Source organism: Oncorhynchus mykiss, chromosome 1 (genome assembly GCF_057628025.1).
Source record: "Oncorhynchus mykiss isolate SJ-2025 chromosome 1, ASM5762802v1, whole genome shotgun sequence".
NCBI lineage: Eukaryota > Metazoa > Chordata > Actinopteri > Salmoniformes > Salmonidae > Oncorhynchus > Oncorhynchus mykiss.
This window is the reverse complement of record NC_143022.1, coordinates 6,988,584-7,059,348: the sequence shown is the minus strand read 5'-3', so window position 1 is coordinate 7,059,348 and position 70,765 is coordinate 6,988,584. Positions and strand designations below refer to the sequence as shown.

Genomic DNA, 70,765 nt, shown 5'->3' with positions numbered 1-70,765 from the left:
TTCAGGTGCCACCTACTGAGTTTTGCCCTTCAGCAAGGCACTTAACCCATAACCTGCTCCCAGGGCATCGCTCTGCGGCTGAGACTGTGCTTCCAGCCTCGTCTGTGTGCATGTATGATGTCCAGGGGGTTAGGGATAATGCACGAGAGAAAGAAGACATTGGACATTTAGGTTGTATTGGGTTGAATTGGGTTATATTGGGTTGTATTGGGTTGTATGGGGTTGTATTGGGTTGTAATTGGGTTGTTTGGGGTTGTATTGGGTTGTATTGGGTTGTATTGGGTTGTTTGGGGTTGTATTGGGTTGTATGGGGTTGTATTGGGTTGTAATTGGGTTGTTTGGGGTTGTATTGGGTTGTATTGGGTTGTATTGGGTTGTTTGGGTTTATATTGTGGTTGTATTGGGTTGTGTTGGGGATGTATGGGTGTTGTATTGGGTTGTGTTGGGGTAGTATTTGGTTGTATTGGGTTGTATTGCGTTGTTTGGGGTTGTGTTGGGGTAGTATTTGGTTGTATTGGGTTGTATTGCGTTGTTTGGGGTTGTGTTGGGGTTGTATTGGGTTGAATTTTATTGTAAAAAGTAAACATACACTGGAGAGGTGCAGTGAAATGTGTTGTTTTACAGGGTCAGCCATGGTTGTACAGTGACACTGGAGCAATTTAGGGTTTAGTGTCTTGCTTCCCCAGTGAGTTTACCCATGCACTGACTAGGGCTCTACCACTCTCAGGACTAGGACCCTACCACTCTCCAGGACTAAGACCCTACCACTCTCAGGACTAGGACCCTATCACTATCAGGACTAAGACCCTACCACTCTCAGGACTAGGACCCTACCACTCTCAGGACTAGGACCCTATCACTCTCAGGACTAAGACCCTACCACTCTCAGGACTAGGACCCTACCACTCTCAGGACTAGGACCCTACCACTCTCAGGACTAGGACCCTATCACTCTCAGGACTAAGACCCTACCACTCTCAGGACTAGGACCCTACCACTCTCAGGACTAAGACCCTACCACTCTCAGGACTAGGACCCTACCACTCTCAGGACTAGGACCCTACCACTCTCAGGACTAGGACCCTATCACTCTCAGGACTAGGACCCTACCACTCTCAGGACTAGGAGCCTACCACTCTCCAGGACTAAGACCCTACCACTCTCCAGGACTAGGACCCTACCACTCTCAGGACTAGGACCCTACCACTCTCCAGGACTAAGACCCTACCACTCTCCAGGACTAAGACCCTACCACTCTCAGGACTAGGACCCTACCACTCTCAGGACTAGGACCCTACCACTCTCCAGGACTAAGACCCTACCACTCTCCAGGACTAAGACCCTACCACTCTCAGGACTAGGACCCTACCACTCTCAGGACTAGGACCCTACCACTCTCCAGGACTAGGACCCTACCACTCTCCAGGACTAAGACCCTACCACTCTCCAGGACTAAGACCCTACCACTCTCAGGACTAGGACCCTACCACTCTCAGGACTAGGACCCTACCACTCTCCAGGACTAGGACCCTACCACTCTCCAGGACTAAGACCCTACCACTCTCCAGGACTAAGACCCTACCACTCTCCAGGACTAAGACCCTACCACTCTCAGGACTAGGACCCTACCACTCTCCAGGACTAGGACCCTACCACTCTCAGGACTAGGATCCTATGACTCTCAGGACTAAGACCCTACCACTCTCAGGACTAGGACCCTACCACTCTCCAGGACTAAGACCCTACCACTCTCAGGACTAGGACCCTACCACTCTCCAGGACTAGGACCCTACCACTCTCAGGACTAGGATCCTATGACTCTCAGGACTAAGACCCTACCACTCTCAGGACTAAGACCCTACCACTCTCAGGACTAGGGCTCTACCACTCTCAGGACTAGGACCCTACCACTCTCCAGGACTAGGACCCTGCCACTCTCAGGACTAGGATCCTATGACTCTCAGGACTAGGACCCTACCACTCTCAGGACTAAGACCCTACCACTCTCAGGACTAGGGCTCTACCACTCTCAGGACTAGGACCCTACCACTCTCCAGGACTAAGACCCTACCACTCTCAGGACTAGGACCCTATCACTCTCAGGACTAAGACCCTACCACTCTCAGGACTAAGACCCTACCACTCTCAGGACTAGGGCTCTACCACTCTCAGGACTAGGACCCTACCACTCTCCAGGACTAGGACCCTACCACTCTCAGGACTAGGATCCTATGACTCTCAGGACTAGGACCCTACCACTCTCAGGACTAAGACCCTACCACTCTCAGGACTAGGGCTCTACCACTCTCAGGACTAGGACCCTACCACTCTCCAGGACTAAGACCCTACCACTCTCAGGACTAGGACCCTATCACTCTCAGGACTAAGACCCTACCACTCTCAGGACTAGGACCCTACCACTCTCAGGACTAGGACCCCATCACTCTCAGGACTAAGACCCTACCACTCTCAGGACTAGGACCTTACCACTCTCAGGACTAGGACCCTATCACTCTCAGGACTAGGACCCTACCACTCTCAGGACTAGGACCCTACCACTCTCCAGGACTAAGACCCTACCACTCTCAGGACTAGGACCCTACCACTCTCCAGGACTAAGACCCTACCACTCTCCAGGACTAAGACCCTACCACTCTCAGGACTAAGACCCTACCACTCTCCAGGACTAAGACCTTACCACTCTCAGGACTAAGAGCAATAATAAATACAGTAAGCAATAGTAAATACAGTAAGGAAAGGACTTATTTTGGGGAATGAATGCTTAGTCCTTTGGTATTTCGAGAGAGCAAATAGTGCCACTCTGTGGTCTAAAACAGAAAGTGCTTCAACAGAATGCGCCGTAGCGCGAGGCCACCTCTCCAAAGTTTATCATATTGCTCGTCGATGGAACTTTTGCCTTGTCCACCCTTGGAATGTAGGTCGGGCAAAGTTGTATACGTGTTTCACATCTACACAGCATCATTTCTTCGCTGCATTTGCAATCGACAACCATGCATTACTGAAGTCAAGCGCGCGGCAACTTGCTCTTAAGAGAAACGCGCACAGCAGATGTCGAAAGACAACGTGTTTCCTTCATGACAAAGTGTTAGAGAATCATTTCAAATGTCTGTTTCTGAATTACATCCTTGACATGGGTATCAGATTTGACCATGGTTCATTTAATTTGCCTGAGCCTAACCGGAAGGGCGCATAGGCAAACGGAGCATCTTCACCTGGGCTCCGCTATGTTATCTCTGTCGCATCAGTGATGTTTGTGGGGTCTGACACGCTCGACAAATCGAATGAACCATAGGCTTTTGATCGTGACTGACGGGTTAGAGTACACTTTATAGGGACAGCAGGCACACACACTTAATGCTTGTAGTTGCATGGGAATCGCACGGCAGACTAAACCCATACATGTCCCCCAGGTCGATGCCCAAATGGATGCATTGATATAAAGTAAATGAGCATCAGTATCGTCTAATATCTACCAATTACTGACAATAACCAAGGAAACAGCCTATCATAGAGCGCATTATAGGCTACAATTCTACAGCAGGTCCACACGACGCACAACCCCCCCAAAATTCAGTTTCAATCTCTTTTACAAGGAGGTTGGAGACGTTGTAATTGCCTAGATCTTTTGAATTCAAGTTTTAGACACTCGTGTTTTAAAGTTACGCATTATTCATTATTTTTTTCACATGTTGGTGCACAGGCTGAATAGGCCTATTTGTTATTATGTATATCAATAGAAAATACAGCTGACTAACGAATACATAATTCCAAACAAAAATACACATTTATTTACCAAGACAGTACATCTTTTGGAATGGTGTTTGATAACCCCCCCCCCCCATTCTGCGTTAATGAATGGGTTTATCATTCCCCACAAAATCTGTTGCATTTAACAAGTCAGGTCTTGATTTCTTTGGAACTCATTGTCCAACCTCATTTCCTCGCGGTGGGTGGTTGGCATTTTAATAGAGTATCATGTGTCTGCCAATGCCACACTGCTACCTACACTTGTGAATTACATATCATTTCTCCTTTTCAAGCAAAGCAATTAAGTATTATTTTGGTGGCAAACCAGTAGTAGTGGTGCATGGTGAAACAGTAATGTAATTGTTTTTTTGTTTTATTTCATTAATTTAAGCCATAATGACCGGTGTAGGTACCATTTTAATTCATAATTTAGCATGACACGCTCCTCAATAGATTACGCAGGTAGGCCTATGCAGAAGAAAAAAAACGAAATTGGCAAGGTACAAGAGGGAGGGGGAAGGAAGACCATTACGCAGGTTGTCATGACATCACCAGCGGCTGGCTATAAAGCCGTGAGTAGTAATTCGTAGAGTTAGAGTAGCACTTAGGAAGCTTGGAGTAAAGACCGACGCAGAGACAGAGAACCAATATACTTTATCGTATACTGAACTTCGCCAAAGAGGAATCATTTACAACAAAAAACTTGTCAGAATGAACATCTCACATTTGGTGGCATGTGGACTTATGATCACCCTGCTTTCACTGCGGACAGGGGCGAAGCCTCTGACACCGGCGCAACAGAAGGTGAGGTCACTTCATTGATGTGCGCGCTGTAATTTGTGAGCGGAATGCGATTATTTGGAGAACTATATTTGCATGGTGCGCAGCTGTAGGCTAACTAATATTATTCACATTACGGTTCCCCAAATAGCATCAACAACTGATGCAAGTGTATAGACTACTGTGAATGTATATATTGGTATGCATACTATCAACGGCCATGTATCATAGATATAACCTAGGCTATATTATACTAAGACCATTGCATTTACATTACACCGCTCATTTTGAAGATGGGGGTTTGTATATTTCTTAATTAACGTACGCATAGGCTATTACTGGAAGGAAAGGCTTGCTTTTTTATTTATTTTTAAAACGATCAGGGCGATATATGGATAGATACTGTGTTCAACGGCGAAACTACAGCCACTTAGGCTACTTAATTGCATACGGTTGACTATATTCATGCTGGTACCCAAGCGCGCGTCTTGAGAAGCGCTCGAGTGGACATAGGATACGAGGACACAGTGACCTTTACATGTAGACTACCCAAATTAGCTTTTGCGCGTCCTACATGTAACATACATATTGGTTGCCTTCAATAGGCTACTAAGTCAATCTTACATATCTTTGAAATCGTGTTTTTTAAACCAGATAACATCCCTTTCCCATCCGTTGAAAAGGCGCATCTGCCATCAAGAGACTCATAGCGCAAATAATTCAACAACAAAAAGCATTATGTCCTTTAATCAACGTTGAAAACGGATTAGATTTGCAAAAAGTCATCAATGTAAGGGAATTTAGTCATTGTTTTACCCAACTTTAAACCTAAATACAACGACATGGTTAAATAAAAAATCACGTCGAATTGAAGTTAGTTGACAACTCAACCAAATGTAAATCAAAACAAGACGTTGAACTGACGTCTGTGCGAGTGGGCATTCTACTGCATGCGCACCTGTCTCTCCAGCTGCATCCGATAATCCCCGGGACTGGGAGACTCATTTCTGACCAGTGTTTATCGCTTTATTCAACGAATGTGCAATTAGAAAGGCTATACACACCGTTTCCCATGTGTTAAAGCGCAACTGTAGCCCATGACCACACACAAATTCAGGATTTGGTTTCAAAGGACGGGCCAATTAATTGCAGCATTGTATGTGATTTCTATTCAGTAGCTAACTTAGGTCAGAACTCGTCGTGTAGCTACTGTCTTTTGGTTCTTCCCGACGCGAGTCAAGTGTAGACAGCACTGACATTACTAGATGTAGCCTATAATTGAGCAAAGGTTTCATGTGGAACATAAATACATTTACAAGGCCAGTTGAAAACAAAAAGTGTTGGGAAAAGTGCAGGATAGTGAGTTTACTGCTTGCCGAAGTAGGCAATTGATGTCCCGAATACGCATATTTGTCGTTAATCAGAATCATTCCCAGATGCGCAATCTGCTGACAGGTGCTTACACAAGTCGTTTCCATAGAGAATGTATTATCTAAAGCGGGTGTCTCTTGTTTCTGTATCCCAGTCTCTCAGAAGTTTGCTGGGGGAGGAACTGTCGGAGTTCATGGCGTCGGACGAGAGAGAGCAGAGGCTGGAAAAAGTGCGCTCCCGGGTACGCTTGCTGCGAGACCTGCGCATGGACACTCGCGCCAAGGCCATGTGGGCGCGACTGCTGAACGACCAGCCCAGCGCACGGAGACACAAATCAAACACCAAGAAAGGGTCCGCGGCCCGGAGCGGCTGCTTCGGACACAAAATGGACAGGATAGGCACCATTAGCGGCATGGGCTGTTAGAGAAAGCATATCAAGACTTGTTGGTAAGTAACCTAACCTCTCACGCGATCTCCCTTTCTCCATGCGCAATTACACATCATGTGATTAAATCAGGAGGAACGTACATCACCACCACTTTAGGATGGGAGACAAAAAGGCGAATGATATATATATTTTATAGACCATTGGAAAACAACCTAATTTGAGGACCGTTCTATGGGCCTACTACAAAATCCCCAATATAAATCCTGTGAGAATTTCAGATGAGTCACCCATAGACTGTAAAAGCGTTGAACAGTTTGCAGTAAATAGCCATGTTTTTATTTATTTTTTTATTTAACATTTATTTAAGAATAAATGTATGCTCGTGGAGATGATGATGTGGCCCCCTGTGAGCACGTCAGACTGGCAACATGTTGCAATTTCTCAACCTGGAAGGTGCAAAGACCTTTCAGGGGGCAGGTCCTCAAAATAAAATAAAAATACGTTCATCATTCATATCTCGATATTCATAAAACTCAAGCTAGCTCACTAGCAGAGTTACATTCGTCAACATCAATGACCGCTGATAGCCCACCCTCTTGCCGATGTAAAAAATCATGCGTTTAGGAGGCACTGTAACTACCGTGCATTTGTGAGGAGTGTGTTGCGGAAATAAATAGGCCTATGCTCAAAAATGTTAGAATGTTGTGACTTATCTTCAATGCTCTCAAATGGTTAAATAACGACTTCATAATATAGCCTAGTATTCATGCTATTTTAACTCATAGTGAGTGGCTTGTTAGCTAGAGTCCAGACTACCTGTGCTGCCGCTGCTGCACTGACACATGTGCAACTCCTGACAGAAGGGATGGAGTTGGATGGGAAGGTCGTAGATGCAGCGGCTCCTCTTTGTCTTTCTGCCTCTCTCTGTGTCGCGTAGCAGCCAACCAGATCCAATATTGATGATTATGTAAATCAAGTGTTGTTCATTGTCAATCAAATGTTATGCTGCTGTGGCAGTATTGTTGATATTTAAACTAAGTAGCTAACTACACACGATCGACCGGTCACCGCATCTCAAGCCATGCATGTTTGGATTCTGAGCATGCGAGCTCCGTACTGGGCAGGCCACCAACGGACGGGTATGGGTGGCAAACTTGACGACGTCACAACTAATTGCGGGCAGAGCAACAGACAAAACTGAATACAAAAAATATATATTATTCCACCACCAATAAGGTCACTTGGCGTGTGGGAGGGCAAAGCGACAGGTGCTCGGCACAGGTAGACTCTTATCTGTGCAAGACACATGCCTGACCTCAAAATTCAGAGTAGGGATAAATCCTACAGACTAATCCTTTTGGTTTAGGCCTACTGACTAATACAAACACATCTGATTAAAACTGCATTAGGAAGAAGGATAGGGAGAGACCTACAAATGCAACTGCTTCTTGATTGAAATCATGAACAATCCACTCCAAATTGGCTTTTACAAGCAGTCCATCTATGTGCTATCTGCATTTCCTGTGTGTGACAGTGGGAGAGGGCATAACGATGTGTCCCACTGATGCTGTAACAGAACATTGTGTTGACTTGTGTTGAGGACAAAAGCCCCGTAGAATGAGATCACAAATCCCATCTTGAAATGTTCCAAGTCTGTGGGAAGCGATCAAATTGGCCTTAGGAAGTCCATACACATTGTAGGACATCGTCATAAGTAATCATAGCTGTTGGCTGAAGGCCTAATGGGACATATGTGAACACGATGAGGACATAATCAATGACTTCATAATTGTCCCACACTCCAGTCTGCTTTATCAATGGCCTTTGGCCTGACAATAAGATCTACAGTAGATCTCAGTGTCAGGCCAAAGGCCGTTTGGTAATGCAGAATTGATTATGGGACAATTATGAGGTCATCGACCAGTCTCTAGTAGGTAGGAAGAGGAACACCTACAGAGAGAGAGCAGGTTCCTCTCTTTGTAGATGGACAACACTCACAGAAAACATGTAACACACACACACAGCACCCTAGGAGGAATGTTCCAGGAAACACTTCCTTTTTGCTCAGAAAAAAAAGCAGAACATTAAAGGGGCGGTATGCAGGATGAGGTAATGGGGAAACCAGGTGAAACGCGCTAAGGGGTGCTTGGCCTTCATGTGGTAGTGTGTGGCTAACAGTGAAATCCTGCCGGGGGGGGGGGGGGGGGGCTGGTGTGGTGCCTTGCGTACGCTGTGGCTCACAGACTGTCTATACAGTATGTGACTAAGTGTGTATGTTTCTTGGGCAAACACCTCTCTTCCTCCTTTTACCAACTTTAATGTGAGAAGTGAGAGATGAGCGGAGTATTGGGCAGTCAATTAAGGATTGTGTGAGAGACAAGGTCTGGACAGTGGTTGGTCGGAGCAGAGGTGTGCATTGAGACTGTTTAGTTAGATAGTTTGTTTTAGTGAGACTGACAGGTGATCGGCTATAATTTGTGTCCATATCTATTTAGAGGTTTCTGTGAACAGGTCCATCTATTTAGAGGTTTCTGTGAACAGGTCCATCTATTTAGAGGTTTCTGTGAACAGGTCCATCTATTTAGAGGTGTCTGTGAACAGGTCCATCTATTTAGAGGTTTCTGTGAACAGATCCATCTATTTAGAGGTTTCTGTGAACAGGTCCATCTATTTAGAGGTTTCTGTGAACAGGTCCATCTATTTAGAGGTTTCTGTGAACAGGTCCATCTATTTAGAGGTTTATGTGAACAGGTCCATCTATTTAGAGGTTTCTGTGAACAAATCCATCTAACCAGGTCTTTTCTTATTCTTTCTTCCCAGAGCATTCAGACGATGGGTTCGGACAACTTGGGTTAAGTTGGTCCTCGCCTGAGGAAAATGACCTAAAAAGTGACCGATTTTTGGTACGAAAAGCCACCAAGACCAACATATTCAAGGACTGAGACAACAATGATAAACACCAATCCATATGTATAACATAAAGACCAACACACATTACAAAATGGCGGATAAGGGTGGAAAAACTACAAACCGCAAAGCTGTATATTGTCGCTGCTGCTGTACATTCGTGTACTTTCATTCCTGCATAAATGTATTTATGTTTTAAAAACTATTTATATGTTTATAAAAAGAGATATTTATAAATATGAGTTTTATTTATGCAACATTTTGAAATGGATGCAAACTGCAGGTCAATTCTGTTTGTAACCTTTTTTTTTTGTCCTAAACAGTTGTAAATGTTTTCAAAATGATTAAAAAAAAACATTCCATGCACTTATGAGTCTCCTTTCAGTGTCTGTATGTGAAGAAACTGTCTCTAGGGCTCTATTCAGTGGGAGTCCGAGGCTGAGGCTTTGTTCCGTGATAGTGAACCGCTTACACAGGCCGACAAATCTCTTCATTGAGTGCTGTTGTAAATTCTCTTTTTATTATTAATGAGGGGGGCAAGTGAATGGACAGAGAGATGCAAGAACACAAACTGTTAGGCAAGACCAAATGGCAAATATAGATACTGTATACATAACTTGCTTCCTCTCGACAGTTTCATCATCGGCGTCAACTGTTTCTTAAGCTGCAACAGCTTTTAACATGTCAGGCTGGAGTGCTTGGATATCCTCATTAATGCTCATGAGGGTCACGTATGTATGCAGGTTGAGCTCCTTTTTACAATCATGTGAATGTGTGTATTCATTGGAACAACTACAGCAGAGGTATCCTTAATCACCTGGATGTTGAGCATTAGGGCACACGACACCTAACGTTTTGAAATGTTTTTACAGTGGAAAATAAGCATTTCTTATTGGAGAAGGCCAGGAAGTCCCTACTTCAATCCGTTCTCTTCCATTTGGTACTTATTGAACACAACCCTGCAACCAGCTCTTGATAAACACAACAATTTTTGAACTAAGGCAAGTGTTCAGCAGTGTGATATATAAACACAAGAGGGCAGCAGTGAGCAAATACATCTGGAATTCTCCCAACTGTGCAGGTGCATGAGCTGTGTGCCAGTGAGCCTGACCTAAGGCAATCAGAGACCACTGAAAATGGATAACTAACTCCCTGCAACGTCGTTAGCACTGACGTGATTTCAGAATATGAAGCCCATGCGGTAGCCGGAAGACAGGGTAGTCATTTGACAGAAACATTTGAAGGGTATGATATAGAACATGTAAAAATGGACAGCCCTTCAAAGAATATATAGCAATACATGTGATCAATTTACTGTATTTACCATAATGCTTGATGTAATCAACACCATCCGCCCATCTCATCATGGTCTCTCATCTCATGGTCCATTTATTTTAGTTACAGACTACATAGGAATCCATGTGTTGCAGAGAAGTCACTATGAAAAGACAGGAGCGTGGAGGTTCTGCGTAAGAGTGACGCTCTCCCCTGATTTGATTTGTTCCTATCTAAGAGGAAAGGGGATACATGGGGAAAAGGACATCATATTCTTGTTTAATGAGCTGCTCCTCAGTCTTTGCCATGGTCTTGTTTCTAGGGCGGTATTGGAAATTGTAAGACCTAATTCATTTAATTTCTCCACTCAGAACAATATGTTGGTGGATGGTCATGGGGGTTGTGTAATATAAACCTAGGACACCAGTTTACTGTATTCTAATCAGCCATCTTTTCTTTGAGTAGTTTCTAGGGCAAGAACAACTTAATTGTGACTCAGTCTAATTGTGACTCAGTCTAATTGTGACTCAGCCTAATTGTGACTCAGCCTAATTGTGACTCAGCCTAATTGTGACTCAGTCTAATTGTGACTCAGTCTAATTGTGACTCAGTCTAATTGTGACTCAGCCTAATTGTGACTCAGTCTAATTGTGACTCAGTCTAATTGTGACTCAGTCTAATTGTGACTCAGCCTAATTGTGACTCAGTCTAATTGTGACTCAGTCTAATTGTGACTCAGCCTAATTGTGACTCAGTCTAATTGTGACTCAGTCTAATTGTGACTCAGTCTAGTTGTGACTCAGTCTAATTGTGACTCAGCCTAATTGTGACTCAGTCTAATTGTGACTCAGCCTAATTGTGACTCAGTCTAATTGTGACTCAGTCTAATTGTGACTCAGTCTAATTGTGACTCAGTCTAATTGTGACTCAGCCTAATTGTGACTCAGCCTAATTGTGACTCAGCCTAATTGTGACTCAGCCTAATTGTGACTCAGTCTAATTGTGACTCAGTCTAATTGTGACTCAGCCTAATTGTGACTCAGCCTAATTGTGACTCAGCCTAATTGTGACTCAGTCTAATTGTGACTCAACCGGACTCATAAGACTTTCCTATAATGACACCTTATTCAAGTTTCCAGTTTTATTGTCAAGTGCACAAGTACATTGAAATGCCTCTTTTGCAAGCTCTAAACCCAACAATGCAGTAATCAATACCAGTAATACAAATATTACACTACAAAGTAGAACAAAAACACACAACAAATTGAAATAAGAAGAACACGAGAAAGTATGTACAGTGCCTTCGGAAATAATTCAGACCCCTTGACTCTTTCCACATTTTGTTACGTTACAGCCTTATTCTAAATTTGACTAAATAAATAAAAATCCTCAGCAATCTGCACACAAATACCCCATAATGATAAAGCAAAAACATGTTTTATTTTTTTTATTTGAGTAAATCTATTAGATACAGTATAATAAACAAATACTTGTTCTGGCCCCTGTAGTTGGGTTTGAGTTCCTTTAGGCGATCATGTAATTCCAATTTTTGACCACTTGGGGGCCACTGTCCTGTGTCGAGGTGTGTTGTTCGTTTAATGTGCTGAACCTTGTAGAAGAATAATTGTTTACGTTCCGAAATGGTGAGTCACTCTGTGGAGCTGCAGACGTTATTAAACTCCATCCTTCTTGCTATCATTTTGTAGAAGCATTGTCTGTAAGTAAAATTAATCATAACATATTTAACATTCAATTCATGATGATATTTTGTACAGTTTATTGTTTTAATGATATTTATGAATCTTGATAGCCACATGGAAATATTTTCAGTGCATTTGATCTTGTCATGTTTTGGATAATTATTTACTTCCGATTTAATGCATAATGCTGCATATTTCTGTGTTTATGAACATGTATACAAATACAATGAAGCCTAATATATGGTCATACGCATTGTTATTTTCATTCTATATTTCAGTTTTACTAATTTCAGTCACTATTACTGTACCTACAGTGGCAATAAGTTATCCTTCAACACAACAGTAGCTGTACCGGATTTATCAATCTGCTAAGTTTAAGAAGGGGACTCTTTTGCGAGGGTAGAATAAATAGACAGGATTGTGTCGAGGCACAGATCTGGGAAAGGGTACTAAAACATTTCTGCAGCATTGAAGGTCCCCAAGAACACAGTGGCCTCCATCGTTCTTAAATGGAAAAAGTTTGGAACCACCAAGGCTCTTCCTAGAGCTGGCCGCCCGGCCAAACTGAGCAATTGGGGGAGAAGGGCCTTGGTCAGGGAGGTGACCAAGAAAACGATGGTCACTCTGACAGAGCTGTAGAGTTTCTCTGTGGAGATGGGAGAAACTTCCAGAAGGACAACCATCCCTGCAGCACCAATCAGGCCTTTATGGTAGAGTGGCCAGACGGAAGCCACTCCTCAGTAAAACGCACATGTTTTGAGTTTGCCGAAAGGCACCTAAAGGACTCTCAGACCTTGAGAAACAAGATTCTCTGGTCTGATGAAACCAAGATTGAACTCTTTGGCCTGAATGCCAAGCATCACGTCTGGAGGAAACCTGGCACCATCCCTTCGGTGAAGCATGGTGGTGGTAGCATCATGCTGTGGGGATGTTTTTTAGTGGCAGGCACTGGGAGACTAATCAGGATCAGAGCAAAGTACAGAGAGATCCTTGATGAAAACCTGCTCCAGAGCGCTCAGGACTTCAGACTAGGGCGAAGGTTCACCTTCCAACAGGACAACGACCCTAAGCACACAGCCAAGACAATGCAGGAGTGGCTTCGGGACAAGTCTCTGAATGCCCTTGAGTGACCCAGCCAAAGCCCGGACTTGAACCCAATCAAACATCTCTGGAGAGACCTGAAAATAGCTGTACACCAACGCTCCCCATCCAATCTGACAGAGCTTGAGGGGATCTGCAGAGAAGAATGGAAGAAACTCCCCAAATACAGGTGTGCCAAGCTTATAGCGTCTTACCCAAGAAGACTCGAGGCTGTAAACGCTGCCAAAGGTGCTTCAACAAAGTACTGAGTAAAGGGTTTGAATACTAATGTAAATGCAATATTTTTTTTTTTTTTTTTTGCTAAAATGTTTAATATATATTTTTGCATTGGTAGTATGTGTTGATTTATGAGGATTTTTTTAATGATTATTATTTTTATTTTTTTTATTAACCCCTTTTCTCACCAATTTTGTGGTATCCAATTGGTAGTTACAGTCCTGTCCCATCGCTGCAACTCTTGTACGGACTCAGGAGAGGCGAAGTTCAAGAGCAACTTGGCAGCTTGCCAGTTACAGCATCAGCGAGCGCTCTGGAAAGGCAGCTTGCCAGTTACAGCATCAGCGAGCGTTCTGGAAAGGCAGCTTGCCAGTTACAGCATCAGCGAGAGCTCTGGAAAGGCAGCTTGCCAGTTACAGCATCAGCGAGAGCTCTGGAAAGGCAGCTTACCAGTTACAGCATCAGCGAGAGCTCTGGAAAGGCAGCTTGCCAGGTACAGCATCAGCGAGTGCTCTGGAAAGGCAGCTTGCCAGTTACAGCATCAGCGAGAGCTCTGGAAAGGCAGCTTGCCAGTTACAGCATCAGCGAGAGCTCTGGAAAGCAGCGCGTCCCCTGAACGATAACGAAGAGGTAACGTGAGGTGAGAAGCCTGACCACGGAAACGGGGGTGAGAAGGTGATGAAGCGTACTTCATGAGCTGTAACCAAAAAACAGCTGGCATTTAGAAAGTTTTAGGTGAGGGCGAAAGTGGTGGAACAAGTATTAGCATTGTTATGTATCTTGCTAGCTGGATTGAAATCTCTGTTAGCTAGCCAGAGAAATGTTGAGCAACATTAGCCAACTCATCTGATCAAATAATTGAGTTTATGGTGTGAAAATTAGCTTGCTAATGAAGTCAGACAGCTGATGTTACAACATCAGATGAGCTGACATTAGTAACCTAACCAATTCGCTACAGTATCAACTGGTATATGACTCCTTGCCGTTCCTCAAGTTATAACGTGTTAGTTGCTTACTGGACCCTGGCAATCTGTGGGAAATGTTAACTAGCTAACGAACTAACCACTATCTGTTAAGTAATGTTTTCACTCTACAGTATGTGGTTAATTTTCAGAATGCGAGAATCAGGTGAAAATGATACTTATTATAATACTTATTTTCCACCATAATTTGCAAATAAATTCATTAAAAATCCTACAATGTGATTTTCTGGATTTTATTTCTCATTTTGTCTGTCATAGTTGAAGTGTACCTATGATGAAAATTACAGGCCTCTCTCATCTTTTTAAGTGGGAGAACTTGCACAATTGGTGGCTGACTAAATACTTTTTTGCCCCACTGTACTTGTATGCTTGTATGCTCAGTCAGATTATATGCAATGCAGGACACGCTAGATAATATCTAGTAATATCATCAACCATGTGTAGTTAACTAGTGATTATGATTGATTGTTTTTTATAAGATAAGTTTAATGCTAGCTAGCAACTTACCTTGGCTTACTGCATTCGCGTAACAGACAGTCTCCTTGTGGAGTGCAACGAGAGAGAGGCAGGTCGTTAATGCGTTGGACTAGTTAACTGTATGGTTGCAAGATTGAATCCCCCGAGCTAACAATGTGAAAATCTGTCGTTCTGCCCCTGAACGAGGCAGTTAACCCACCGTTCCTAGGCCGTCAATGAAAATAAGAATGTGTTCTTAACTGACTTGCCTCGTTAAATAAAGGTATAAAAAATATATAGAAAAAAACAAATCAGCGCCCAAAAATACAGATTTCCGATTGTTATGAAAACTTGAAATCGGCCCTAATTAATCGGCCATTCCGATTAATCGGTCGACCTCTAGGGGATTATATTTTTTTTTACTCATTGAATGCTATTTTTGCACACATGTAGTCTTGTGCACTTGATAGATGTCTATAGTGGCCACTATAATAGAGCAACAGTAGAATGCCTGTTTGTTTAATTCTACTTTAAGATGTTTTTTTCCCCCAAAATGCAATATTTATGTTTGTGGTCACAAGCGTTCTATTACAAAGGCTGTCATGGCTAACTGCAATATTAGTGTATTGTTTTTTTCTCAAGACTTGAGTGTCATTTGCAGGAAAGTCTAGGCAACAAATTACATTAGATTGCTTTCTTTACATTTTTTTTAGCTGTGAGTTAGGTTCACATTTTATTTTACACACGGAGACTGATCATGTCGATCATTTTCTTTTGTTGTTTAATTAGTTAAAACATTTAGCAGGGATTGTTTTGTATGTTTCGGTGCAACAACAAAAAAACAGTGTCACCTTTTTGGGCCCTCAGCAGTTTGCATCCCTGACACAGTGCCAGCCAGAGGAAACACCGTACACCTGGCAACCATGTCAGCGTGCATTGCGCCCAGCCCGCCACAGGAGTTGCTAGTGCACAATGGGACAGTAACATCCCGGCTGGCCGGCCAAACCCTGCCCTAACCCGGACAACTGTGCACCTCCCCATGGGTCTCCCGGTCGCGGCCGGCCTGGACTCGAACCAGGTTCTCTAGTGGCACACCTAGCACTACACTGCGCCACTCGGGGAGGCCCTGAAAGAAAAAACATTTAATCAATTTTAGAATAAGGCTGTAACGTAACAAAATGTGGAAAAAGTCAAGGGGTCTGAATACTTTTCAAAGGCACTGTAAGCTGCTGTATATACAGGGCCATTCAACAGTGTGGGAGCCAAAACTATCAGTTTAGAATTTCCTGTCTGAGGAAATGTAACAGTTTAGGGGGAGGAGTGTGGGAAATGTAAGGGAAGAGGGAGTAGTAGAGGAGGAGTGAGTGGGTGGGTGAGGAGTGAAGGTCAATCTGGTTGTTTTGCAATAGGATCACCGCCTGGTATGGCAAATGCTCGGCATCTGACCGCAAGGTGCTACAGAGGGTTGTGCCTACAGCCCAGTACGTCACTTGGGCCAAGCTTCCTGCCATCCAGGACCTACAGTGGCTTGCGAAAATATTCACCCCCCTTGGCATTTTTCCTATTTTGTTGCCTTACAACCTGGAATTAAAATGGATTTTGGGGGGTTTGTATCTTTTGATTTACACAACATGTCTACCACTTTGAAGATGCAAAATCATTTTTATTGTGAAACAAACAAGAAATAAGACAAAAAAACTGAACTTGAGCATGCATAACTATTCAACCCCCCAAAGCCAATACTTTGTAGAGCCACCTTTTGCAGCAATTACAGCCGCAAGTCACTTGGGGTATGTCTCTAAACTTGGCATATGTAGCCACGGGGATTTTTGCCCATTCTTCAAGCAAAACTGCTCCAGCGCCTTCAAGTTGGATGGGTTCTGCTGGTGTACAGCAAACTTTAAGTCATACAACAGATTCTCAATTGGATTGAGGTCTGGGCTTTGACTTGGCCATTCTAAGACATTTAGGGTCATTGTCCTGCTAGAAGGTGAACCTCCATCCCAGTCTCACATCTCTGGAAGACTGAAACAGGTTTCCCTCAAGAATTTCCCTGTATTTAGCGCTATCCATCATTCCTTCAATTCTGACCAGTTTCCCAGTCCCTGCCGATGGAAAAACCCACTGTTCCTAGGCCGTCATTGAAAATAATAATTTGTTCTTAACTGACTTGCCTAGTTAAATAAAGGTAAAATAAATAAAAAATGATCACCTTGTGGGATACAACTCCCATCACATGGCCATGGCCCATAGACCTGACAGGGACATCCGAAGCGACTGACTTAGGCTGTGAGATGCCCTGAAGTGCCTGCCATCTGTAGGGGTGGGATGCCACCTTGTGGATTGGTTATTTTTCCATTTTCACCACTCTTGACATATGTGTGTCTGAACGTGGAGAAGGGACACTTTTCATCCAACTCACATGCGGGAGAAACAACACTTTTGACACTCGTGAACACTGTGGATTCCCACTTGGGGTAGAAAAAAAAATGTGTTTTGTGTTACAAGGTTTGCCTAAAAGCCCGTCCCACTTTGGGTACAAGGGCTCTGGCGATCAGTGATGGCAGTGCCACCTGGGGGTCCTGTTGTCGAAATGAGCCTCACTTGGTTTAAGAGGTTTATTTTTATTTCACCTTTATTTAACCAGGTAGGCTAGTTGAGAACAAGTCCTCATTTTGAACTGCGACCTGGCCAAGAATAAAGCAAAGCAGTTTGACACAAACAACAACACAGAGTTACACATGGAGTAAAACAAACAAGAGGTAAGAGGTAAGATGAGTTCCGGTAACCCCCTGGCACCCAGCACTGGACTACACTTGTTTTTTTCTAATAACTTTGCAACAATATATAAAAACCTGTTTTTGCTTTGTCATTATGGGGTATTGTGATGTCATTATGGGGTATTGTGATGTCATTATGGGGTATTGTGATGTCATTATGGGGAATTGTTTGTATTTAATCCATTTTAGAATGAGGCTGTAACGTAACAAAATGTGGAAAAAGTCAAGGGGTCTGAATACTTTCCCAATGCACTGTATCTTTATACTCCAGACTCCGGCATTGCTCGTCCTAATATTCCTATATTTCTTCATTCCCATTCTTTTACTTTTAGATTAGTGTGTATTGTTAGATATTACTGCCCCGTTGGAGCTAGGAACACAAGCATTTTGCTACACCTGCAATTACATCTGTTAAATATGTGTTTCTGCGACCAATACAATTGGATTGGATGTTCAGCTGTAAAATGAAAAAGTGTACAGCAGACTGGTATGTGTTTTGTTCAGTGACTCAGAGTCATTGATGGGGCCTTGAGATGAGCTGTTGGCGAAGGTGTGAAAAGGTTGAGCGGGGGCCTTGACCTGTAGACAGTCTAGTTTATTGTTGTCTTAAGACAAGACAAGTACTGCCAACAATAGTGTACTAACAGCACCTCTCCATCATGCCAAAGAACTGACTGCAAGGGTGTGATAAGTTTGAGGAGCACTGAGCTTTGTAGACAGTTAAGTGTATTGGTGATTTCGTTTTTTTTTTTTCTCTCTTAAGAGGGTATTGCACTTTTTACAAATACCTTTGGCTGTCCTAACTTGTTTCCGAGTCAGATGATGTTGAGCATCAGCTTATTCCAGGCTGAAAGCTTTCATCCAATGGGTGTACAGGCTCTGTATTACTAAAGCGGGGTTCAAGATCATCGTCAAATCATACTTTATTTGTCACGTGCCGAATACAACATGTAGACCTTACCGTGAAATGCTTACTTACAAGCCCTTGACCAACGGGGAGGTTCAAAATAAGATTTAAGAAATCATTTCCAAATAAACTAAAGTAAAAAAAATAATAAAAAAGTAACACAATAAAATAACAATAACGAGGATATATACAGGGGGTACCGGTACAGAGTCAATGTGGAGGCTATATACAGGGTATTACGGTACAGAGTCAATGTGGAGGCTATATACAGGGTATTACGGTACAGAGTTAATGTGGAGGCTATATACAGGGTATTACGGTACAGAGTCAATGTGGAGGCTATATACAGGGGGTACCGGTACAGAGTCAATGTGGAGGCTATATACAGGGGGTACCGGTACCGAGTTAATGTGGAGGCTATATACAGGGGGTACCGGTACCAAGCAAATGTGTGGGGTTACAGGTTAGTCGAGGTAATTTGTACATGTAGGAAGGGGTGACGTGACTTATGAATAGATAATAAACAGCGAGTAGCAGCAGTGTAAAAAAACAAATGGAGGGGGGGGGGGGGTGTCAATGTAAATAGTCCGGTGGCCATTTGATTCATTGTTCAGCAGTCTTATGGCTTGGGGGTGAAAGCTGTTAAGGAGCCTTTTGGTCCTAGACTTGGCGCTCCGGTACAGCTTGCCGTGCGGTAGCAGAGAAAACAATCTATGACTTGGGGGTAGAAGCTGTTAAGGAGCCTTTTGGTCCTAGACTTGGCGCTCCGGTACAGCTTGCCGTGCCGTAGCAGAGAAAATAATCTATGACTTGGGTGACTGGAGTCTTTGGCAATTATTTGTGCTTTCCTCTGACACCGCCTGGTATATAGGTCCTGGATGGCAGGAAGCTTGGCCTCAGTGATGGACTGGGCCGCACGCACTACCCTCTGTAGCGCCTTATGTTCAGATGCCGAGCAGTTGCCATACCAGGCGGTGATGCAACTGGTCAAGATGCTCTCAATGGTGCAGCTGTATAACTTTTTGAGGATCTGGGAACACATGCCCAATCTTTTCAGTCTCCTGAGGGGGAAAAGGTGTTGTCGTGCCCGCTTGACGATTGTCTTGGTGTGTTTTTTGGACAATGATAGTTCGTTAGTGATGTGGACACCAAGGAACTTGAAACTCTCGACCCAGCGAGCAGCAGCAGCAGGATTAGTCTGTAGGACATACACTAATCAGTGATTTGCCAACATTTTACTACTTTGTTCCCATCAATACACACTCAAACAAGGTATTTTTGTAATTCAGCTACTCTTCCTGAGGTTCAAACATATTAAAGCATTACATTACATATAAATCAAAAGATAAAACAGTCATATAACATTATTACACTACTACAGTTGAAGTCGGAAGTTTACATACACCTAGGTTGGAGTCATTAAAACTTGTTTTTCAACCACACCACAAATTTTTATTAACAAACTATAGTTTTGGCAAGTATGTTAGGACATCTACTTTGTGCAAGACACAAGTAATTTTTACAATAATTGTTTACAGACAGATTATTTCACTTACAATTCAATGTATCACAATTCCAGTGGGTCAGAAGTTTACATACACTAAGTTGCCTGTGCCTTTAAACAGCTTGGAAAATTCCAGAAAATTATGTCATGACTTTAGAAGCTTCTGATAGGCTAATTGATATAATTTGAGTCAATTGGAGGTGTACCTGTGGATATATTTAAAGGCCTAGCTTCAAACTCAGTGCCTCTTTGCTTGACATCATGGGAAAAATCGAAAGAAATCAGCCAAGACCTCAGAAAAATATTACGCAAGTATATACACCATGGGACCAAGCAGCTGTCATACCTCACAGGAAGGAGACGCCTTCTGTCTCCTATAGATGAACATACTTTTGTGCGACATAACCTGAAAGGCCGCTCAGCAAGGAAGAAGCCACTGCTCCAAAGCAGCCATAAAAAAGCCAGACTACGGTTTGCAACTGCACACGGGGATGAAGATGGTACTTTTTGGAGAAATGTCCTCTGGTCTGATGAAACAAAAATAGAACTGTTTGGCCACAATGACCGTCGTTATGTTTGGAGGAAAAAGGGGGAGGCTTGCAAGCCGAAGAACACCATCCCAACCGTGAAGCATGGGGGTGGCAGCATCATGTAGTGGCGGTGGCAGCATCATGTTGTGGGGGTGCTTTGCTGCAGGAGCACTTCACAAAATAGATGGCATCTTGAGGAAGGAACATTATGTGGATATATTGAAGCAACATCTCAAGACATCAGTCAGGAAGTTAAAGCTTGTTCGCAAATGGGTCTTCCAAGTGGACAATGACCCCAAGCATACTTCCAAAGTTGTGGCAAAATGGCTTCAGGACAACAAAGTCAAGGTATTGGAGTGGCCATCACAAATCCCTGACCGCAATCCCATACAACATTTGTGGGCAGAACTGAAGAAGCGTGTGCGAGCAAGGAGGCCTACAAACCTGACTCAGTTACACCAGCTCTGTCAGGAGGAATGGGCCAAAATTCACCCAATTTATTGTTCAAAGCTACCCCAAACGGTTGACCCAAGTTAAACAATTTAAAGGCAATGCTACCAAGTACTAATTGAGTGTATGTAAACTTCTGACCCACTGGTAATGTGATGAAATAAATAAAAGCTGAAATAAATCATTCTCTCTACTATTATTCACATTCTTAAAATATTCACATTTCACATTCTTAAAATAAAGTGGTGATCCTAACTGACCAAAGACAGGGAATTTTTACTAGAATTAAATGTCAGGAATTGTGAAAAACTGAGTTTAAATGTATTTGGCTAAGGTGTATGTAAACTTCCAACTTCAAATGGATATACAATACAACATGTTTGATACCACTATACAACAATATCACAAGCCGCATATGCATGTGTCTGTACCTTTGTGTGTGTCTCTTCACAGTCCCCGTTGTACCATCAGCTGTCCGGGTGGCTGGTCTCAGACAATGCCGCAGGTGAAGAAACCGGATGTGGAGGTCCTGGTTACACCTAGTCTGCGGTTGTGAGAGAAATTAACATAGAATTATCTGGCAACAGCTCTGGTGGACATTTCTGCAGTCAGCATGCCAATTGCACGCTCCCTCAAATCTTTAGAATGGCCTTTTATTGTCCCCAGCACAAGGTGCACCAGTGTAACGATCATGCTGTTTGAACAGCTTTTTGAGATGCTGTATCTATCTTGGCAAAGGAAGAATGCTCACTAACGGAGACACTATTGTTTTTGTGATATGGAACATTTCTGGGATCTTTTATTTCAGCTCATGAAACATGGGACCAACACTTTACATGTTGAGTTTTATATTTTTGTTCAGTGTAGTTAGTTAGCTAAGTAACACGAACTGCATTACCTCAGCTCAACTTCAACTCATTTGTCACGTCCTGACCTCAGTTCCTTTTTTTATGTCACTATTTTGGTTTGGTGTGAGTTGGGGTGGGCATTCTATGTTTTGTTCTGTGTGTTGTATTTCTATGTGCTTGGCCTGGTATGGTTCCCAATCAGAGGCAGCTGTCAATCGTTGTCTCTGATTGAGAACCGTACTTAGGTAGCTCTTGCCCACATGGGATTTGTGGGTCGTTTCTTTCTGTTTTTGTGTCTGCGCCAGACAGAACTGTTTCGGTTGTGTTCGTCGTTGTTTTGTTCATCAGTGTTCAGTTCCATTATTAAAATGACGAACAAGTACCACGCTGCGCTTTGGTCCTCACCTTCTTCCACCAACGGCCGTTACATTATTGTTTTCAATTTTGGAAAATTGATGGAAAATTGATTTTCAACATACGACAACCTGGCAACCCCATCAGTTGAGACTTCAGATCCGTTTTGAAATCCTCTGGCTGAAAGTGCTGGCTACAAATACAGACATTTTGCTATTTCTCCATCAACTGAATCCATGTCCAACGGGGCGGTACTACGTCCTGAAAAACGCTATGAATTCTGGATATTGTAGTTTGCTGACAAGTATGCGCTACCTTCTGATGGACAGCCAAGCTGACAGACAACATAGAATCCGCAGACAATTATGACATCATTGGAGTGCATGGACATCGTCACAAACGTTTTGTGCAACAACAAAAACAACAACAAAGTTAGAGCAGTGGTTCTCTACCTTGGGGGGGGGGGGGGGGCTTTTATTAGTCCTCTTTAGATTCACCAACGTATTCTCTAGTCAATAAGTAGACAAGCCTCAGCAATGTAGGAACATGGCTGAGCTGGGACATGTTAGTATAAGTTAACACTAACTACTGATAAAGGGTCAAATATTTGTTCACCCGCCTAATGGGTCATCTGATCCTAGACCTGTGTTTAAAACAACCTCCTTTCTTGAGACGATTTGTTACATTTTTGTGTTTTCAACTACGCAAAGTCAACAAATCCATAGCTTAGACATTCATAACAGTGTAGGCCTATCGGCCATTTTTATCCACTGTAAATCATTCACCAACACTCCCCACAAACAACAGAAGCACTATAGCAGTTTGTCAAGGCTGACACCCATTCAATTGCAGAGCTCCTATTTCAGGAGACTTTACGTTTGACCAATATGCATGCAACCCACCTTTCCACAAGCCTGAAAAAAAAATGTCTCCCTTTTCTTATTTTTTTTGTCACAGTATGGCACCATAACATCCACAGACCTTGTCATACAGGCAGGGTAGCCTAGTGGTTAGAGCATTGGACTAGTAACCGAAAGGTTGCAAGTTCAAATCCCCGAGCTGACAAGGTACAAAATCTGTTGTTCTGCCCCTGAACAAGGCAGTTAACCCACTGTTCCTAGGCCGTCATTGAAAATAAGAATTTGTTCTTAACTGACTTGCCTGAAAAAATAAATACAGAGACCCTTTTACATGAAACCTCTGCGTTCACCAAGATCTAAAAACCCAGGCGTCCCTAAACGTTTTTGCCCCAAATACAGTACGCCCAGGCATGTTTGCAAAGCATTTTAAATTTTATTTTTAACCTTTTTTTTTAACTATGCAAGTCAGTTAAGAACAAATTCTTATTTTCGATGACTGCCAAATAACTGTGCATTAACTGCCTTGTTCAGGGGCAGAACTGACAGATTTTTCAATACCTTGTCAGCCTAGGGATTCAATCTTGCAAACTTTCGGTTACAAGTCCAATGCTCTAACATCTAGGCTACATGCACGCCTCCTGCTGTGGTGCATGGAGTCCCTATTCTTTTACCCCAGTAGGATGGGTTCAGGATAAAATACACTTAAGCAATCTAAAATGGCACAATTCCCACAAGAGGAACCAAACCGTGCGTTTGAAAGAAACAGGAACCAAGACGAACTAGCCTTGTTGATTCTTGGTTGTTTTTCCCAATTGCTGTGGAACTGGAAACAGGATTGGGTTTAATTTGCGGGGTGAAAACTGCTATTTTAAGACGGCAACCTTCGACAGCGATATTGTTGTGATCTTCGGTGACTGGCATTAAGTGTGGAGAAGGGAGATGTGCTGGTAAGAGTCAGCCGAGCAAATTTGTGCCATCCTTCTTTCATTGGTGGGCAGCAATGGAGACTGAACAGACTATAGAGGAGGAGAAGAAATACACAGCGTACAATCGTGCGAGAAAAGGGTTGCTTCAGCCCGGTTGAAAGAGACATGGAAAGAGAAGCTCCATCTTGTCTTCATGAATTGTTCAAAACGTATTTTGAAAAGAGGACAGTTGCTTTGCGATAAGGGTCAGTCCTGCAATACGGTATTACTCTGCAGTATGCTGGTGTGATATACATTGTTCTATGTTTAGCAAGCTAACTACATCATGTTTATCTTTTGTTTTAAGTTAGATCCAGTACATACCTAGGCCTAACGTTACATCATACATGACATACTGCATGAGTAATATTGCAGACTGCACCATTTGCATGTGTACTAGCTAGCTATTCTCATTCAACACTTCAAGAGTACTTTAGCTGAGCATTGTTATTGTTCGAAACACTTCCTGACCTAGTCAGATGATAATGAATCAACTATGTTTTATCTCCACCTATTCTATGGTGAGTTGATGTGTGTCCCTTCATTGACTGGAGTGGCCAGTTTACATTCTATTGATTCCCTGGGTCCAGACTGTCTGATCAGGAGAGGCCATCTGGATGGTCACTGTGATTGCTCTCAGGAGCTCTGTGGGTGGGGGTGGGATAAAGTACTAACCGCAGACAAAATACTATTACAATACCATGAAGCTATAGAAACGATCTGTAATATATATGTGTTTCAGATCTATCACGTTGCCGAACCGCAGGCGACCGCCCACTGTCTGGACCCTGTTGCACAATTTTCAGACCCACAGTGGATCGATGACTCCTGCATGTCGGCAGAGACTTTCCAGGTCCTCTGCAAAAGGGCTGAGTAATATTTGTGGGAGAGACATGATGCATTGTTCCACCTTTGTGTCCCTCTCCGAATGCGAATGCAGCATTTCAGCAGCCTGCAGTGCCACTTCCAGAGAGGATGGGAGCTATAATGTAAACACAGTGTGTGATGGACTCCTGCAACACTTCAACAACTAGGTACATCAAGAGTGGATTACACAGGATTGCTATTGCTAAAACGAAGGTTGGTGCTCTCTGGTGTGTAGTTAGGCAACATAAAGAGAAAATGACCACAAAACAATATTTATTAACATATTTCCTCTTGTCACTTTCTCAGTGATTTTTCTCCCTCCTCTCACAGACACCCAGCTCCACCATCGCCCTTTGGACAGCAAAACGCCTGGACCAACAACAGAACGACTAGCACGACAAACCAAGCCTTGTCCTTTAGCTCAGTGGTGAGCCATGGGTATTAATACAGTACTGCTATATAATGCCCCGTGTCACATGACTGTATCCTTGGGGATTAATACAGTACTGCTATATAATGCCCCGTGTCACATGACTGTATCCTTGGGGATTAATACAGTACTGCTATATAATGCCCCTGTCACATGACTGTATCCTTGGGGATTAATACAGTACTGCTATATAATGCCCCGTGTCACATGACTGTATCCTTGGGGATTAATACAGTACTGCTATATAATGCCCGTGTCACATGACTGTATCCTTGAGTATTAATACAGTACTGCTATATAATGCCCCTGTCACATGACTGTATCCTTGAGGATTAATACAGTACTGCTATATAATGCCCCTGTCACATGACTGTATCCTTGGGGATTAATACAGTACTGCTATATAATGCCCCTGTCACATGACTGTATCCTTGGGGATTAATACAGTACTGCTATATAATGCCCCTGTCACATGACTGTATCCTTGGGGATTAATACAGTACTGCTATATAATGCCCCGTGTCACATGACTGTATCCTTGGGGATTAATACAGTACTGCTATATAATGCCCCGTGTCACATGACTGTATCCTTGGGGATTAATACAGTACTGCTATATAATGCCCCTGTCACATGACTGTATCCTTGGGGATTAATACAGTACTGCTATATAATGCCCCGTGTCACATGACTGTATCCTTGGGGATTAATACAGTACTGCTATATAATGCCCCTGTCACATGACTGTATCCTTGGGGATTAATACAGTACTGCTATATAATGCCCCTGTCACATGACTGTATCCTTGAGTATTAATACAGTACTGCTATATAATGCCCCTGTCACATGACTGTATCCTTGGAGATTAATACAGTACTGCTATATAATGCCCCTGTCACATGACTGTATCCTTGGGGATTAATACAGTACTGCTATATAATGCCCCTGTCACATGACTGTATCCTTGGGGATTAATACAGTACTGCTATATAATGCCCCTGTCACATGACTGTATCCTTGGGGATTAATACAGTACTGCTATATAATGCCCCTGTCACATGACTGTATCCTTGGGGATTAATACAGTACTGCTATATAATGCCCCTGTCACATGACTGTATCCTTGGAGATTAATACAGTACTGCTATATAATGCCCCGTGTCACATGACTGTATCCTTGGGGATTAATACAGTACTGCTATATAATGCCCCTGTCACATGACTGTATCCTTGGGGATTAATACAGTACTGCTATATAATGCCCCTGTCACATGACTGTATCCTTGAGGATTAATACAGTACTGCTATATAATGCCCCTGTCACATGACTGTATCCTTGGGGATTAATACAGTACTGCTATATAATGCCCCTGTCACATGACTGTATCCTTGAGTATTAATACAGTACTGCTATATAATGCCCCTGTCACATGACTGTATCCTTGAGGATTAATACAGTACTGCTATATAATGCCCCTGTCACATTTATTTATTTTATTTAACTAGGCAAGTCAGTTAAGAACAGATTCTTATTTCCATTGACGGCCTAACAAAAGGCAAAAGGCCTCCTGCGGGGACGGGGCTGAGATTTAAAAAAAATATATATATATATATATATATATATATATAGGACAAAACGCACACCACGACAAGGGCGACACCAAAACACTACATAAAGAGAGACCTAAGACAACAACATAGCATGATAGCAACACCACACGACAACAACATGGTAGCAATACAAAGGCAAGAAGGTAGAGACAACAAAACATCACGACAAGCAGCCACAACTGTCAGTAAGAGTATGATTGAGTCTTTGAATGAAGAGATGGAGCTAAAACTGTCCAGTTTGAGTTTTTTTGCAGCTCGTTCCAGTCGCTAGCTGCAGCGAACTGAAAAGAGGAGTGACCCAGGGATGTGTGTGCTTTGGGGACCTTTATCAGAATCAAATCAAATGTATTTATACACCAGCTGATATCTCAAAGTGCTGTACAGTGCTGTACAGAAACCCAGCCTAAAACCCCAAACAACAAGCAATGCAGGTGTAGGTTACCATCCTGAGACAAGGCCGAGTATAGCTCACAAAGATCTCCCCCACGGCACAACCCAAGACAGGAAGATCACGTCAGTGACTCAACCCACTCAATGTGACTGGCAGAACGGGTGTTGTATGTGGAGGATGAGGGCTGCAGTAGATATCTCAGATAGGAGGGAGTGAAGACTTAAGGGTTTTATAAATAAGCATCAACCAGTGGGTCTACAGAGATGTACAGGTATACAGAGATGACCAGTTTACAGAGGAGTATAGAGTTTAGTGAAGCATTGGTGGCAAATCTGATGGCCGAATGGTGAAGAACATCTAGCAGCTCGAGAGCACCCTAACCTGCCGATCTAGAAATTGCATCTCCGTAATTTAGCATGGGTAGGATGGTCATCTGAATCAGGGTTCGTTTGGCAGCTGGGGTGAAAGAGGATTACGATAGAGGAAACCAAGTCTAGATTTATCTTTAGCCTGCAGCTTGGATATGTGCTGAGAAAAGGACAGTGTGCTGTCTATCCATACTCCCAAGTACTTGTATGAGGTGACTACCTCAAGCTCTAAACCCTCAGAAGTAGTAATCACACCGGTGGGGAGAGGGGCATTCTTCCTACCAAACCACATCACCTTAGTTTTGGAGGTGTTCAGGATCGAGCCTTGGGGTATTCCCTTGGTGACAGGCAGTGTGACAGACAGCAGATGTTCTGACTTTATACACTGCACTCTTTGAGAGAGGTAGTTAGCAAACCAGGTCAAAGACCCCTCAGAGACACCAATACTCAGACCAGAGAGAATACTATAGTCATCGAGAAAGCCAGTCAGTTGATTATTGGCAAGTTTATCCAACACTTTTGATAAACAGGGCAAAAATAGAAATTGGGCTATAACAGTTAGGATCAACTTGATCTCCCCCTTTAAATAAAAGGACAAATCCTGGCTGCCTTCCAAGCAATGGGAACCTCCCCAGAGAGGGGAGAGAGGTTAAAAAAGGTCAGGGATAGGCTTGGTGATGATACGGGCTGCAGCTTTGAAGAATAAATTATCTAAACCATCTGACTGAGATGGCTTTTTGGGGTCAAGTCAGGAGCTCCTTTAGCACATCTGACTCAGTGACTGCTTGCAGGGAGAACCTTTGTAGCGGGGCATAGGAGAAAGATGGAGGAGCATTGGGGCTAGTCACATTAGAAGGGGTGGGAGATGAGGAAATGTTGAACGGGCAATGAGGCATGGCTGAGTCAAATAGGAATCCTGACTTAATGAAGTGGTGATTACAGAGCTCAGCCATGTGCTCCTTGTCAGTAACAACCACATCATCAACATTAAGGGACATGGGCAGCTGTGAGAAGGAGGGCTTATTCTACAGGTTTTTAAAACCATTTTCCAGAACTTCTTGGGGTTAGACGCAAAGAGAGAGAACTGCTCCTTAAAATAACTAACTTTGGCCTTCCAGACAGCCTGAGTGCACTTATTTCTCATTTGCTTGAACGAGAGCCAGTCAGCCTGAGTATGTGTGTGCCGAGCCTTTCACCAAATGGAATTCTTGAGGTGGAGTAACTCTGCCAGATTACGGTTGAACCAGGGACTGAACCTGTTTTTAATTCTAATTTTCTTCATGGGGGCATGTTTGTTAACAAAACCACTGAAAATATAAAAGTCCAAGAGTCTTTGACAGAGGGGATCAAGCTGATTCTATACCAGAGACCAGGTCATGAAGGAAGGCTTGCTCATTCAAGTTTTCTAGCAAGTGTCTATGACAAATCAGGACAGGTCGTTTCACTGAGCAGCCATTACGAACACAGGCTCTAAAACAGTGATCACTGAGCTCATTACAGAAAACACCAGTAACTTCCAAAACTGCCTATAGAATTAAACTGACAGGCCATCGGGGCCAAGTGATTTCCCATCTAGACAAGAGGAATACCTACTCAGAATGCTGTTCGTTGACTACAGCTCAGCCTTCAACACCATAGTACCCTCCAAGCTCATCATGAAGCTCGGGCCCTGGGTCTCAACCCAACGCTGTGCAACTGGGTCCTGGACTTCCTGACGGACCCACCCAAGGTGGTGAATGTAGAAAACATCACCTCCACTTCGCTGATCCTCAACACAGGGGCACCACAAGGGTGCGTGCTCAGCCCCTTCCTGTATTCCCTATTCACCCATGACTGCGTGGCCACTCACGCCTCCAACTCAATCATCAAGTTTGCAGAAGACACAACAGTAGTAGGCCAGATTACCAACAATGACGAGACAGCCTACAGGGAGGAGGTGAGGATCCTGGCAGAGTGGTGCCAGGAAAATAACCTCTCCCTCAATGTCAACAAAACGAAGGAGCTGATCGTGGACTTCAGGAAACAGCAGAGGGAGCATGCCCCTATCCACATCAACGGGATGTGGTGGAGATTGTGGAAAGTTTCAAGTTTCTATGTGTACACATCACTGACAATCTGAAATGGTCCACCCACACAGACAGTGTGGTGAAGAAGGTGCAACATCGCCTCTTCAACCTCAGGAGGCTGAATAAATTTGGTTTGGCCCCTAAGACCCTCACAAACTTTTACAGATGCACAATTGAGAGCATCCTGCCGGTGCAGTTGCCGTACCTGGTACGGCAACTGCACCGCCCGCAGCCGCGCAGGGCTCTCCAGAGGGTGGTGCGGTCTGCCCAACACATCACCAGGGGCACACTGCCTGCCCTCCAGGACACCTACAGCACCCGATGTCAAGGAAGGACAAAAAGATCATCAAGGACATCAACCACCAGAGTCACGGCCTGTTCACCCTGGCCTGTTCTAGAAGGCAAGGTCAGTACAGGTGCATCAAAGCTGGGACCAAGACACTGAAAAATAGCTTCTATCTCAAGGCCATCAGACTGTTAAATAGCCATTGCTAGCCGGCTACCACCTGGTTACTCAACCCTGCACCTTAGAGGCTGCTGCCCCTATATACATAAACATGGAATCACTGGCCACCTTAATAATGGAACACCGGTCCCTTTAATAATGTTTACATACTGCTTTACTCATCTCATATGTATATACTGTATTCTATTCTACTGTGTTTTAGTCAACACCACTCCGACATTGCTCGTCCTAATATTTATACAGTATTTTCTTAATTCCATTCTTTTACTTTTAGATTTGTGTATTGTTGTGAATTCTTAAATACTACTGCACTGTTGGAGCTAGGACACAATAATTTCGCTACACCCGCAATAAAATATGCTAAATATATGTATGTGACCAGTTCAATTTTATTAGATTTGACTTAAAAACCACAGACCAAGCGTAAGCGCGCCAGCCCAGGACCTCCACATCTGGCTTTTTCACCTGAGACCAGTCACCTGGACAGCTGATGAAACTGTGGGTTTGCACAACCAAAGAATTTCTGCACAAACTGTCAGAAACCGTCTCAGGGAAGCTGATCTGCGTGCTCGTTGTCCTCACCAGGATCATGACCTGATTGCAATTTCAAATAGATTTATAGTTCAAATAAATGAGGTAAATCAGTCAAATAAAATGAATTTGTTAGGCCCTAATCTATCTATCTGTTGATCACAGATACCTTTTTTTTTTAAATGTAGAGGCGTGGATCCAATAACCAGTCAGTATCTGGTGTGACCACAATTTGCCTAATGCAGTCTGACATGTCTCCTTCGCATAAAGCTGATCAGGCTGTTGATTGTGACTTGTGGAATGTTGTCCCACTCCTCTTCAATGGCTGTGCAAAGTTGCTGGATATTGGCAGGAACTGGAACACGTTGTCATGCAAGTTGATCCAGAGCATCCCAAACATGCTCAATGGGTGACATGTCTAGTGAGTATGCCGGCCATGGAAGAACTGGGACATTCCAGGAATTGTTGCATATTGCGTTTATATTTTTGTTCAGTGTACTTTTTACTGTTCTAATTACATTATTGAACAATTTATAATAGCAATAGGACGCGTCAGAGATTTGTGGTTTATGGCCAATATACCACGGCTAAGGGTTCTGTCCTAATAAGCCTACCACAGCTACTCTGTCCTTATTTCTTAATCCTAGCAGTCAAACAAGTTAAATTGACATTCATTGATGGAAAATGATCTGGCGAGTTTAATAAGGGTGAATTATCTTTTCTCTTGGGACATTTTCTTAAACTCGCAAAAATTATTATTTTTGATGGAAAAACAAATTTGGCTTCTTAGCCTACGTCGTTACAAATGACGTCAATATTCACTCGATAACATTATGGAAAAAGGATTTTATTGGATAAATGTGCCAACATTTTTGGGATCCTAGTTTTCAGGCCTTGTGGGTGGGTTTTGAGAGGTCTTTTGACTAGAAATTTTAGCTAGACCTGGCAACACTGCTGTTATATTTACAAATGCGACCTGCAAGACAAGTGTGGTTTCCACTAGATGACCCATAACTCAGCCACAAAGTCAAAATTAGCTATAGAGTAAAAATATATGAAAACATTTGCTTTTTGGTCTTAATTTAAGGTTAGGCATAAGTTTAGCAGTGTGGTTAAGGTTAGGGTTAAAGATAAAATCTGATTTGAAAGCAAACTCTAAGAAGATCAATTGTAGAAGTAGTGACGACCCAAGTGTTTAATCCTTTAGATTTGTGTGTATTAGGTAGTTGTTGGGGAATTGTTAAATTACTTGTTAGATATTACTGCACTGTTGGAACTAGAAGCACAAGCATTTCGCAACACTCGCATTAACACCTGCCAGCCATGTGTATGTGACCAATAAACTTTGGTTTGAGGAAGAGTATATAACCTCTTAATCAAATTATAGACCTGTCACTGTTTAGCTGTATGATATTGAGTTGATATGGATCAGATAATTAGCGCAACGCTGTCCAGATTAGTCAAGAAGAACGTGGTTGATATCAGTGGAGGCTGGTGGGAGGAGCTATGGGAGGACTCATGCCGTGATGGGAGTTGTGCCGTGGGGGAGATCTTCGTGGGCTATACTCAGCCTTGTTTCATTGTAGTAAGTTGGTGGTTGAAAATATCCCTCTTGTGGTGTGTGTGTGTGTGTGGGGGGGGGTGGGGGGGTGGGGTGGGGGGGGGCTTTGGCAAAGTGGGCGGGGTTATATCCTGCCTGGTTGGCCCTGTCCGGGGGTATCATCGGACAGGGCCACAGTATCTCCCGATCACTCCTGTCTCAGTCTACAGTATTTATGCTGCAATAGTTTATGTGTCGGGGGGCTAGGGTCAGTCTGTTATATGTAGAGTATTTCTCCTGTCTTATCCGGTGTCCTGTGTGAATTTAAGTATGCTCCCTCTAATTCTCTCAACACACGGCCAGGTCTCTGACCTCCCTAAAGGCTGCCTCTTCGTTGTCGGTGATCAGGACTACCACTGTTGTGTCATCAGCAAACTTCTACAACTGCATTGCTTGCTGTTTGGTGTTTTAGGCTGGGTTTCTATACAGCATTTTGTGACATCGGCTGATGCAAAAAGGGCTTTATTAATACATTTGATTGATTGACAGGCTCATTGTTATGGGTGTCAAACATGGTTTCCATATGTTTTGTTTAAAACCATTCCATTAATTCCATTTCAGCATTTACATTGAGCCCGTCCTCCTATAGCTCCTCCCACCAGCCTCCACTGGTTGATATGCAGCTGGAGGAGATGTGGTTCAAATCCAAACAGCTATGTATGAATACAAAGGGTAATTTCAATCTAGAATTGTTTAACCACCTTCGAGCAATTTTTTGAGCATTCTGGTATATTATTTAGACATATCAACACATATTGCAATTATAGCTGTCCAGTTGGGTGGAATGTACAAATATGTACATCATTACATTAATATATGTATAGGCATGGTGGACTAAGGACGCCATTGTAGGCCTACATTGGACATGCTCTAGCCCAAGTCCCAAGGGTTTTATATTTGCAGTTATGTAATTATTCAATGTTTTTAAATAGATGGTGAACCTGTATGATGAACAAAGAAATTAAATGTAAATATCAAACGTGTGATTCACTATGTCGATTAATTCGAGTAACTGCTTTTGGGTTGTTTTTCTTGTCAATCGCAAACCTCGTGCATGTGAAGAACATACGCAGACAATATGCAAATGTTTGATCTGTGAGTGGAGGAGATTGTAATGTGGGCGGAGTACAGTGCACGCACAGAGCAGGAAGGTACATTTGTGTGGCCTAAAAAAAAAAGTTTGTTCAGAAGGCTCAAGCAAAGTCAGTAATAAATAGTATGAATATTGGCAGAAGCTGCTTCTACAATAGAAATCCCCCGATCACGCTTGTAAGGCGACGTCGGCTATGTAAACTCATGAGCAGAATACGTCATCTGGTCTAAACGGTCGTCACGCTCCGATATTAAAGTCGTTTTTTGAAGAAACTGAAAACGTGTCAGTTTGTCACTTCCAATAGATTGGAGTAATAACATGTTCAACTGCGTAAGAATTTGGCTCGAATCTGGGTTGTGCCTTTAGATGTCGATAAAATGACCAGCTAAGGAGGAATTGTTCACTTCTAGCATTGACTTCTCAAACCCTAAATCCCGGTCTGCTTCACATGCGGTTCTGAAAGTCGTGATGTTGCGCCTCTGGGTTTATCAACTCTTGTGGCTCAAAGCCTGCGCAGATTCCCTGATCTGAAGCGTATAATGTCTTCATCATTATACCAGTCACAGTTCTGTTGTATAACGTAGAGTTGATGTGGATCAGATAATTAGCGCAGTGCTGAACATCAAGCACACCATAGTCAAAGAAGAAGCACGTGGTTGATAGGCAGCTGGAGGAGACCACGTGGCTCAAATCGAAACAGCTGTGTATCAATACAAAGTGTCATTTCAATCGAAAAATTGTAACAAATTCCAGCAATTTATTGAGCATTATAGTGTATTTTTGGACAAATCGACATGTAATGACATTTTAGCTGTCTAATAGCTAGGTGGCATGTACAAACATACATAATGGCTTCAAAATATGTGTAGGTATGGTGGACCAAGGACGCTTGTAGGCTTACATTGGACATGCATAAGCATAGCCCAAGCCTCAAGGATATCATTTTTTTGCAGTTATATAATTAGTCAGATGTGAACAAAGAAATATAATTTGAAATAACCAAGCGTGTGATTCAACGATAACCGATTCGTTTAAATTCAGTTTTTTTTTGGTGGGGGGGGGCCTTGTTTTAAAATCAAGTGCAAAATCCGCGTGCACGTGAAAGCCCCATACGCAGACACTATGCAAATGTTTGCTCTGTGAGTGGAGGAGATTTGTAATGTGGGCGGGGTACAGTGTACGCGCAGAGCAGGAAAGTAACCCGCGCGTCTCTCTACGTATCTGTCTTTCTTCCTCGGTGTTCGAAAGAGTAGGTTGGGCCACGTGCAGCGAACAGTAATCCTTTTTTTTGTTGAGCTTTAACATTCTACACGTCCAAAATCGTCCAAACCCAACACAACCATGGTGAAATTAGCTAAGGTAAGACAACTTCGTATACTCTTATGTTCCGTTACTTAAATCGTGTGGTTTGTCAATGCGGGTGTTTTATTTTTTTACATCCAAAATGAAGTATCCTCTATTGCAATAGACGACAGCCCGACATTAGAAAATGGCAGAGACACGCATTAATGTTGGCTTGCCCATTTCATTCTACTACTTAGCAACAAAAAAATATATATATTTGGTGTTAAGTCTGATACAATCGTTTTGTGACCTTTACATTTTTTTTTATTGGAGGTTAAGCAGTTAACGTTTATCTCGACCCAGATTTGATCAGCCATGTTTTCTCTGTTCTTACAGTTCTGCCTAAAATGGCCATACATGCGCGTTCGCGAATCAAGCGTGCTCTTTCGTACCCTGGCTCGCTCGGACGTTAACTAGTTAACAACTTATTTCTGTAATTTTAGTAGTTGTTGATTTTTTTTTTATGGCGTTATGACATTTTATTAGTTCAATCTAAGAGAAGTTGGATTTTGACTTCCGTAGGCAATGTGCTGGTTTAGCTAGCTAATGCTAACTAGCTGCCCAGCGCAAATGTTTTGAGATCTGTCGTGGACCATGATCGTTATTTATGAGCTGAATGTTTCTTCAACCGGGCATATTGCTAGTTAAAGGTGGCGACAATACTTTGAGATACGCTAATTTGGTATACAACTAAATAATTAACATTAGCAGCTAGCTAGCGCCGTACTTGTGCTCTCCACGTGGGTTGTGCGCCAGCCCCCAAATGCCACACACGAGGTGCGAGCCCCAAAGTCGGCAAGTTACAAGCAAGTCTGGTTTGTCAAGCATGAATGGTTTGTCACATTCGCTCGAAATTGCCTCAAATTAAATAAGTTAGTTACTGGCTGTCCTAAAATACATTTTTGCCCATATGTTCATAGCAAGTCTCTTTTGCGTTTCGGTAAATGGCTAGCAAGTAAAACCACTAAACAAATTCTAGATTTGATTTGTTGTCCATAACTTTGTATAATGCTGAACCCAATTTTTTTCAATTTTCACAGGCAGCAAAGAAACAGGCTAACCCCAAGAAAAAGGCCCCACCACCTCCTAAAGAGGTGGAAGAGGAATCCAGCGAAGAAGAAAGCGATGAGGAGGAAGAGGTAAAACTAACCACTCATGTGGTAACATTCTCTCCACAGAAAAACAAACGTTGTTTTTAATGTGTTGACTATGTTCACATGTTCCAGGCTCCACCAAAAGCAGTAGCAAAGAAGGCTGTCACACCAGCCAAGCCAGCACCGAAAGCAGCTAAGAATGGGAAAGCGGCAAAAAAAGCAGAAAGTGAAGAGGACGATGACTCTGGTAAGAACCTTGTCATTTTCTGTACTTCGTCAATGGAGATATTTGAATCAGGCGCTCAATCAGGCAGCATTCACTTCAAAGGAGCTATTTACACTTCCCTTTGCGTTTCTGTTTAGTGAAATTACAGACCATCAACAATTGTAGTTTTGGTGACTTGAATTACACTGCCCTGACACTTATTGCCCTTTCAGAGGAAGAGTCTGAGGAGGAGGCCCCCCCACCCAAAAAGACCCCAGCCAAAGCCACACCCGCAAAGAAAGCTCCAGCTAAGACAGAAGAGTCAGATGATGATGATGACGATGATGGTATGAGTATCTCCCCATATGTAGTTTTAACTTTCTATTGGATACACAGTGAAAGTGTCAGGACAATTAATGAGGCTTGGACACTAGCCTCAGTGGTTTATGGTTTGAACGATTTACGTGACTACTAGTAACCCGGATTCCCTCCATTTCTTGGCACACCTGTAGTTGCTCAGTACTCACGTGTGATTGTACGGAGGTAGAACAAAGCCAGTGCTATGTCTTCGGTACCAGTGTGTGTTATCGTCTGCTGGTCCTATCCTCAATCGCTGGCACACTTGAAGCCCAATTGATGAGTTCTAGATGCACCTTTAGGTGGTTTTACCGACTAAGCTGGACATGAGGATGTTTTAACGTTACTCTCTTCTGTAGATGAAGAATCCGAGGAGGAGGCCCCACCCCCAAAGAAGGCTGCTGCCAAGCCCTCAGTGAAGGTCACTGTGGCCAAGGAGGAGTCTGACGACGATGATGATGAGGGTAAGGATGGGTCTTGCTGTCTATCTTGGACATTACACATAGAGCTTGTTGGTCGAAATAATGGGTGGTAGTTCAATGTGGTACGGGCCACACTGGCAGATCGATATAGGGGGTCAGCTGAGCACAAGCACACTTGATGAACAACAAGGGACTTAATACTGAATGTATTTGATGTCACTACTTATTTTATCTGATGTGCCCAACCCCTGGTCAGTAAATGGTCTGTAGTTGATGGTTTGGGTCTAGCGAGACTAAAGCCATCTGTCGTGCCTTCCAGACTCTGAGGAAGAGGAGATGGATACCACCCCGGCACCCGCAGCAAAGAAAGCAGGCATGGTCAAGGCTAAGGAGGAGTCTGACGACGATGAGGATGATGACGAAGAAGACGATGACGAGGAGGAAGATGATGACGAGGAGGATGAAGATGGTAAGTACATTTTTGATTTAAGGTTTATTTCTATTACCCATTTGGTGAAAGGGTGGCAGTCATCACAGCTGGGTATTATTGCCCCATATGCCACGTTCACATGTTAGTCAGTACTCTGAAATGTCCAACTTGCTAATATGTTGTAGGTAAACATGTCACATTCAACTAGTTATCAAGTTGGACATTTCAGTTTCCTAGTTGTGACTGGCAGGTGAACACGACATTAGCCCCTGCCTCCACCTTTTGGTGTTGGCACATCTACGGAAGAACGGGCTTGGGCTGAAATGCATCCGGGCTGTAGGTTCTTCCTGACACTGCGGGGATTTCAAAGATGGTCAAGTACAGAGCTGGTCTATACAAAAGCTCACCTCTGTTATTTTAAGGTTTTGGGGTCCTAAGCAGGCTGTTTTGTTCCACAGAGGCCCCAGCGACTCCTGCAAAGAGGAAGGCCGACAACAAAAAGGAGACCCCGCCTGCCAAGAAGGCCAAGTCCGAAAGTGATGGTAAATGCCTTACATTCAGCCCTTTCAACACCTGCTCCCACACTGAACCATAATACGCATGATGAACAACAAGGGACTTAATACTGATTCATTTGATGTCACCTTCATGTTATTCTGACGGTGTTTGTAGGTTGCCGTTGATGACGATCATTTAAAGCGTAACCTAATTGATCGTTTCCCCCCTCAGATACGTTCTGTCTATTTATCGGCAACCTGAACTCAAACAAGGACTTTGATGAAATCAAAGAAGCCCTGGCAGCTTTCTTCTCAAAGAAGAACCTTGAAGTTCAGGACGTCAGACTTGGCGCATCAAAGTAAGTGACTGTGGATTCCTATGTTATGATGCTCCACTCGGGACTTCTGATCGTTCCTACTTTTTAATTGGCCAGACACAACTGGTGTTCTTGATGGGAGAGGGTAGTTGATTTTACTTTATTGACCATGATTCCCTCCATTTCTTGGCACACCTGTAGTTGCTCAGTACTCACGTGTGATTGTACGGAGGTAGAACAAAGCCAGTGCTATGTCTTCGGTACCAGTGTGTGTTATCGTCTGCTGGTCCTATCCTCAATCGCTGGCACACTTGAAAAAGACAATGAAGCCTAGTTGATGGGTTTTATATGCAGTCTTCTAATGCACATTGTCTTGCGCACCAGGAAGTTTGGCTACGTAGAATTTGCCTCAGCGGAGGACATGCAGACGGCCATGGAGCTGAACGGCAAGAAGTGCATGGGACAGGAGTTGAAGATGGACAAGGCCCGCAGCAAAGGAAACTCCCAGGAGGAGAAGAAAGGTAGGGGGTGTTTCCTTGCAGAACGATTTGCGCTCTTGGCTGATGTGAGAAAGCCATAGAGATCTGTCCTTGTTCAACATCCTAGTTTTAAATGTGTTACTTCTGAACTTGTTAACTTGGAATTGTTTTGATTCTTGCTTGAACAGATGCTAAGATTGTATTTGTTTGTACTTTTGCATAGTAACTATTTTGGGGTGCAGCTGAATGCTCATTGTCGGTATTTTAAGAACTCACCTGTCTCAACTTGTGCACATCGCCCTCTTGTGTCAATTTTTTTTGTAAACACATGACGCGGTCTGTACTGTACCATCACAATGGGAATATTCATGCTCTCCATCTCATTTAACAGATAGGGACGCGCGGACCTTATTTGTGAAAAACCTGCCCTTCTCGGCCACGGAAGACGACTTGAAGGAAGTGTTTGCGGATGCTGTTGAAATCAGGATACCCCCAGGCCAGGACGGTTCCAATAGAGGGTGAGGACCTGTCTTTGTTTCCTGGTTAATGTATTTGCATATTGTATCTTCTCTTAAGGCCTGATTTATAGTAGTAAATTTAACCAAGCTGCCCCCCCCCCCCCCCCATCAGCATTGCCTACATTGCGTTCAAGACTGAGGCCATGGCGGACAAGATGCTAACAGAGGCCCAGGGTGCCGATGTCCAGGGACGCTCGATCATGGTCGACTACACAGGCATCAAGAGCCAGAAGGGAGGCAGACCACCAGGTACGCACCACCAACTACGGGGGCATTTTAGTTCTTCAATCAGGACCAGGTCGTGATGAAAAATGTTCCTTCCTGACACTCTGTGATGATTTCAAAGATAGTCAAGTACTGAAATACTGGTCTGTTGCGATGTATACTTCCGTGGTGCCGATGCACGCCAACATCCACCTTGATCATCTTGTTCCTTCTCTTAGCTCAGGCAGCGGCTGAAAGCAAGACCCTCATCGTTAACAACCTGTCCTACAGTGCTACAGAAGACTCCCTTCAGAGTGCATTCGAGGGGGCTGTTTCCATCAGGGTACCACAGAACAACGGCAGGCCCAAAGGGTGAGTGGAGAGAGGGGTGGTTTCCTGCAGCATCACTAGTTTCCTGACTTAGTTTGGGGGGTTTTGGTAAACCAGCAGTGCCTACTGATCTGTTGGATGTGACCTCGTGGGATGGGTCAGACCAGAACCCCCGGGCTTCTCATGAGCTCCTCTCTGCCGATCAGTGGCGTTGTATGGATTCGCACGAGAAGTAGAGACTAATCACAAATTGAACAGGCACCCCCTAATCTCAACAGGTGTTGCCCATGTCTGCTGTGAAACAATTTTAAGGTCTCTTCAACCCTCCCCCCTCCCCCATCAAAGGTTCAGGAACTTAAACCCATTTGTCTCTCCTGTGCAGGTTTGCTTTTGTGGAGTTTGAGAGTGCAGAGGCAGCCAAGGAGGCGCTGGACAACCTTAATGGAACAGAGATTGAGGGCAGGCAAATCCGGCTAGAGTACAGCCAGAACAGTGGAAGCAGAGACGCCGGAGGCAGAGGAGGATCCGGTAGGTTTTTTTACTGTACTCCCATTGTTCTGTAGACTGTTGTCAGTTAGAAAGGAAGGTGGCTTCTTGGCTCCTGTGTGAGTGGTTGGCTCATGTATGCATCAATAGTAAGTCGCTCTGGATAAGAACGTCTGTAAAATGTAGCATTGATAAGTTCTCTCTCTTCCCCCCCGTTGCCAGGAGGTCCCACAAAAACCCTGTTTGTCAGAGGGCTTTCTGGAGACACCACAGACCAGTCACTCAGAGACGCCTTCGACAGTGCCACTGGGGCCAGAGTGGTGACGGACCGTGACACGGGCAACTCTAAATGGTAAATGATGTTGTAACTGCTATATGGCCTTGGGACTTCTTCTCATGAGCTCCTCCTGTCCCACACCGTGACAGTGAATGGATTCGCACGAGAAGTAGAGCCAAATCACAGTCAAAACAGGCACCTACCTTGAACTCCGTGGCAGTTTGCCCATGTCTGATGTGAAACAAAATGAGGAGATGGTAGCAATGTGCCTCTAGTTATTACTGAAGGGCTGCTGCATTTGCATTGCAAATCAATTGTGCTTGCGAGATGTCACCACTTCCTGTTCCCTTCTGCAGACGTGCATTTCTCTTTCCTCCCTTCATTTGTCACCTTCCTTCCCCCTCCAGCTTTGGATTTGTCGACTTTGACAGCGAGAGCGACTGTAAGGCGGCCAAAGAGGCCATGGAGGGCGGCGAAATTGACGGCAGCAGCGTGAACCTGGACTACGCCAAGCCCAAGGGCGACAGCGGTGGATTCCGTGGGGGTCGCGGAGGCTTCGGCGGCGGTGGCAGGGGAGGTCGCGGTGGTGGATTCGGCCGTGGCGGCGGCGGTGGTTTCGGCGGTGGCAGGGGAGGACGTGGCGGTGGCTTCAGGGGGGGCAGAGGGGGTGACCGCGGCGGTGGACGTGGTGGATTCAGAGGTAAAGGTTCAGAGTTTGGCTCTTGTGTTGCGTAGACCAGAGATGATGGATACTTTTCACTCTGATATCTTGTGATGAATCTCATAGATAGTAGGTACTGATCTGGTCCATTGAACTGCTGAAGCAGTCTCCTAACTTAGACCCTTGTGTTAATGTGCTTCTTTCAAAGGAACAGACCGTGACTTTCTGTCTTCTTTTTTTTTCTAGGTGGAAGAGGCGGTGGATTCGGAGACAAGCCCCAGGGCAAGAAGATCAAATTTGATGATTAAAATCCCTGTCTATTTTACTGTTTTGAAAAGACTCTGTTTTCATCACCGTTACCCATACGCTGGCAGAGCCTTTTGGACATTCCAGAAAGCTTCATTGATATATAACTGTAATGGGCTCTCTAGCGCCCCCTGCACCAACCTTTTCACCCTCTCAGCTTGAGAGCTGCCTGTCAGTTTTGAATTGTCCTTCCTGCATCATCCACATGAGTTTATTGTTTTTTCCCCAAAAGAGTTAATGGAATGTCTGGCAACCCTGTTTGCTGTGAAAAAGCCCTGTTTGGTCAGGTACATATTGTACATTCAACAATTTGTATTTCATTTTACCTTTTTTTTTGTAAGAAAGTCCTGTATCCTTTAATATCCTTGTTTTGTTCTAGTTTGCTCTAGGTGAGACTGTATAACGGTAAAATGTGCAAGGCATATTGTAATGGATGGAAGATTAAATCGGCCCGTGTCTGTTGGGCGTTTAGAATCTCGTAAATCGGTGTTTTGTCATGTTTTGGGTGGGGTACAGTCAAATGTCTTTAGAAGTCAAGAGGTACTAGAGAGGCCTCGAATAACGTTATACACAAAAAAATGTATCATATGATGTTTGTAGTGCATTGACTAAATCTTGCTGTTTGAAAATGTAAAGGTTTTCACAAGTGTGATAATTGAATAAACCGACGTGGCGAGTTTTTTTTAAAAAGTATTTTGACCTATCCTTTCATAATACTCTGGAACTTTCCAAAGAATCATTTGTTCTTTTCCTGTTATGGCCCTTGATTTAATTTGAAGAGGAACGTAATCAGACATGAGTACGTTGACTAAAGACTAGAATTCGGTGAAGCTAGATGACTCTTTTAGATAAGGATGAGCCGGTTGTGCCCAGGATCTCATTCTCATGGCTGCCCTGGTAACGGTAAACGTAAAGCAGAAAAATTCACCATTTAAGCAAAGCTGCCACTCTGTCCTTTAATATTTGAGATGAGCCACCCAGAGAAACAGGTTAACCCCCAAGAAAAGGCCCCGCCACCTAAAGCGGTGGAAGAGGCGGAAAGTTATGCGGAGGAGGTAAGACTAACCTCTCAAGTGGACATGTTCTCCAGAAACGCACCTTGATCTTAACGTGTTAACAATGTTCCAGGCCCCACCAAAAGCAGTAGCAAAGAAGGCTGTCGCACCAGCCAAGATGGCACCGAAAGCAGCTAAAAGTGAGGATGACTTGGGTAAGAACCTTGCTGTTTTCTGTACTTTCCCCCCCATAAAGTTAATTAATGGAAGATATTGAATTAAGCTCTCAATCGGCAGCATTGATTTCAAAGGAACTGTTTAAACACTTCCCTTCAAGGTTCTGTTTATTGAAATAGGATTGTTTGCTAAGGCTACTTGTACTGACCAGCAATGCTTTTTGGCTAAGTAAATGACACTGCCCTGACACTTGTTGCCCTTTCAGAGGAAGAGTCTGAGGAAGCCCTCGTCCCCGTCCCCCCCACCACCCAAAAAGGCCGAAGCCACACACGCAAAAGCTCCAGCCAATGCAGAAGTCAGATGATGATTACGGTATGAATATCTCCCCATACATTTCATATTTCTATTGGATACACAGTGAAAGTGTCAGGACACGAGGCTTGCACACTAGTCTCGGTGGTTTATGGTTTGAACGATTTACGTGACTACTAGTAACCCGGATCCCCTCCATTTCTTGGCACACCTGTAGTTGCGCAGTACTCACGTGTGATTGTACGGAGGTAGAACAAAGCCAGTGCTATGTCTTCGGTACCAGTGTGTGTTATCGTCTGCTGGTCCTATCCTCAATCGCTGGCACACTTACAAATATGGAACGGGGCCTCATTAAATGGGCTCTATGCAACACTCTTAACCGATTTTAAGGGTATAGTATTCCTTAAAACGATTTTTTTTTTTTTAAAGTCTACATATTAATCTCCCAACACCACATCAACATGTAAGAATGGTGTCTTTCTATGTGTCGTAGCAGAGGAAGATGTTTGTAGGCAATGCCTACTCGCTATTGGTCAATCACTCAATGCACACCGATGTCATTGGAAACACGGTTGTTATTATTTGTTACTACGAACATGCACCATTTTCACATGCTTGGTACTGGATAAGTGTACTTTTTTAAAAAGGTGGTAGACCCTTAGAATGTTTAATTCTACTGGGGCCCTCGTGTTTAAGTGGTTTTACCAACTAGACTGCAGACGCTGATGTTTAATGTTACTCTATTGTCTTTAGATGAAGAATCTGAGGAGGAGGCCCCACCCCCAAAGAAGGCTGAAGGTCACGGCTGCCAAGGAGGAGTCTGACGACGATGATGATGAGGGTAAGGATGGGGCCCGCTGCTGCCTATCTTGGACGTTACACGTAGGGCTTATTGGTCGAAAGAACGGGTGGTAGTTCAATGTGGTATGGGCCACACTGGCAGATCGATATAGGGCACAAGCACACTTGATGAACAACAAGGGACTTAATACTGAATGTATTTGATGTCACTACTTATTTTATCTGATGTGCCCAACCCCTTGTCAGTAAATGGTCTGATTTGGGTCTAGTGAGACTAAAGCCATCTGTCGTGCCTTCTAGACTCTGAGGAAGAGGCGATGGATACCACCCCGGCACCCGCAGCAAAGAAAGCAGGCATGGTCAAGGCTAAGGAGGAGTCTGACGATGATGGTAAGTGATATTTTGATTAAGGTTTATTACCCATGTGGTGAAAGGGGTGTCTTGGTCTCCGGCAGTCATCACAGCTGGGTATTATTGCCCCATATGCCACGTTCACATGTTGGTCAGTACTCTGAAATGTCCAACTTGCTAATATGTTGTAGGTAAACATGTCACATTCAACCAGTTATCAAGTTGGACATTTCAGTTTCCTAGTTGTGACTGGCAGGTGAACACGACATTAGCCCCTGCCTCCACCTTTTGGTGTTGGCACATCTACGGGAGAACGGGCTTGGACTGAAATGCATCCGGGCTGTAGGTTCTTCCTGACACTGCGAGGATTTCAAAGATGGTCAGCTACAGAGCTGGTCTATACAAAAGCTCCCCTCTCACCTCTGTTATTTGAAGGTTTTGGGGTCCTAAGCAGGCTGTTTTGTTCCACAGAGGCCCCAGCGACTCCTGCAAAGAGGAAGGCCGACAGCAAGAAAGCCAAGTCCGAAAGCGATGGTAAGTTATGGTTCAGCCCTTTCAACACCTGCTCCCACACTGAACCATAATACGCATGATGAACAACAAGGGACTTAATACTGATTCATTTGATGTCACCTTCATGTTATTCTGACGGTGTTCGTAGGTTGCCGTTGATGACGATCATTTAAAGCGTAACCTAATTGATCGTTTTCCCCCTCAGATGCGTTCTATTCGTCGGCAACCTGACCTCAAACAAGGACTTTGATAAAATAAGAGGTTTTGGCAGCTTCTCAAAGAAGAACCTTGAAGTTCAGGACGTCAGACTTGGCGCATCAAAGTAAGTGGCGGTGGATTCCTATGTTATGATGCTCCACTCGGGACTTCTGATCGTTCCAACTTTTTAATTGGCCAGACACAACTGGTGTTCTTGATGGGAGAGGGTAGTTGATTTGACTTTATTGACCAGGATTCCCTCCATTTCTTGGCACACCTGTAGTTGCGCAGTACTCACGTGTGATTGTACGGAGGTAGAACAAAGCCAGTGCTATGTCTTCGGTACCAGTGTGTGTTATCGTCTGCTGGTCCTATCCTCAATCGCTGGCACACTTGAAGTCAATGAAGCTTAATTGATTTGTGTTTTATATGGAGTCTTCTAATGCACGCTTATCTTGCGCACCAGGAAGTTTGGCTACGTAGAATTTGCCTCAGCGGAGGACATGCAGACGGCCATGGAGCTGAACGGCAAGAAGTTCATGGGACAGGAGTTGAAGATGGGTAAGGCCCGCAGCAAAGGAAACTCCCAGGGGGACAAAGGTACATTTATATTACTGTTGCTATTTTTAGTGCATTGACTAAATCTTGCTGTTTGAAACTAAGGTTTTCACAAATGTGATAATTGAATAAACTGACGTGGTGATTTAAAGTCTTGACTTTTCCTTTCATAATTATCTGGAGCTTCCAAAGATTGTGTACATTACTTTTTTCCTGTGATATAACTTTTTGAAGTGGTTAAATAACTTAGTGTGACATGAGTAAGTTGCCTAATGACGACAAGCCATTAGCTGACGCTAGCTAATTATTTTTGGTATTTAGAGAGAACCCGTTGAGCCCAGGGTCTCGTGCCGTGATCACAGTAATCCAATGTTTTAAAAAAATACAACACAATTTAAGGAAAACTCGGGTCCTTAATCCACACTTGAAATTGATCATCCACTTTATGTAACTTGCTCCAGCAGTGAGGTGTGTTAAATAAAGCCTGATTTTACAGTGGCTTCAGAAACTATTCATACCCCTTGCTTTATTCGTGTTGCGTTAAAGCCTGACATCAAATAAGATTACATTGATCTTTTTTACTCCCATCTACAAAGGATACCCCCGTAACAACAGAAGTCAGTTTTTTTTTTGCACATTTATTGAAATTGAAATGAATTGCTTGTATGAATACTGCATTTTACACCCTTGAGTCAATGCATGTTAGAATCACCGTTGGCAGTGAGTACAGCTGTCTTTCAGGGTGAGTAAGCTTTGCGCACATGTTTTTTTACAATATTTGCAGTTTAAGAACAATTTCTTATTTACAATGATGGCCTACCCTGGCCAAACTCTTCACCACACCGGGCCAACCTATGGGACTCCCAATCATGACCGGTTGTGATAGAGACCCGAGTCCGGGTCTGTAGGGACGCCTCGAGCACTGAGATTCAGTGCCTTAGACCGCTGTCCATTTCTATGCACACATTTTCAGGTTTTAGCATAGATATTCAAGCTGATTTAAATAAATGAACTGAGCCACTCAGGACCTTCCACTGTCTTGGAAAGCAACTCTAGTGTAGTTTTAAGTTATTGCCCTGCTGAAAGGTGAATTCATCACCAGTGTCTGGTGTAAACCAGATTTTCCGCTTGGATTTAGCTTGTTTTAACTATTCCATTTCTTGATTTATCTGTAAACGCTACCCAGTCCTTAATGATTACAAGAATACCTGTCACATGATGCAGCCACCTCTCTGCTTGAATTGGAGTGTGGTACTAAGTAATGTGTTCTATTAGATTTGCCCCAAACTTAATGTATTCAGGGCAAGAAACCTCCCTAGTCTTTGGTTAAATCTGTATTTCAAATTCACTGCTCAACTGAGGGACCTTTTAAAGAGAATAGATTTTATGTGTGGGGTAGAGAGATCAGGAAGTCTCACACAATTTTTTGAACACTTATTCACTTATTGCACACAGTGAGTCCACACCGAGCAGTTTGTCGTGGCCTTCGCTGAATTTGTACTTTGGCTCAAATGTGCAAATAAGCCATAAATGTTAACATCTATGTGCTCATTTGCTGAGAATATATTTTCCCCAAATAAATGCATGATTATTGACTTAAATCACACCATTTAGTTGTGTACCTCGGTCTCCCTTCAACCCAGTTGTGCCAACGACCCCCCCCCCCCCCCCCCCAATAAAAAAAAGTGTACTTATCCGGCAACATACAAGTCTTCTGAACAACATGGTGCAAAGACAGGCAAGTTATCAATCTTTTATATCTATATTTCATAAGATTTTTGTTAGATTGGGGTCAACTCTTGTTACATTAAATAAACTACCACTTACTAAAATTTAGATTTTTTTTATTGAAAAAAAAAAATCAAATTTCTTGCATGCCATGTGGTCCAGTTCTTCACTGGAGTGGTGGCCATTTTGTGCCCAAAAACAAAACCCTGTCACGCTACTTGTTTTTGTTTGATCGGCAGCGTAGCCTCGTGGTTTGAGCGTTGGACTAGTAACCGAAAGGTTGCACGTTCAATTCCCCGAGCTGACAAGGTACAAATCTGTCGTTCTGCCCCTGAACAGGCAGTTAACCCACTGTTCCCCTGTAGGCCGTCATTGAAAATAATAATTTGTTCTTAACTGACTTGCCAAGTTAAATAAAGGTCAAATAAATCAGTTGAGACTGACAGCTATCCAATTATTCAAATTAATATTTATCTTCATTCTTATAACCACATGCGTAGGTTGACTGTAATACTGTCCATGTTAAGATGACGTACAGTGGTCCATTAGAGTGCCTCCACTGGAGGTCATTCTATTCTTGTCAATCACATTTTTTTTGCTTTGATTTTTCACAGTAAATTGCCCCGATAATCTTTTGTATAGGCTCCTGAGGGGAGCACAGCTCATAATAATGGCTGGAGCGAATGGAATGTAGTCAAAACCACGAGTTTGACGTCTTTAATACTGTTCCGCCCCTGCCATTACCACGAGCACGTCCTCCCAAAAGTTAAGTTGTCACCATGCGATATAATGGTGTCAGCTTGAGCTCAACACCAGAAGCAACTCGACTGTAAGTGCTTCAACACGTGGGTATTTCCATCTCAGCAAGAAGGTGCACCACTGCCAGTCATTGAAGGAAACTCACAGCCATGGAAGGAAATGAGGAAGTGGGGGAAGTCCAAGGCTGCTTTGGGCAGTGGTGTAGTCTCCGATACAATGAAGACTGACAGTGTGTATCCAGGCATCATCACATATGAAAACACATGTCTGGGTGAAGTGTATACATCTTGGTCGGATCAAACGACTACTTCTGGTCTGCACGTGTTGACATCCACTGGTATCGGTTTGATGTCCTTGAAATATTTCCACCACCACTGCCTGTGATATCTTGAACAAGAGGTGTGGGCCAGACTTTCAGGATGAACACCATGAGGCAGACACACACACAACCTGAATGTATCGCCCTACCTGTGAAACCAGCTCCATGCTGCGCGCACACGCACACACACACACAGAGAACATAGCTCAATGCCACAGCCTGACAACAGGAAGTGTACCCAGTGAGAACCCAGCCTGTAGTGTTTCTTCAGGTCTTTCCATTCCTCCAGTAGCTGTTGAGTGTAGAAGATGGTTGTGATGACGTAGGTGTTGTAACAGTAGTTCTGGGAGCCTACATTACTCTGAAAAGGTCATAATGTTCACACGCTTTTATGATTCTGATGACCTGTTCGGTAAGCTGACCTGTTCTGTTGACCGGTTCTCGTGACCTGCTCTGATGACCGGTTCTCGTGACCTGCTCTGATGACCGGTTCTCGTGACCTGCTCTGATGACCGGTTCTCGTGACCTGTTCAATGTTAATGTCTGCTATGTTTTTGTTTAGTGTCTTGCTGCAGTTGGGTTAATAAAGCTCTTTAGTTCAAATTATGTTGTCCTCATTACATGGTTATACCTATGAAATACAATTTTTATTGAAAATCTTGGCGTGAATTTGAAAGTAAATAACCAATTTATATGGAAACCGTATGCATCTCTTTATCCCCGTTACCCTAGTAACGTGAGAATTTTGTGATAACATTTTGGAAGGTTTGTGAAATATTAATTTAATGTTTTGTGTAACTCATTCTAAAATGTTTAAAGACATGAGAATATTCATTTTAGTTAAAATTCGGAAGTGAAACCATACTTTAGATTTTTTTTTAATTGAGGCCGCTGACAGATTTAATATTTTCAGTAATTTAATTGGTTTGAGGGACACAGGATTAATATGGACATTTTGATTTAATTACATATCCTAATCGGACAACTTCCATAGTGTCCACAACGGGGTTGAAGACAAATGGTGTCCATCAGGAAAAAATGGCCAATGATAACAGGGCTTTGATGCCCAAGATGGGAAATATGTTTTCTTTTAAGTTATATGTGTCGTGGGGTGTTCAGAATAGTTTTGCATTTTTTGGGTATAAAATCACCAAATGTCAGACCTAATCCTACCGGTTTGGTGTGATAACCCAATTCCACTTTGACATTATGGGCTTTTATGAGTTGGCCAGTTTAAAAAAATTAATAAATAAAAATAAAAAATAAATCGAAATGGAATCAATTTAAAAAATCAAGCTGTAACTATGGATTTAAATTAATGACACAATTATACAAGCATGTAAAGTATAACTTGCACACGTAAAATGAGTTGCACCTGTGAGTTTTTTATGAATAAATAAAACACAACCTCATAACCTGATGTGTGATTAAATACAACACTTGCAAACATGTAAATTGAGATGTGAATAAATTCAATAAGATTTGCAAGCATGCAACTACATTTTGAGAATTAATCCAACTAATTTACTAAACTTGTGACACGTGAGTATTCTTCTGCGAATCAAAACCAAATTTGTCGATGTCGAATCTGTGGGCCCATAGCTTTGGCACTCATTTTGTGACAAAACTATGCCAAAAAATGTAGCAGATTAGAAATCTACAAGCAAGCAGCACAGAAACACGAGCTCTGGTGGCTTTTTATTCTGACCAATCAGGGGAGGTGGTGTCATTCTGGAATGTGCAGGACGTGTTTCACCCTATACTTCAGTGGTTTCACCTTGGAGACAGGCGAAAGCATAGCTCGGTGAAATCCACCTCAGGTGAGTTTTTGACATTAATCCGCTTAGTTAGTTGGAATATGACTAATGCATGTGTAAAGCAGCACAGGAAGATTGTGAATAAAAGCAACATTAACGATAGTGTAAAGTATTCATAGGTTAAACCTCCGCGCAAATAGCAATCAAAGTTATCGTTGGCGAGCTAAAAATCCGGTGTTCTCCCCTCAATCTAAGCTAGCTGAGCTAAACATCCGGTGTTCTCCCCTCAATCTAAGCTAGCTGAGCTAAACATCCGGTGTTCTCCCCTCAATCTAAGCTAGCTAACGTTATACTGCATCTGAAGTCGATCTCCATGGCGACACAAAATGACGACAAAAGGTTTTCCTACTAGTCATTTGCACCCTGTGGAAATATTGTATATCCAATCCTCTATAATGCAATTTTGATGTTCATCAGTGCTGTCCGACAATGCATTATTGTGACAATGTGCAACCATGACAAGCTTTTTGGGCTAGCTAGTATAGCTGTGTGACTGTGCTGCACATGAGAGCAATGGACATTCAGACTGCGTGATTAATCTTTTACATGGGACTAGTTTGGCTTTTCTTAATATTGGTTTGAATTAAATTCTCAATTACTCCCTGTCACTGCCAGGACATCTTTCAGTTGCCCAGCAGGGCTCATTTGGACTCATGCTGCCAAGAATGTTAGTGATTCACCTAAACGGCTGCACCAGGGGGTCCATGAGCTGTTGTTGCGTCTACTAGGGCTTGTGCCACTGCTTGCTTTATTTAGTACAGATGCACAGAGATACATTTGGCTCCGAGCATGAATCAGTGAAGTTAGCTTGGAACTACTCCAAACATTCACCTTAACTAATAAGAAAAACAAAAAAAACAAAAAAATAGTCTTCATTTTTCAGGATTTGCTGCTATAAATCGTGTTGGAGAGGCTCAAATTTAACTTGACGCAATTGCTAGAGGGACCTTGACTTCTTGGAGTTCATATGCTCCCAGGAGTTTGTAGTGCTCAGTTCCGTTGCAAACCAAATCGAGATTCCCCTGGAAGTGGTCGAACGCCTTTAGTAAGCTACATCGTTTGGTCACTAATTTATATCAAGATGCAGAAGCACACACTGATGTGGAATTTGAGGAGGGGATGACTGGATGTCCAAGCATAAGCATTCATGAAGACTATACCCCGACTCCTTTGCTTGCTCTTCCTCTCATGTATTGCAAAGCTGTTTGGGGGGGGGGGGGGGGGTGGTATCTATAAGAACAGTAAACAGTGCATGACAGATAATCGGTAATGGCATTGTATAGCCCATTGTCAGAGGAAGAGCTGGATACATTGGTGTCAGGGATCAATACATGTACCGTGGTGCTGCCACAAACAGTCTCACCTCAACCTCCCTGGCCTTTTGTTTTCCACAAAGGTAAATTACAACGTATCGAGTAAAACTTCCACCAACTTTGTTTTTCAACCATATTTGCCTTGGAGATGGGCGCAAGCTACGGCATATTTCTGGTGGGAGACCGCTCACCTTGAACTCTTTGTCATCAGGAAACGGCAGTGGTCCATGGGCAGAGGGCTACTATTGACTTGACTGCATTTGTTATAGTTTTCTATGAAATGTTAAGGAACCAGTAAACATTTTTTACTTTTATTATTGTATGTTATTAGTGTGTTTGCTGAATTCCAATATATTTATTGTTTTCAGACCTTGTGAAATTAATGTGAAAATCTTTAGAACTAGTCACGCCATTGGCAGGCTCCCTGCCGAGTAAAGACCAGCAGAATCGTACAGTATATAACCTTTTTGTTGTTCATGTTACAGGACTTGGGAACATCCCACACGTAAATTGGGACAGCAGTGGTCTACGGCCCGATGACACAAACACTAGCGTCCAGGTGCCTGAAGCTGAGTGCAGGTGCCTGAAACTGAGTGCAGGTGCCTGAAGCTGAGTGCAGGTGCCTGAAGCTGAGTGCAGGTGCCTGAAGCTGAGTGCAGGTGCCTGAAGCTGAGTGCAGGTGCCTGAAGCTGAGTGCAGGTGCCTGAAGCTGAGTGTAGGTGCCTGAAACTGAGTGCAGGTGCCTGAAACTGAGTGTAGGTGCCTGAAACTGAGTGCAGAAGTTGTTGCGGGACTGATGGCAGCGGTTGATTCAATGGGACCATCGCAGACTTTTGGCAGTGACATTTATGTTGCTGCACTGCAGTACGGACAGGGGATGGGGCTGTGGGAGAACGGGCAGGGGATGGGGCTGTGGGAGAACGGGCAGGGGATGGGGCTGTGGGAGAACGGGCAGGGGATGGGGCTGTGGGAGAATGGGCAGGGGATGGGGCTGTGGGAGAACGGGCAGGGGATGGGGCTGTGGGAGAACGGGCAGGGGATGGGGCTGTGGGAGAACGGGCAGGGGATGGGGCTGTGGGAGAACGGACAGGGGATGGAGAATGTAAAGATAAATCCTGCGATCCTGTCTCCTCCATTGGCTGCCTCGTCACCTATGACAGCCTGGCAAAAGATGCCTGTCACCAATGTGAGTCATACTTTCTCTAACCTTGCACACAGGATGCTTGCTTTGTTTTTAGAACTCCAGCGATTTCAGTTACCACTGAAGGATTTGAAATGTGGCCATCTGTAAGTGAATTTCATGCAACTCTACACGGTTTTCCACATTGTTAATCAACTGTTTGTATGCATGTCTTCATTTCATATTGAGTTGAGTTGTGGTCAGTTTAAGGCCGGGTGCACAGTAGTAATGTGTGGGTCAGCTGTTTGTTCACCCACACCTGGCTGCAATTGCTAATAACCCAGTCGCAAACACCTGACAATATGTGATAAAGTGTAAATCTGAGACCCATACCCGACGTTAATATACACTGAGTGTACAAAACATTATGAATGGCTCTTTCCATGACACACTGAAAGCTATGATCCCTTATTGATGTCATTTTTTTGTGTGTATTTTACCCCCCTAGTTCTCCCCAATTTTGATCTTGTCTCATCGCTACAACTCCCCAACGGGCTCGGGAGAGTAAGTTCGAGTCATGCATCCAAAATATGACCTGCCAAACCGAGTATCTTAACACCCGCCAGCTGCACCAATGTGTCAGAGGAAACACTGTTCAACTGACGACCGAGGTCAAGTCTGCAGGCACCCGGCCCGCCACAATGTCACTTTTTAAATCCACTTCAATCATTGTAGATGAAGGAGAGGAGACCGGTTTAAAAATGATTTTTAAACCTTGAGACAAGGATTGTGTATGTGTGCCATTCAGAGGGTAATTGGGTGCCTTTGAACTAGGTGTTGTAGTAGATGCCAGATGCACAGGTCTGTGTCAAGAACTGCAATGCTGCAGTCAACAATGGTCCACCAAGGAAAGGACATCCAGCCAACTTGACACAACTGTTGGAGTCAACATGTGCGAGCATCCCTATGGAACGCTTTCGACACCTTGTAGATAATGTTTGGGGCTGTTTTTCATGGTTCGGGCTAGGCCCCTTGGTTCCAGTGAAGGGAAATCTTAACACTACAGCAAACAATTACGTTCTAAACGGTTCTGTGCTTCCAATTTAGTGCAAACAGTTTGAACGTCCTTTCCTGTTTCAGCATGACAATGCCCCCATCCAAAAGTGAGGTCCATACAGAAATGGTTTGTCAAGATTGGTGTGTAAGAACTAGACTGACCCTGACCAGTCAATGGGGTTGAGCCCTGACCTCAACCCCATTGAACACCTTTGGGATGAATTGTAATGCTGACTGCGAGCCAGGCCTAATCACCCAAAATCAGTGCCTGACCTCACTAATTACTCTTGTGGCTGAATGGAAGCAAGTCCGCGCAGCAATGTTCCAACATCTAGTGGAAAGCCTTCCCAGAAGAGGGGAGGCTGTTATAACAGTGAAGGTGGGACAAACTCAATATTAATGCCCATCATTTTGGAATGAGATGTTCAACGAGCAGGTGTTCACATACTTTTGGTCATGTAGTGTATTTAGTCTTGCCCACGTTATCTACAAGTTTTAACCAATCAAAAGAGAGCTATCACGCTCTCCCAGAAGCTTGGCTGGTGCATAAAAAAAAAACAATTTCAGACCAACCGGTGTAATGGGTTGGCACTCCAAAAAATGTTGCACAAATAATACTTCCTTATTTAATAAAATAATATATATATATATATATATATATATATATATATATATATATATATATATATATATATATATATATATATATATTTTTTTTTTTTTTACTGCATCGGGGATAGCATACACAGACATTTCAGCTTTACAGCTTTCTTCAATGTGCGGGTACAATTTTTGTTTAATTCAAAACAGCGTTTGTAAAGAACAACCGATGAGCAGAAGGTGCCTCTATTCAGGGTTGCCACACATCTGCCAATCAGGCTTTTTTGCACTGTAACATTGCAATAAGATTTATATTGGAAAAATATCCCGAGCCTTGAAAGTACGCCTTTGAGAACATAACTCTACTTTTTATCGAATTTATTTTAAATTACATTAATGAATTGCGTTGCGTCAAGGCAACAAAGTCTTGGAACTCTTAACAATGCCTGGTCTACAGTTGGGACAATGGTATCGTCTGCATACAGATGAGTATTACACATTTTAACAGATAGACCAGTATTATTTATAACATATCCACGAAACTAGATTTAATACCATCTTAACACCACTAAGCTGATTAATGATTAACCTGTCCATGCCTGGTTATTGATTAATCTCTTGATTAGTCTCATTATTCATACAGAGCAGGTCATACTTACATACAAGTCAAACAAGCTGTATATTAGACTTTAGAGTTCTGGAAATATTTGTTAACTTTTTTTTCCCCCAGTTCATGATTTTCCAAGGGGGAGAATCCCCCGGACAGGTTTACCAGATAAATTCTGAGGCTCCGTAGCCTGGGACTGCAAATTTGTGCAGTATTTTGCAGGAACTTGGACTTAGCTTTATGTGACATTACTACTGTCTTTTTGGCATTTAATAACTATGGGGGAAAATCTGACCTGCATTAAGCACCTGTAAATATTCATGCACTTTTCTCTTTACTTGTATTCTGACTTTGAATTTAAGCATGAGAATAGTATGCTATTCACCCCGTTATTAATTTTGGGTGGAAATGTAAGATATTAAGGTGTGCAGAAAGTGTGTACAGGTAAACCATATTCTGACTTTGACTTAATTCCCTGATAATTCCACCACCTTTACCCACGAGGAAACCATGAATAAGGTTGAGCAAACCTGCCGGTTCCAAGTGGAAAAAAAAACATCTTTCTTTTTTCAGATGTCATCTCCATGCACTGTAATTATAAATTGTATAAGAGCCATTGATAAGCACCAGGTAATTTATTAATTTGTTTGGAGAAGGGGATTGTAAATACACATAGCGATGGTTTAAATTATTATAATTTTTTTTAACTTATTATCCCTGTAGACAAATGTGAAACCAATCACATGGGAGCAAACTGAAAATCATATCAACGTGACATGTAATTGCAGCCCCTTTTCCACAGTGAAGTAGGCTATAAATAGCTGTGCCATTATTCCACATTTTTAATGTATGCCCTCATAATTCGCAGGGATACATTTTGGAGACAGCTTTTCTCAGTTATATTTTACAATTGGTATCATGTGAAATAGTCGCCACCGTCAGTAATATCTACATTAAAATGTCACTGATGTTAGTTTCCTTCAATTCCATTCAGTTTTTAAAATGTATTTACTTTGTCACGGAGTTGTTCCTGAGGGTTGCTAGCAATAGAGGATCATATTAGCCTAACGTTATGCAATAATCTGGGACATGTAGCCTGTTTGAATCATTATGGAACTCAGACCACACATGACAGTTTAAATTGGAGCCTGGCGCACATTTCATGACAGCTGGACCGTTGTCATACAGTTCCATGATTAGACAGGATTAGGGTAGATTGTTCAATGAATGCAAATCTGTTGGCCAGCAAGTGGGAGGGTTTTTCGGTTGTCGATTTTTCTCTTGGCGTTTTTATTCAACAGGGTACATTTATCTTAAGCCATCCCTTTAAATACGGTGTACCATCTTGTAGTTTGAATTTTGTCGACAAGGCAATTTAAATTCTGCATAATGGCACAGTAGTTAAATAAAGTTTAATTTTTTTTTTTTTTTTTAAATCTACTTTGGGAAAGTTGATATGCTTCAGTTTGTTGCCATATGACTCGTTTCACATTTGTCTCCAATGGTTACAAGGTAAAAATATATCTAAAAACAAGTGTCAGACGGACTTACCTAGCTCTTATCAAGCTGTAAATTACAGTGCGTGTTGAACGTTGTTATTTCATTGGTTGAAACAAATGAATAAAGGAGATGCTTTTTTTCTACTTGGAACTGGTAAATTGACCTTATTCGTGGTTTCCTGGTGTATAAAAGTGGTGAAATGATTAAGGATTTAAGTCAAATTCAGAATATGGGTTATCTGTAGACACACCTCTGCCAAACCTTCATTTATTCAATCTCCCCCCAAACGAATAGTGGGTGAATTGCATGCTATTCTCACGCTTAAAGAGCAACGCCGCCATTTTTCAACCTCCTATTCATTTTCTCCAGCACCATACCAGTGTTTACATATGTGAAAACGGTGTGTTTCTATGATCTGTGGTTAAAAAGATGAGGGGGTAGGATTTTAAAAGTAAGGATAAAACCAGTGATTTTTTTTTCAAAAGCTCTATTGAGTTTCTAGCCAGAGGAAGGGTATTGCCTTGCTCCCCACATCACCGCGAATGTCTTAGTGTTTTGAATATCACTGTTTTTAAAATGTTCAAACTTTAAATGATGTCACGGGGAAACCTTTTTTTATATATTTTCTTTAATGGTTTCTGTATGTTCTGTTACAGGAAAGCACAGCAAGACACACAATTTACAATCCACGACGTAGTCCTTAACATTTTAAGACGGAGGATAATATTGACGGGATTAGCGAACCAATAATCAAGATGTAACGAGAAGAGATTTAGAAGGATGCCCATTCGAGACTAGTTTATCCCTAGACTCTTGGAAAAAACCATCCAATCCTAAGGGCCAATCGACTGCTCATCTATCATTTTTTCTTCTTTTTGGAGATCAACAGTTTTTTAATTATAGATTATTCTTTTTTTAAGCAAAAAAAGGCAGAATAGACATTGTATTATAGCAATTGCATTGCCAGTGCATGTCCAACATATTCAATAATACAATGCATTCATACATAGTACATACACATACCTACCAAGCAACAATATGCAGTCACCATTACTACAGGTCAAAAGCAGCACTAACCTAATTTAGATAAAATGAATTACAATACAAGGATACATATTGTGATAATGATTCCAAACAGGAAAAGTAGCTAATACGGTATCTCAACTTGCACAACGGTATCTCTACTTGCACATCATCATCTTCAGCACATCTATCACTCCAGTGTTAATGCTGAATTATAATTATTTCGCCTCCATGACCTATTTATCGCCTTACCCTCCCTACTCTTCTCCATTTACACACACTTTACATAGATTTTTCTATTTTTTTTATTGACTGTACGTTTGTTTGTTTAACTCTGTGTTGTTGTTTTTGCCGCACTGCTCTGCTTTATCTTGGCCAGGTCGCAGTTGTAATTGAGAACTTGTTCTCAACTGGCCTACCTGGTTAAGTAAAGATTTTTTTTTTTTTTTTGCAGAAGATGACAGTGCCTATTATTTCCAGCAGGGGGCACTAACATCTTTGGTTTGGTGTTGTAATAACTGAAGTTGGGCAACTCAGGCCAAACCAAAGTTTGTCTTCTTCAATGCAGCCTCCATCCAATGGCCTGTGAACTATGGAAAAACTACGGGGCATATTTACATCTTCCAGTTAGATACTCAGAAATGAGTGAGGTTGCTGGAGTTTGTACCAGGAATTAGGTTGTTACTCGAAGGGCTGTCCTTTGAGTATGTAACTACAATGAACAACCATAGAAATGCAGCACGCAACAATTTCAACACATTTACAGTTAGTTTATATAAAGAAATTAGTCAATTGAAATAAATTAGGCCCTAATCTAATGGATTTTACTTGACTTGGCAGGGGCACAGCCATGGGTGGGCCTGGGAGGGTCTGGCCAGGCCCATGGGTGGGTCTGGCCAATCAGAATGAGTTTTTCCCCACAAAAGGGATTTATTACGGACAGAAATACTCCTCAGTTTCATCAGTTGTCCGGGTGGCTGGTCTCGGATGATCCCACATTCGAAGAAGCCGGATCTGGAGGACCTGGGTTGATGTGGTTACATGTGGTCTGCGGTTGTAAGGCCGGTTGGACGTACTACCAAATTCTCAAAACGATGTTGGAGGCGACTTATGGTAGATAATTGAACATTCAATTATCTGACAGGACCTCTGGTGGACATTCCTGCAATCAGCATGCCAATTGCACGCTCCCTCAAAACTTGAGACATCTGTGGCATTGTGTTGACAAAACTGCACAGTTTAGAGTGGTCTTTTATTGCCCCCAGCACAAGGTGCACCTGTGTAATGATCATGCTGTTTCATCAGCGTCTTGATATGCCACATATCTTGCTACTCGTGCTACTAGGTGACCTAAACTGGGACATGCTTCACACCCCGGCCATCCAACAATCCAATCTTGATGCCCTCAATCTCACACGAATTATCAATGAACCTACCAGGTACAACTCCAAATCCGTAAACAAAGGCACCCCCATAGATGTCATCCTAACTAACTCGCACTCCAAATACACCTGTTTTCAATCAAGATCTCAGCGATCACTGCCTCATTGCCTGCATCCGTGATGGGTCTGCGACCAAACGACCACCCCTCATCACTGTCAAACGCTCCCTAAAATACTTCTGCGAGCAGGCCTTTCTAATTGACCTGGACGGGGTATCTTGGAATGACCATGACCTCATCCCGTCAGTAGAGGATGCCTGGCTATTCTTTAAAAGTGCCTTCCTCACCATCTTAAATAAGCATGCCCCATTCAAAAAATTTAGAACTAGGAATAGACCCACTCCAGACCTGTCTGCCCTTGACCAGCACAAAAACATCCTGTGGTGTTCTGCATTAGCATTGAATAGCCCCCGTGATATGCAACTTTTCAGGGAAGTTAGGAACCAATATGCACAGGCAGTTAGGAAAGCTAAGGCTAGCTTTTCAAACAGAAATATGCATCCTGAAGTACTAACTCAAAAAAGTTCTGGGACACTGTAAAGTCCATGGAGAAAAAGAGCTTCTCCTCCCAGCTGCCCACTGCACTGAGGCTAAGAAACACTGTCACCACCAATAAATCCACTATAATTGAGAATTTCAATAAGCATTTCTCTACGGCTGGCCATGCTTTCCACCTGGCTACCCCTACCCCGGTCAACTGCCCGGCACCCTCCACAGCACCCCGCCAAAGCCCTCTCCATGTCTCCTTTACCCAAATCCAGATAGCTGATGTTCTGAAAGAGCTGCAAAATCTGGACCCCTACAAATCAGCCGGGCTAGACAATCTGGACCCTCACTTTTCTGAAATTATCTGCCGAAATTGTTGCAACCCCTATTTCTAGCCTGTTCAACCTCTCTTTCGTATCGTCTGAGATTCCCAATGATTGGAGCGCTACCGCGGTCATCCCCCTTTTTAAAGGGGGTGACACTCTAGACCCAAACTGCTACAGACCTATATCTATCCTACCCTGTCTTTCTAAGGTTTTCGAAAGCCAAGTTAACAAACAGATTACCGACCATTTCGAATCCCACCGTACCTTCTCCTCTATGCAATCTGGTTTCAGAGCTGGTCATGGGTGCACCTCAGCCACACTCAAGGCCCTAAACGACATCATATCCGCCATCTATAAGAGACATTACTGTGCAGCCGTATTCATCGACATGGCCAAGGCTTTTGACTCTGTCAATCACCACATTCTTATTGGCAGACTCGACAGCCTTGGTTTCTCAAATGATTGCCTCGCCTGGTTTACCAACTACTTCTCTGATAGAGTTCAGTGTGTCAAATCGGAGGGCCTGTTGTCCGGACCTCTGGCAGTCTCTATGGGGGTGCCACAGGGTTCAATCCTCGGGCCGACTCTCTTCTCTGTATACATCAATAATGTTGCTCTTGCTGCTGGTGATTCTCTGGTACACCTCTACGCAGACGACACCATCCTGTATACTTCTGAACCCTCCTTGGACACTGTGTTAACTAACCTCCAGACAAGCTTCAATGCCATACAACTCTCCTTCCGTGTCCTCCAACTGCTCTTAAACGTAAGTAAATCTAAATGCATGCTATTCAACCGATCACTGCCCACACCTGCCCACACCTGCTCGCCCATCCAGCATCACTACTCTGGACGGCTCTGACTTAGAATACATGGACAATTACAAATACCTAGGTGTCTGGTTAGACTATAAACTCACCTTCCAGACTCACATTAAGCATCTCCAATCCAAAATTAAATCTAGAATCGGCTTCCTATTTCGTAACAAAGCATCCTTCACTCATGCTGCCAAACATGACCATTCTACCAATCCTCGACTTCGGTTATGTCATCTATAAAATAGCCTCCAACACACTACTCAACAAACTGGATGCAGTCTATCACAGTGCCATCCGTTTTGTCACCAAAGCCCCATACACTACCCACCATTGGGACCTGTACGCTCTCGTTGGTTGGCCCTCGCTTCATACAAGTCTCTGCTAGGTAAAGCCCCGCCTTATCTCAGCTCACTGGTCACCATAGCAGCACCCACTCGTAGCGCGTGCTCCAGCAGATATATCTCACTGGTCACCCCCAAAGCCAATTCCTCCTTTGGTTGTCTTTCCTTCCAGTTTTCTGCTGCCAATTACTGGAACGAACTGCAAAAATCTCTGAAGCTGGAGACTCTTACCTCCCTCACTAGCTTTAAGCACCAGCTGTCAGAGCAGCTCACAGATCACTCCACCTGTACATAGCCCATCTGTAAACAGCCCATCTATCTACCTACCTCATCCCCATACAGTATTTATCTATTTATCTTGCTCCTTTGCACCCTAGTATCTCTACTTGGACCCTAGTATCTCTAATTGCTATATTGTAATTACTTCGCCACCATGGCCTATTTATTGCCTTAACGCCCTTATCTTACCTCATTTGCACTCACTGTATTGAGACTTTTCGTTTTCTTTTGTTCTACTGTATTATTGACTGTTTTTTTTTATTCCATGTGTAACTCTGTGTTGTTGTATGTGTCGATTTTGCTATGCTTCATCTTGGCCAGGTCGCAGTTGCAAATGAGAACTTGTTCTCAACTAGTCTACCTGGTTAAATAAAGGTGAAATATAAAAAAACATCTACACATGGAAGTAAAATGTCTCTGGTCTGCTGTTGAATCTATCTACACATGGTAGTAAAATGTGTCTCTGGTCTGCTGTTGAATCTATCTACACATGGTAGTAAAATGTGTCTCTGGTCTGCTGTTGAATCTATCTACACATGGTAGTAAAATGTGTCTCTGGTCTGCTGTTGAATCTATCTACACATGATAGTAAAATGTGTCTCTGGTCTGCTATTGAATCTATCTACACATGGTAGTAAAATGTGTCTCTGATCTGCTGTTGAATCTATCTACACATGGTAGTAAAATGTGTCTCTGATCTGCTGTTGAATCTATCTACACATGGTAGTAAAATGTGTCTCTGATCTGCCATTGAATCTACACATGGTAGTAAAATGTGTCTCTGATCTGCTGTTGAATCTATCTACACATGGTAGTAAAATGTGTCTCTGATCTGCCATTGAATCTACACATGGTAGTAAAATGTGTCTCTGGTCTGCTGTTGAATCTATCTACACATGGTAGTAAAATGTGTCTCTGATCTGCCATTGAATCTACACATGGTAGTAAAATGTGTCTCTGATCTGCTGTTGAATCTACACATGGTAGTAAAATGTGTCTCTGATCTGCTGTTGAATCTACACATGGTAGTAAAATGTGTCTCTGATCTGCTGTTGAATCTACACATGGGAGTAAAATGTGTCTCTGATCTGCTGTTGAATCTACACATGGTAGTAAAATGTGTCTCTGATCTGCTATTGAATCTACACATGGTAGTAAAATGTGTCTCTGGTCTGCTATTGAATCTACACATGGGAGTAAAATGTGTCTCTGATCTGCTGTTGAATCTACACATGGTAGTAAAATGTGTCTCTGATCTGCTGTTGAATCTATCTACACATGGTAGTAAAATGTGTCTCTGATCTGCCATTGAATCTATCTACACATGGTAGTAAAATGTGTCTCTGATCTGCTGTTGAATCTATCTACACATGGTAGTAAAATGTGTCTCTGGTCTGCTGTTGAATCTACACATGGAAGTAAAATGTGTCTCTGGTCTGCTGTTGAATCTACACATGGGAGTAAAATGTGTCTCTGGTCTGCTGTTGAATCTACACATGGTAGTAAAATGTGTCTCTGCTGTTGAATCTACACATGGAAGTAAAATGTGTCTCTGATCTGCTATTGAATCTACACATGGGAGTAAAATGTGTCTCTTATCGGTCCACTGTGTCTGCATTGTGACCAGATATCCTGGCCCCTCCCTGTATACACGTTATTTGGTAAATATTACTTCAAAATAATAGTTATTCATTTTATGACGCATGTTGATGCCGTAAGTCAATAGCATCACTTGTCAATGATTGTAGAGGGTGGGACAATGATGGTTTCACTGTCGAGATCCGTCTACACTTGTCAATGATTGTAGAGGGTGGGACAATGATGATTTCAATGGTTTCACTGTCCAGATCCGTCTACACTTGTCAATGATTGTAGAGGGTGGGACAATGATGATTTCAATGGTTTTACTGTCCAGATCCGTCTACACTTGTCAATGATTGTAGAGGGTGGGACAATGATGATTTCAATGGTTTCACTGTCCAGATCCGTCTACACTTGTCAATGATTGTAGAGGGTGGGACAATGATGATTTCAATGGTTTCACTGTCCAGATCCGTCTACACTTGTCAGATATACAGACACAATGTGTGTTTGTCTACCTCTGGAGGTGGTTAGGAAAGGTCTGATCACAATCAGACCGCAATGTGGCTTTTAATCACGTACACCTGTCAAAAAATGTGTGCATAATCAGAATGTGGATAAGATCAGAACAAAGGAAGCATGTAAGAACCAGGTATAAACAGGGCTAAAGTATTTACCTGAAGGTTTCCTTTCTTCCCTTTTTAAAACTAGGCCTGAGAAGCCATGGGTGTGGACTCACATCTAGACAATCAATAGCATACAGTTGTCACTGTATTAGACGAAGCATTGGGGCGGCAGGTACCATAGTGGTTAAAGCATGGGGCCAGTAACCGAGAGGTTGCTGGATCGAATCTCTGAGCTGACAAATCCTGAGCTGACAAATCCCTGAGCTGACGAATCCCTGAGCTGACGAATCCCTGAGCTGTATTCCTTCCGGCGCCGACAAAGATGGCCGCCTCGCTTCGCGTCCCTTGGAAACTATGCAGTATTTTGTTTTTTTTACGTGTTATTTCATACATTGGTACCCCAAGTAATCTTAGGTTTTATGACATACAGTCGGGAGGAACTACTGGATTTTAGAGCAACGTCAACTCACCATCATTACGACCAGGAATACGACTTTCCCGAAGCGGATCCTGTGTTTTGCCCACCACCCAGGACAATGGATCGGATCCCAGCCGGCGAACCAAAACAACACGCTGTAAAAGGGGTAGACAAAGCGGTCTTCTGGTCAGGCTCCGGAGACGGGCATATCGCGCACCACTCCCAAGCATACTACTCGCCAATGTCCAGTCTCTTGACAAGGTTGATGAAATCCGAGCAAGAGTAGCATTCCAGAGAGATATAAGAGACTGTAACTGTCTTTGCTTCACGGAAACATGGCTCACTCGAGACCAGCCAGCTGGTTTCTTTACGCATCGCGCCGACAGAAACAAGCATAAGAAGAACGTGACGTGGTGTGATCATAACCACATGCAGGAATTCAAGTCCTTCTGTTTACCTGACTTAGAATTCCTCACAATCAAATGTCGACTGCATTATCTACCAAGAGAATTCTCTTCGATTATAATCACAGCTGCATATATTCCTCCCCAAGCAAATACATTGATGGCCCTGAACAAACTTTATTTGACTCTATGTAAACTGGAAACCACATATACTGAGCCTGCATTCATTGTAGCTGGGGATTTTAACACGGCTAATCTGAAAACAAGACTCCCTAAATTCTATCAGCATATCGATTGTGCTACCAGGGCTGGTAAAACCCTGGATCATTGTTATTCTAACTTCCGCGACGCATATAAGGCCCTTCCTTTCCTTTCGGAAAAGCTGACCACGACTCCATTTTGTTGCTCCCTAAACCAGGAAGCTCCCGCGCTCAGGTCTGTTCAACGCTTGTCCGACCAATCTGATTCTACGCTTCAAGATTGTTTCGATCACGTGGATTGGGATATGTTCCGCATTGCGTCAAACAACAACATTAATGTATACGTTGATTCGGTGAGCGAGTTTATTAGCAAGTGCATCGGTGATGTCGTACCCACAGCAACTATTAAAACATTCCCAAACCAGAAACCGTGGATTGATGGCAGCATTCGCGTGAAACTGAAAGTGCGAACCACTGCTTTTAACCAGGGCAAGGTGACCGGAAACATGACCGAATACAAACAGTGTAGCTATTCCCTCCGCAAGGCAACCAAACAAGCTAAGCGTCAGTATAGAGACAAAGTAGAGTCGCAATTCAACGGCTCAGACACAAGAGGTATGTGGCAGAGTCTACAGTCAATCACGGATTACAAACAGAAAACCAGCCCCGTCGCGGACCAGGATGTCTTGCTCCCAGACAGACGAAACAACTTCTTTCCTCGCTTTGAGGACAATACAGTGCCACTGACACGGCCTGCTACCAAAACCTGCGGACTCTCCTTCACTGCAGCCGACTGTGAGTAAAACATTTAAACGTGTTAACCCACGAGAGCTGCAGGCCCAGACGGCATCCCCAACCGCGTCCTCAGCGCATGCGCAGACCAGCTGGCTGGTGTGTTTACGGACATATTCAATCAATCCTTATCCCAGTCTGCTGTTCCCACATGCTCAAGAGGGCCACCATTGTTCCTGTTCCCAAGAAAGAAAACGACTACCGCCTCGTAGCACTCACTCCCTTCATCATGAAGTGTTTTGAGAGACTAGTCAAGGACCATATCACCTCCACCCTACCTGACACCCTAGACCCACTCCAATTTGCTTACCCCCCAATAGGTCACAGACGACGCAATCGCAACCACACTGCACACTGCCATAACCCATCTGGACAAGAGGAATACCTATGTGAGAATCGACTACAGCTCAGCATTTAACACCACAGTACCCTCCATATTCGTTTCGACCCTTCGTTCGACCCTGGGTCTCGACCCCGCCCTGTGCAACTGGGTACTGGACTTCCTGACGGGCCGCCCCCCAGGTGGTGAGGGTAGGGAACAACATCTCCACCCCGCTGATCCTCAACACTGGGGCCCTACAAGGGTGCGTACTGTACTCCCTGTTCACCCACGACTGTGTGGCCATGCACGCCTCCAACTCAATCATCAAGTTTGCACACGACACTATAGTGGTAGGCTTGATTACCAACAACGACGGGACGGCCTACAGGGAGGAGGTGAGGGCCCTCGGAGTGTGGTGTCAGGAAAATAACCTCACTCAACGTCAACAAAACAAAGGAGATGATTGTGGACTTCAGGAAACAGCAGAGGGAGCACCCCCCTATCCACATCGATGGGACAATAGTGGAGAGGGTAGTAAGTTTTAAGTTCCTCTGTGTACACATCACGGACAAACTGCACTCACAAACTTCTACAGATGCACAATTGAGAGCATCCTGTCGGGCTGTATCACCGCCTGGTACAACAACTGCTCCGCCCACAACCGTAAGGCTCTCCAGAGGGTAGTGAGGTCTGCACAACGCATCACCAGGGGCAAACTACCTGCTCTCCAGGACACCTACACCACCCGATGTCACAGGAAGGCCATAAAGATCATCAAGGACAACAACCACCTGAGCCACTGCCTGTTCACCCAGCTATCATCCAGAAGGCGAGGTCAGTACAGGTGCATCAAAGCAGGGACCGAGAGACTGAAAAACAGCTTCTATTTCAAGGCCATCAGAATGTTAGAAGCTGTTTATCTCAAGGCCATCAGACTGTTAAACAGCCACCACTAACATTGAGTGGCACATACTGACTCAACTCAAGCCACTTCAATATTGGAAAAATTGCTGTAAAAAATGTATCCCTAGCCACTTTAAACAATGCCACTTAATATAATGTTTACATACCCTACATTACTCATCTCATACTGTACTCTACACCATCTACTGCATCTTGCCTATGCCGTTCTGTACCATCACTCATTCATATATCTTTATGTACATATTCTTCATCCCTTTACACTTGTGTGTATAAGGTAGTAGTTTTGGAATTGTTAGGTTAGATTACTCGTTGGTTATTACTGCATTGTCGGAACTAGAAGCACAAGCATTTCGCTACACTCGCATTAACATCTGCTAACCATGTGTATGTGACAAATAAGATTTGATTTGATTTGACAAGGTAAAAATCTGTCTTTCTGCCCCTGAACAAGGCAGTTAACCCACTGTTCCCCAGTAGGTTGTTGTTGTAAATTAAGAATTTGTTCTTAACTGACTTGCCCTAGTTAAATAAAGGTGAAATGGTGCTGGAATATTGGAGGCAGCTTCTGTTTTCTTTGCGACTTGCTGATGAATCTCTGTGGTTCTAAATCTAAATGGTACAATAATGTCGGAAATGTCACCAGAGAGAGGTTGCTCTCCGGTTTTGTGATGAAACAAATGTGTTTGAATTTATTCTGCCACCATTCCCCAATGATTTTACCCACCCACCTCTACTGATGACCTTAGAGGAATGCTGATGAGTTTGGTGAACTTGTTCCATAGAAGCTGTATGGCACTCACACACACACACACACACACACACAACAGTACAATATTGGTTAGTTGACATTATTGAATGCCGGCAACTAGGATTTACATTTCCTGTGACATATCGGAACTTATTATTATTTTTTGCACATTAAATTACATTTGTATTGCGAATAACTTATGGTTGAATACGTGGATTGAAACTTGGTAAACCTGTTACAGAGAATAGGTCTCAACAATAGCAGTCAGGTCACATTTATTAAATTACACCAACTAGGATTGGCTCACCAACCTTTGTGCCATGGGCACATTTTTTTCTGTGTTTTTGAAGTTTTGTGTATTGACTGCAGTTAAGGTCACTTCCTGGGCTGACACGCCTTTTGGTTGAGGAACTGGGTGAATGAGAACCGAGTCGCCTGGAGACGGCATTTTGAGCCCTTTCACCTTGGAAAGGCTATACTCCACTACTCAACGAAGTGGGTGTCCTGTTCCTTCCAGTATAGACGAGTGTATGAAACAGTAGGTCCTATCAAACCGTTGTGCTTGTAACTTTACGGCCTTTATGGGATAATTGATGGGGTGGGCTGGATTTCAAACCAGCGTCTCCGTTCATAAAAATGAAAGGTCTGCTAAAAAGTTCCAAGGTGAAAGGGCTCAAAATGCCGTCTCCAGGCGACTTGGTTCTCATTCACCCAGTTCCTCAACCAAAAGGTGTGTCATGCTTATCAAATAAAGGATAACAAAATAGCAGACAGCAGCCTCGGCATAGACTTGATCCGTTTTATAACAATAAAACATTTTTATTCTAATGCTGATCTAAGATCAAGTCCCTCTATCAATTCATTAATAATCTGAAAGGCAAAACTGATCCTAGATCAGCACTTCTTCTTGTTTTGTGAATATGGGCCCTGGAGTCGATGCTTTGCTGACACGTTTCAAAGAGGCCCTAAGGAAACATATTTTGTTATCAACATGGCAGTCTCATACTTTGTGCTCAGTTCTGTTCGGTAACAGTTTCAAGGTCTGAGGTTGGTCAGGAAGGTAGGTACTGGCTGACTGATGACATTAGGACAGCGGACATCACCGTGCTGTCATCCCAGTGACCCACCTGAACAGGGTGCTTTGTTCCCAGAGGTTCTCGGGCAGGAGGTACCGATGACGGGCCGCAGACAGCCCACTGAATAAACCCATTTAGGGATCCAGGGATTTGTTGCTCGCTTGCCTTGTCAGACGTTGACAGGGGTCGTGCTAGCCTCTGTCCCTGGCATTATGTCAGCCTTCTAGGATGACACCTCTTTTTTTTGCCGTTGTCTCTCGCTCAGAGATTTTTACCTCAATGTTATTTCTCTGCAATCAGCAGGACTCTTAGGTGACTAACCTCCACGGTGAAGGAAGGTTCTGATGAACTCCACCAAAGGAGTGGAGGAGAGACCAAGCTTTGTGGCATTCCGCTCCGACCACATCGATTCGAAATGTAAATTATGAAACGCTTACCTTGAATAACGGACAGATAGAGAGCGTTAAAGACAGACCAGGATGTCCAAGATTCTTCACGGCTGCCAAGAAGGTGGACAGTGGGGGGAGGGGGGTGATGCGGACCATAGTGAGATCCGGGCAGGCGGCCTCTGGACCCCCTCTCGGCCCCTGTCCTGGGAGAGAAGGCCAATGGAGCTCAAGGAAGGAATCCCTCTGCCCATCAAGATCCACCTTAAGCCTGACAGGAAGTGTCTTACTTCCTCAAGCAGGTGGCTGGCATCCAGAAAGGGGCCGGTAAAAGCAGGCCACGAGACAGCTGGGATGGTGTCTGTGAAGGCTGTGTATGAGATCGCTCAGGTCAAGGCCCAGGACAAGCCTTCGAGATGCAGAATGCTTCCCTAAATATGGTCGCCAAGAGCATCATCAGCTCGGCTCGCTCGTGGAACATTGAGATCGTCAACAATTTATAGGCAGAGGAGTACAAGACTTTCCCGGAGGAGAGGTTGAGAGCAGAGACAGCAGCAGCTGCAGCAGAGAGAGGCAGCAGCAGCTGCAGCAGAGAGAGGCAGCAGCAGCAGCAGAGAGGCAGCAGCAGCAGCAGAGAGAGGCAGCAGAGAGAGGCAGCAGCAGCTGCAGCAGAGAGAGGCAGCAGCAGCAGCAGAGAGAGGCAGCAGCTGCAGCAGAGAGGCAGCAGCTGCAGCAGAGAGAGGCAGCAGCTGCAGCAGAGAGAGGCAGCAGCTGCAGCAGAGAGGCAGCAGCTGCAGCAGAGAGAGGCAGCAGCAGCAGCAGAGAGAGGCAGCAGCTGCAGCAGAGAGAGGCAGCAGCAGCTGCAGCAGAGAGAGGCAGTGTCGGGGAAGAAGAAATGAGAGCCCGCTCTATCCTAACTATGTATTGGGGTGCCAGGTAGCCTAGCGGTTAAGCTTGCTGGGCCAGTAACCGTGAGGTTGCTGGTTTGAATCCCAAGCTGAATATGGTGAAGAATCTGTTGATGTGCCCTTGAGCAAGGCACTTAACTCTAATTGCTCATGTACAGTGCCTTGCAAAACTATTCACCCCCTTGGTGTTTTTCCTATTTTGTTGCATTTATAACCTGTAATTTAAATACATTTTTATTTGGATTTCATGTAATGGACATACACAAAATAGTCCAAATTGGTGAAGTGAAATGAAAAATATTACTTTAAAATTATAAAAAATAAAAAACGGAAAAGGGGTGTGTGTATACAGTTGAAGTCAGAAGTTTACATACGCCTTAGCCAAATACATTTAAACTCAGTTTTTCACAATACCTGACATTTCATCCTAGTAAAAATTCCCTGTGTTAGGTCAGTTAGGATCACCACTTTATTTTAAGAATGTGAAATGTCAGAATAATAGTAGAGAGAATGATTTATTTCAGCTTGTATTTCTTTCATCACATTCCCAGTGGGTCAAAAGTGTACATACACTCAAAGAGTATTTGGAAGCATTTCCTTTAAATTGTTTAACTTGGGGTGAACGTTTATGGTAGCCTTCCACAAGCTCCCCAAAATCCGTTGGGTGAATTTTGGCCAATTCCTCCTGCCAGAGCTGGTTTAACTGAGTCAGGTTTGTAGGCCTCCTTGCTCGCACATGGTTTTTCAGTGCTGCCCACACATTTTCTATAGGATTGAGGTCAGGGCTTTGTGATGGCCACTCCAATACCTTGACTTTGTTGTCCTTAAGCCATTTTGTTCGTAGTGGGTATATTGGAATGAAGGCACTATATTGATCGTAGTGGGTATATTGGAATGAAGGCACTATATTGATCGTAGTGGGTATAATGGAATGAAGGCACTATATTGATCGTAGTGGGTATATTGGAATGAAGGCACTATATTGATCGTAGTGGGCATATTGGAATGAAGGCACTATATTGATCGTAGTGGGTATAATGGAATGAAGGCACTATATTGATCGTAGTGGGTATAATGGAATGAAGGCACTAAATTGATCGTAGTGGGTATATTGGAATGAAGGCACTATATTGATCGTAGTGGGTATATTGGAATGAAGGCACTATATTGATCGTAGTGGGTATAATGGAATGAAGGCACTATATTGATCGTAGTGGGTATATTGGAATGAAGGCACTATATTGATCGTAGTGGGTATATTGGAATGAAGGCACTTAATTGATCGTAGTGGGTATATTGGAATGAAGGCACTACATTGATCGTAGTGGGTATATTGGAATGAAGGCACTATATTGATCGTAGTGGGCATATTGGAATGAAGGCACTATATTGATCGTAGTGGGTATATTGGAATGAAGGCACTATATTGATTGTAGTGGGTATAATGGA

General features: G+C 43.4%; 3 protein-coding genes, 1 long non-coding RNA gene and 10 other non-coding genes across 15 annotated transcripts; all 14 read left to right on the top strand.

Moving 5' to 3' along the window:
* The first annotated feature begins 4,302 nt into the window (after positions 1-4,302).
* LOC110528129 (C-type natriuretic peptide 4) lies at positions 4,303-9,580 on the top strand. Its single transcript, XM_021609986.3, has 3 exons — positions 4,303-4,572; positions 6,074-6,366; positions 9,128-9,580. The coding sequence occupies exons 1-2, from the start codon at positions 4,480-4,482 to the stop codon at positions 6,341-6,343; spliced, it is 363 nt and encodes a 120-aa protein (XP_021465661.1). The 5' UTR covers positions 4,303-4,479; the 3' UTR covers positions 6,344-6,366; positions 9,128-9,580.
* A 14,203-nt stretch (positions 9,581-23,783) lies between these two features.
* On the top strand, positions 23,784-26,274 carry LOC110528054 (uncharacterized). Its single transcript, XR_002474189.3, has 3 exons — positions 23,784-24,125; positions 24,886-25,223; positions 25,341-26,274. It is a non-coding gene; the product is annotated as an uncharacterized LOC110528054 (long non-coding RNA).
* An 8,515-nt stretch (positions 26,275-34,789) lies between these two features.
* nucleolin (nucleolin multifunctional protein) lies at positions 34,790-42,183 on the top strand. The gene is made up of 16 exons (XM_021609536.3): positions 34,790-34,925; positions 35,951-36,049; positions 36,137-36,251; positions 36,443-36,556; positions 36,926-37,030; positions 37,308-37,457; positions 37,877-37,960; positions 38,148-38,274; positions 38,617-38,753; positions 39,103-39,229; positions 39,342-39,478; positions 39,673-39,805; positions 40,146-40,291; positions 40,472-40,601; positions 40,934-41,226; positions 41,434-42,183. The coding sequence occupies exons 1-16, from the start codon at positions 34,908-34,910 to the stop codon at positions 41,493-41,495; spliced, it is 1,977 nt and encodes a 658-aa protein (XP_021465211.3). The 5' UTR covers positions 34,790-34,907; the 3' UTR covers positions 41,496-42,183.
* On the top strand, positions 36,697-36,833 carry LOC118966762 (small nucleolar RNA SNORA57). Its single transcript, XR_016483360.1, has one exon. It is a non-coding gene; the product is annotated as a small nucleolar RNA SNORA57 (small nucleolar RNA).
* On the top strand, positions 37,157-37,229 carry LOC118966755 (small nucleolar RNA SNORD82). Its single transcript, XR_005053638.1, has one exon. It is a non-coding gene; the product is annotated as a small nucleolar RNA SNORD82 (small nucleolar RNA).
* LOC118966756 (small nucleolar RNA SNORD82) lies at positions 38,012-38,084 on the top strand. Its single transcript, XR_005053639.2, has one exon. It is a non-coding gene; the product is annotated as a small nucleolar RNA SNORD82 (small nucleolar RNA).
* LOC118966760 (small nucleolar RNA SNORA57) lies at positions 38,409-38,545 on the top strand. The gene has a single exon (XR_005053644.2). It is a non-coding gene; the product is annotated as a small nucleolar RNA SNORA57 (small nucleolar RNA).
* LOC118966752 (small nucleolar RNA SNORA75) lies at positions 39,939-40,070 on the top strand. Its single transcript, XR_005053634.1, has one exon. It is a non-coding gene; the product is annotated as a small nucleolar RNA SNORA75 (small nucleolar RNA).
* On the top strand, positions 40,638-40,773 carry LOC118966753 (small nucleolar RNA SNORA75). The gene has a single exon (XR_005053636.2). It is a non-coding gene; the product is annotated as a small nucleolar RNA SNORA75 (small nucleolar RNA).
* A 302-nt stretch (positions 42,184-42,485) lies between the features above and the next one.
* On the top strand, positions 42,486-45,549 carry LOC110527966 (uncharacterized). Of its 2 annotated transcripts, XM_021609661.3 has the most exons (7): positions 42,486-42,703; positions 42,931-43,037; positions 43,731-43,818; positions 44,079-44,168; positions 44,601-44,663; positions 44,848-44,964; positions 45,307-45,549. In XM_021609661.3, the coding sequence occupies exons 1-6, from the start codon at positions 42,613-42,615 to the stop codon at positions 44,871-44,873; spliced, it is 465 nt and encodes a 154-aa protein (XP_021465336.3). In that variant the 5' UTR covers positions 42,486-42,612; the 3' UTR covers positions 44,874-44,964; positions 45,307-45,549. The 2 variants fall into 2 exon arrangements, with proteins under 2 accessions (XP_021465336.3, XP_090090629.1); XM_090234503.1 differs by lacking the exons at positions 42,486-42,703; positions 42,931-43,037 and adding an exon at positions 43,168-43,368.
* Positions 43,170-43,306, top strand: LOC118966761 (small nucleolar RNA SNORA57). Its single transcript, XR_005053645.2, has one exon. It is a non-coding gene; the product is annotated as a small nucleolar RNA SNORA57 (small nucleolar RNA).
* LOC118966754 (small nucleolar RNA SNORD82) lies at positions 43,937-44,009 on the top strand. The gene has a single exon (XR_005053637.1). It is a non-coding gene; the product is annotated as a small nucleolar RNA SNORD82 (small nucleolar RNA).
* On the top strand, positions 44,712-44,784 carry LOC118966757 (small nucleolar RNA SNORD82). Its single transcript, XR_005053640.2, has one exon. It is a non-coding gene; the product is annotated as a small nucleolar RNA SNORD82 (small nucleolar RNA).
* On the top strand, positions 45,099-45,235 carry LOC118966759 (small nucleolar RNA SNORA57). The gene has a single exon (XR_005053643.1). It is a non-coding gene; the product is annotated as a small nucleolar RNA SNORA57 (small nucleolar RNA).
* Positions 45,550-70,765: the final 25,216 nt, after the last annotated feature.

Excerpts from the sequence above, each read along its gene's own strand:
- LOC110528129 (XM_021609986.3), top strand. The coding sequence starts at position 4,480 with ATGAACATCTCACATTTGGTGGCATGTGGACTTATGATCACCCTGCTT. Across the intron at positions 4,573-6,073 it reads TGACACCGGCGCAACAGAAG|TCTCTCAGAAGTTTGCTGGG; the intron begins GTGAGGTCACTT and ends TCTGTATCCCAG.
- nucleolin (XM_021609536.3), top strand. Across the intron at positions 36,252-36,442 it reads TGAAGAGGACGATGACTCTG|AGGAAGAGTCTGAGGAGGAG; the intron begins GTAAGAACCTTG and ends TTGCCCTTTCAG. Across the intron at positions 40,292-40,471 it reads CGGAGGCAGAGGAGGATCCG|GAGGTCCCACAAAAACCCTG; the intron begins GTAGGTTTTTTT and ends CCCCGTTGCCAG.
- LOC110527966 (XM_021609661.3), top strand. The coding sequence starts at position 42,613 with ATGTTCCAGGCCCCACCAAAAGCAGTAGCAAAGAAGGCTGTCGCACCA. Across the intron at positions 43,038-43,730 it reads GAAGTCAGATGATGATTACG|ATGAAGAATCTGAGGAGGAG; the intron begins GTATGAATATCT and ends TATTGTCTTTAG. Across the intron at positions 44,169-44,600 it reads GGAGGAGTCTGACGATGATG|AGGCCCCAGCGACTCCTGCA; the intron begins GTAAGTGATATT and ends TTTGTTCCACAG.